Here is a 54687-nt window from a genome sequence, read left to right on the forward strand (position 1 = left end):
AGACTCCCCTGAATCTGCTCTTACTTCGAGGTCTTGATCATGTGATCCCTCTGCCCTTCCTTTGCCCTTCGTCATGGAACTAACTCTTGTTAACTTCAAAGCTTGTGTAGGATGTCACGTCCTCCAGGAAATCTTTGCTAGTTCCCTTTGGCCCCTCCATCTACCCAGGACTGGGTTAGGGGCTAATCCGAAGGCTTAACTTTTGTCGTTAGACTTACCACACGGTATTTCATCTGCTTCTCAGGCAGGGAATATGCTGTTTTTAGAGGATTTAGTTCCTAATCCCCAGCATGTAGCATAGTGCCTATCACAGCTTCATTCACTGGAGAAGAATTTAGGACATTATACTTGAATGAAGGAATTTGCTTCTTACCTGCACCCTCATCCTGCCAAAATCCTGATCCATCTGTCTGCACTGACGAGCCCAAAAAATGCAAGCTTGGGACATTCAAATGAAGATCATTTCCCAGTGTTTTATACAATGCTGGTGTGAATACTATTTTTTATAATTTTGTGGAGGGCAATGTGATAAATTATATCAAAAACTTTAGCATTAGGAATTGCCTTTAACTCTGTAATTCCATTTCTAGGCATTTGTACTAAGAAAATAATTAAGGGTGTGAACAAAGGTTTACCCACAATGATGTTAATTGTAGCATTGTTTATAACAGCAGAAAATTGAAAATAATCTATGCATCTAAAAAGGAGAATTAATTTGAATAATCGAATAAATTGTCAATGAACTACTATACAGTAATTGAAAATTAAATTCTACACGTAGGTTTATTTATATGTTAAGATGTTCATGATCTATTGTTGGATTTTAAAAGCAACTTATAATACAGTAAGCACAGTATTTTATTATTTTTATATAAAAATATGTGTAACGTATGCATAGAAGAAAGTATAGTGGAATATTCTTGTCTTTTTTATTGTCTGTTTCTTAAATTTTTCTAAAGTGCATATAAATTGCTTCTAAAATATTATTTTAGCAAGAAAAACATTTAAGTTACTTGTAGTGAGTTCTCCAATCCCTCTACCTAAGCTCTATTAATAGGCATAAATGCTTTGGGACCGAAAGAAAAATAAAAAAATTACCAAGCATGGGACTGGCTGGGCATACATCACATACATGATCTCATTTGGTCCTGTAAAATGTATGTGTTGCCTCCATTTATATTGATGAGAAAACTGAGTGCCAGAGAAAATAATTGTCTTATGCCTGAAATCACACAGCTAGTGACAAATTCCATCCAACAGGTTCACTCAACCATAGGCTCCAGGCTTTCCTTCACACCACACAGCAGAGGCCCCACTTGGGAACACCCACCCCTGAGGCCAGTGCCAGCACTGAGAAGGGTGAAAACAAATTCATTCCCAAGGTCAGTGTTCTCTAATGTAAACCCACCAGAGGTCAGGGACCCTTGCATTAGCAGAAGGTGGATCGAAGCTGTGGGGCTTATTGGTTTTGCCCTGTAGTTAATGATTATCTATCTGAGTATTGACCCAACAAGTTCCACGAAGAAGAACAGCAAACACCACGCACTCGCCTGGAAGAGCGCCAGGTTGGGGTGTCTTGCATTCAACCCCTGCTGGATGTGTGGTTTCAGGAGGGTCATCTAATTTCTCCGAACTTCGGTTATCCCATTTACAGAATGTGAGGGTTGGTGGCCCAAACTCCAAGGACGCTTCCATCTCTGATGCTCTACCATCCTGTGATAAAACACATATCACACATGCAGGAAGGGCAACTTCACAGGAAAGGGAGCAGGAACAAACATTTCCAGTGTCTCAAAGACCCCAGTTTTCACCAACCCTCAGAGAGAGGTTTTCCTATCCTTGTTTTCAAGGTGAGGAAACTGGTTCTTAGAAAAGTTACAGGGACGATTTCTCAAACTTCTGAGCAGCTTCCTATCTGGAACTTCACACTCTTTCTCCCTCTCCTAACCCCTTTCTTATTCTTTTTAAGAATCTGTGATTAGGATAACTTCCAAGTTTTCTAGAAAATTAGTGAAGGACAAGTTAATGCTTTTCTCTAACAGAGTGGCAGAAGGTTGGCACATCTTGTTTCCTCTGATAGAAACACAGATTATCTTTGCCCAGCTCAGCTGCAAGTCCTTTAGCCTGGCTCAGGGGATGCAAGACCAGTCTTTCTTAAAGGGACATTCCTCGAAGCTTACTTATTCTTCACTTATTTCCCAGAAATATGATACACTCTGATTGCTGTAGAACATACAGCCTCCGTGTTCTTTGTGTGCTTTGAGGACCTGGATCCTGAGCATTTGCATTCAGTACTGTCAAAGACACTGCTTAGAGTACCCCAGGACTCAACTGTGTTTTGAAAGTGAAGGAAATTTAATAAATTTTTTGAACACTGAAAAGCAAGGTAATGGCAAGGTAATGCTTGTAATTTAGAAACAAAGAAGACAACTTCAGAAATGTTGTTCTCTGTTCATTCCCTACTAGCTGGAAGATACTGCTGCAATGGGGAAGGGACAGGAAATGGAAAAAGTTCACCCACTCCCTCCAGATTCAGGGCAGGAGTTTTCAGTCTTCTCTCCTTCTCTGCTACCCACCCTTGTATCATTATCCCTCTTCTTCTCTTCTCCCCTCTCTCTCGCCATCCACCGTTCCCCTTAGAGCTTCAACAGGAGCTGCTCAGTTCAGCTGGCAATTAGGTGGTAATTATCAGCAAAGGGCATAATTGAGATGTTACCTCCTGGAGGACATAATCCTCATCCTTGCCTCCAGTGAAGTGCGGACAGGGTTAGTTCCCTCCCCTCCGTGCTCCTATAGCATCCAGATGTGTGCATGTGTGTGTGTGTTAGTTAATCTTCATTATTTGCAGATTCTGTATTTGCGAGTTCACCTACTTGCTGCAACTTACTTGTAACCCCAGAATCCCTGTCCACACTCCTATTACTTTGGCAGATATGCACAGAGTGGTGGGAAAGTTGAGTGCCCGGATGGAGCAGTTTGAGTTTTGAGCTGAAGTCAAATGCGTTTGTGCCCTGCTTTTTGTTTCCACTCTGATGCTATAAACAAGTGTAATTTTTGCCACATTTAGTGCCACATTTTTCACAATTTTGTGCTTTTTGTTGATGACTTCATTGTTTAAAATATCCCCCAAGCATAGAGCTGAAGTGAACGAGAAGGCTGAAAATGCACATGTGAGGTAAGCTTCATTCAGGTATGAGTTACAGTGCCTGGTAAATTCAATGTTAATGAACTAACAGTAAGTACTAAATAAGATGTCTTTGAACAGACACACATATAAAACAGGGTTATGTATTATTATTGATTTGATGAAAATGTTGTGACCAGAGGATCAGTGGACAGACACACACACACACACACACACACACACAATATTGTATTTTCTCCTTACAAATATCCCTTCTCCTCTAGGCTATATGTTCCTTATGAGTCGGAACCCTGTCTAATTCACATCTCTGTCTCCCCTTCTATTTAGTACCTGGTACACATAGGTGCCCACCAGGAGTCTGCTGAATGAAGAATGAATGACAATCTTCTAAAGTTGTTTGAACCACACTGCAAAACCCCCAGTCCATTGGACACCCCCTGCACAGGCCTGAATCCCCATATGGGTTGTTTCCTTGGTTTCCCCAAAGCGATCAGTGTGGAGGTGTCAAGATAAAGTCATTTGTATTAGTATGTGTTTGAATAAAGCAAATGCCAGCTTCATAGCTATAATTTTATTCCCTGTACGCTGCCATAATACATATTAATTATAACACGAGAAAGCCTTGGATCTCTTGGGCTCCCTGGCCCCAAGGGTAAACATTGAGTAAACTTATGTAAAAAAAGGTGAGATGGCGTTTTATAAAGGACGGGGTCCATCTTTTAAAAGAAAGAGTCTTTCTCTTTAGAAAATTTACAGAACTATAGTGGAACTCTGACAGTCAGTCTCTAAAATTCCAATAGAGTTACTATATAAATTCTGTCCTTGACTCTTTCCCTAAGCTCAGCCCTGGTGGCCTTATAGATCCTTGGGGCTTCTACTATCAAGGCCAAGAGGCTGTCTTCCAGACCTAGCCTCTCTCACTTGATTGGCAAACAATTATTGAGCAGGTACTGTCTGGTAAACATCACATGGATATCCTGCAGGTATGTTGAATCCAGTATTTATTCCAAAATTTAGCTCCTCATCTCTTTCCTATCTTTCCCTCAAACCTACTCCTCTTCCTGGCATATCTCTTTCATGATACTCCTCCCTAACATTCTCCCCAAATCACATCTCTGCAGCCATTTCTGGCCCTTCTTCACCCATGTCCCCCATCAGTGCTTGCCAAGGCCCTTGCATGTTGAGTGAATGAACAAACTAAGCAGATCAATCAGTGATTCTGTCCTGGCTTCAAACTGTTGAAGCATTTCCTCCTCAAAGGTATCAGGATCTAGAGAGTATGAGGTAGAAATTATCAAAAGTAACGGAAAGGAGGAAAGCTCAGGGATGAAGACTGGGCCAGAACAAGCACAGCATCAGGCCTCATTGACTCAGGGTTCCAGAAGTGGTACAGGGATCATCTGTGTGGTCAGTCATTTCATAGAAAAATGAACATATGCACTCAGTCTAGTGGGAGTGTGAAGTGGTACTTCTGAAATCCATGTATAATGCTGTTGTTGGGAATGTCTCAAGCTATAAGTTTTGGCCCCAAAACTTAAATCTTCTCACTGGGAGATCACTTTACATTTAGGGTTTCCTGTTACATGGAGCTTAGTCTGCTTGGACTGCTATAACAAATACCATAGACTGAGTGGCTTAAACAACAGAAATTTATTTCTCATAATTCTAGAAGCCAGAAGTCCTTGGCTAGAAGTTCAAGATCAGGGTGCCAGCCTGGTTGGGTTCTTGATGAGGACTCTTCTGGCTTGTAGACAGCTGCCTTCTTGCTGTATCCTTACATGATGGAGAGGAAGAGCTTTGGTCTTTTTCCTCTCATAAGGGCACCAATTCCATCACAAGGGGTCCACCCCATGATGTCATCTAAACCCAATTACCTCCCAAAGACCTTACCTCCAATACCATCACACTAGGGATGGGGTCTTCAACCTATGGATTTTGAGGGGACACATTCCGTGTGTCCACTGAATGAATTCTATAACATTTGGACATTTATGGTAAATAATGCTACTAATAATTTCCTGCTTCTTAATCATTATCTAGTATTTATATAACTAGCAACTTTATAGCATTTCTAACTTTTTATTTTGATTATCTTCAAAATTACAGAATTGTAGTCGTACAAAGACCTCTCAGATACTCTTTGCCCTTATGAACCAATTGTTGATATTTTGTCAAACTGTCTCTGTCTCTTTCTCTCTCTCTCTCTACACACACACACATACACACTCAGATTAATGTTATTTTTTTTGTAACCATTTGAGAATAAGTAACAGATATCATCACTTTTCTCTTTATTCCTAAATACTTCAGGTCTATTTTCTAAGAACAAGCACATTTTCTTACATGATCACAGTATCGTTATCAAATTCAGAAAATTTAACATGCATATACAATTATATAATTTACATTCCATTTGCAAAATTTATTAACTTTTCCAACGGTATTTTTTAAAGCAATCTTTCCTCCTTATCTCAAGATTCAATCCAGGATCGAACTGGAATCACATATTGCCTTTAGTTACAAAGTCTTTTTAATCTCCTTTAGTCTAGAATAGTTCTTAGGCTTTTCTTTGTCTTTCATGAGTTGCCATTTTGGTAGAGTACAAACTCGTTGTTCTGTAGAAAACCCTTCAATTTGGTGTGTCTAATCTTTCCTCGTGATTAGATTTAGGTTATGCTTTCCCCCTCCCCACAAGAATACCGTGGAAGAGCTGCTGTGTCCTCAGTGCATCACATCAGGAAACATGTGGTATGTTTGTCCCGTTACTGGTGATGTTAAGTTTGATTGTTTGGTTAAGGTGGTGTCTTCCATGTTTCTCTGCTAATGTAATTATAATTTCTTCTTTTACAACTAATAAGTAATTGATAATTAATAAGTAGTTTGTAGGGAGATGTTTTGAGACTATATAGATAACCTATTCCATATAAAATTTTCATTCAATCATTTTAATATACATTGATGATTCTTGCCTTAATTAATTATTACAATGATGGTTACAATATTGATTTTCTGTCATTTCGTCTATATTTAGTAATTGGCATTTTATTGTAATCAAAAGTTTTTCCTTCTTCCTTATTTAGCTAGTACCAGTAGAGACTCATGGATCACTATTTTATTAAATAAGTTTAATTCACGACTATCATTATTTGTTTTGATGCTCAGGCTGTCCTAGATTTGGGAGTTGATTTCCTTCAAGTGGTTCTTTTTACGTGAACTAATCATTCTTTCAGTACTTGCTTACTTTCTGGCACAAGGCCATCTTGTACTTTTTCTCTTCCTGGAATTAGTCACTTCTTCAAGGAGCTTTGCTTGCTTTTCATGGGGACCAGTGCGTAGAAACCAAGATCTGAGCACTCGATGGGCTCACTGCTACTGAGTGCCTTTGCTTCTAGGTCTGCACAGTGGACAAAACTGGAAAGAATAGTAATTTCATATGGTTCAACAGTCACTCGTGCTACCTATGTAAAATTATGAGTTTACATGGGATTTGGTGAGATCTCCCACTGAATACATCTTCTCCTTGCCCCACTCAACTTTGGCTGTCCCATATTCCTTTTTTCTTTCCAGCTTTACTGTGATGTAATTAATATCGAACATTGTATAAATTTTAAGGTGTACAACATGATGATTTGATATATGTATATAATGCAAAATAATTACCGTAATACGGTTAGTTAACACATCCATCACCTAATATACCTGCCATTTTTCTCTTTTTTGTGTGTGGTGAGAACATTTAAGATCTACTCTCTTAGCAACTTTCAGGTATACAACACAGCATTGTTAACTAATCTAGCTAATGTCACCATGCTGTATGTTAGATCCTCAGAACTTACTCATATTATACCTGGAAGTTTGTACACTTTGACCGCCATCACCCATTTCCCCCACCTTCTAACCTATATCCTTTTACTTCAGCGGAATCTCCTTAACCCCCAACATGCAGACCAAATCCAGAAAAGAAGCTACTGAATCATAGCAGAGCTTCCACTGAAAGAAAATATGTCAGAGCTGCAGCCCCTCCATGACAATGTGTCCTGAAACCAAGTTCTGGTTCTGTTAATTTGGCAGATCTTACACTTGGGGTATTAGAAAGGACATATGTTTTGGGGTGACACAGTCATCAATTGGGCATGAAGATAACTTCCAACAAGGCTTTATGAGGGTTGAGGGAGCAGCTCCTCAGAGACAGTCTGTCCCTAATTAAATCTTAGCCTTCTGTCTGGACCATGCCTCTAATTCAGGAACCAGGGTGTATGCCCAGCACTGCATGCCAGCTATTGAAGGCCAAGTGTATTGTTGCCTGGCATTCTGAAGTGACAAGGCAGCCTATTTGCAGGATATAAAAGGGTGATCTGGGCTTCCCTGGTGGCGCAGTGGTTGAGAGTCCGCCTGCCGATGCAGGGGACGCAGGTTTGTGCCCCGGTCCGGGATGATCCCACATGCCGCGGAGCGGCTGGGCCCGTGAGCCATGGCCACTGAGCCTGCGTGTCTGGAGCCTGTGCTCCGCAACGGGAGAGGCCACAACAGTGAGAGGTCCGCGTACCACCAAAAAAAAAAAAAAAAAAAGGGTGATCAGAGAGGAAGAACTTGGTGGTGTTTGTCCAGCCTGCTGGGGAGATGCCAGAGAGACATCCCTCTCCAGTGTAAATTAACCATCAGGCGTCTGGTTTATACATCAGTTGCTTGTGCATAGGGTTAGTGTGGGTTGGTCCCCAGGCCTGAGTGACCCTGGGTACCCTGCAAAGCTGAGACATCCTTGATATCTCTTCAGAAACCACCACTGCTGCCTCCAACCTCCTTCATTAAAGTGAGTGTGAGATGTGGTTTGGAGATCCTACCCGCCTTCCCTTAGTGTCCCTTGTTATCTTTTAGAATCTCTTTGGTGACATGCTGAGGGCCAGCTGTGTCCCAAGCACTTTATTTGTGTGCAGGACCCTGCCTGACCCTCACATCTTTCCTATGGGTTAAATGTGGCCTCAATCTATGTATTAATGCTCACAGGGCTGACGAGTGGTAGAGCTGGGATCACACCCAGGCTTGTTTGAGCCCAGAGTCTGTGCTCTTGGCCGCAACACCATAGGGATTCTTGTAGAAAATCCCACTTTCGATACTGCGAAGATTTGCCCCAAGAATATTTTGAGACTGAAAGATGAGCTCTAAACCTTCTGAATTTTTTCGTACATTGCCTACATATTATTGATAAAAGGGAGAGAGAGGTTCCAGTGTCCAGGAACTTTAGGAGACAGACTGTCAATGGGTGGCCTGAGGCTACAGGGTGGGTTGGCAGAAACAAATACCTTTCAGTTTATAGAGGAGGCAGTTGGAAGGGTTGGAAGGGCATAGAAGGTAAACTACATAATTCACATTTTTTGTTTTTACTGCTGCTCCATCTCCCGCTTCCTTGGATACCCTCCCTGCCTTGCCCATCAGGCATACTCCTATTCCTCCTTCAAGCCCCAGCCAGAATGTCACTTCCTCTGAGAAGCCTTTCCTGACTTCTCCAGCAGAGCTAGTTCCTCCCCCATTGCTTTCCTAGAAGCCACTCACTGAGGACAAGAACTCTGCCTTCTTCTCTGAAGCCATATGGGCTAGATGTATACCCTGCTGTAAGACCTTGGGCAAGCTGCTTAACCTCTCTGTTCCTCAGTTTTCCTCATTTGAACAATGGAAATGACAGTGGTACCTACAGTGCTGGGTTGGTTGAGGACCTTAAATGAGAGGAGGAACACAAAATCCTTAGCACAAGGCTGGCACACACTGAGAACTCAGCAGCGGTACTTATTATGTGTAACGCTGAGCCCTGGCAGCATACGGAATAAATGTTCATTCAATATTTATGGAAGGAAGAGAAGATAAAAGGAGGAAAGGAGAAGAGAGAGAGAAACACAGCAACCAGCTGCAGAGATGGTCTTTAACGAGGGCAGTGCCAGCCTGACATTCTGGAGCTGTGGCTGCTGAACATTCTTCCTGAGTACGCAACCCACCCTCTCAGGTCAAGACTTGATGCCACTCTTTTACCTCCCCAGGGACCTAATCCTATGGGCTGTGCCTCTCCCAGCTGCAGCAAACAATGCCTCACCTGGCCTACATCTCCCTGTTGTAAAATCAACAATCCGCTATCTCTGCCCTGAATCACTCCATTGTCAGGAGGCTGGAGGGAGGGGAGCCCAGGTACCGCCCCCTCCTGGCTCAAGGATAATCAGCCCGGTTTCTCCTAACCTGACCCCCTTCGCTGTGACTCCGTTCGGGTGGGCTGGGAAAAGTCGCCAGCAGAGTCGCCTGGGGTCTGTGCTATGTGAGACAAGGTGAGGACCACAAGGACAGTCACGGCTGTGACAGCAGATGTTGTCCCACGTGTCCTATGCACCAGGGCTGTACCAAGCACTTTGCACTTACCTCCCCTGTGACCAGTCTTCACTGAGGCCTCAGAACATGGCGGTTCCCGCTACGTTCCTTGGACCGGGAGAGCCTGTGCCATCTAGTCAGTGGCCACATCTGATTGTTAGCATCTTAAGTGAGGCGTGCCATAGTGTAAAACGAGTGGAAACGATCTCATTCATAAATCTTTCTATTAATGACAGATTGAAATGATGATATTTTGAATCTATTGGATTAAGTCAAATGTTAAAATTAATTTCACCTGCTCTTTTCTTTCTTTACTTTTTAAATGTGGCTACTAGGAAATTTAAAATAAAACATGTGACTTGCAGTGTGTTTTATGGAAAGCACTGGATTAGATGATCACCCTGAACCAGAGCCAAGGTTTAAACCTGGGTTGATGGCCCCACAGCCTTGCTCTCACGTTCCTATGCCGAACTAAACTGCTCTGCTGATTCTAAAGTCCTCCACATACGTGATGGGGACAAAACAGAAGTGTACCTGGGGTGGGGCTCCTGGGGAAAGACCAAATGTGTTCCCCTCTTTCTACAAGTAGGTGCAGGTATGTGTGTGTGTGAGCCTGTGCGTGCTGGTGTTTTATGGGCAAGGAAGCGAAATGTTACGGCACCCACAGTGTCTCAGGCCATCTACAAAGCAAATGGCAGAGGCAGAATTGAAACCCAGGTCTATCTGACTCCAAAGACCGGCCTCCTCTCCCTGCTGCCTCTCACAGGGCTCCATACTCCACAACCTAGCAGGAGGCTGGGCCCAGGTTGTTTGAAACTGGCTTGAAACGCGGATTCCTTGGGCCCTGGTGAACAAGTTCCATCTTACCAGATCCTGGGAGGGATCTCTCCTGGAAAATGGAACCGTGTCAGGTAAAGAGAAGGGCAGGCATGCCTTCAAGGCAGGGCTGAGGGCTCTCAGCAGTCACCTGATTCTACACCCGATTTCACAGTTGAGGAAACTGATGCCTCTCACCTGTGGTCTACACAGCTAAGGGTTGAACCAGGACCTTCGAGTCAAAGTCCAGTTTCCTCTCCGGTCAGAGTTTAATCGCCCTTTAATCTATTTGCCTTTCTTCTTAGTTACGGTGAAGGCCTTTACCCCTGCATGTCCAATGCATTTCCTCAGGCCCCAAACTCTCTCCTCCTCTTTTGGCTTCTCTTCAGTTCTGTCTCCCCCATCCTTCCCAACCTCTTTTTGTACATCATCTGAGCCCTGTGAATGTTTGTTCCCTCGCTGGCTGTAAATCTTTGTCGTACTCCAATAATTGAACGTCTGACGTCCATGCCCATTTCTGGTTTTCATACCCATTTTCCTACTGTTGCTTCTGGTTGAAAACAATGCCTCATGCCCATCTCTAAGGAGCTGGGATCATTAGATTTGAGTTTATAAATCAAGCCTTGAAAACTGATTGTTTGCTTGCAGAAATTAGTTAGGGGCTGTATCATATTAAGCTAATTAGTCTTATTGACCCTTGATTGCCGAGAGCCTAACACAGTCCCTGGCATAACCCTAACCCTCAATCAGTATATGTGGGGTTTCAAGTAACTGCCATGATTATACCTATAACACTAGCTATCCTAGGTAACAAGTGTGGGTCTAGCCCTCCTCATACAGAATCTCCTATGAGGCAGGCTCTGTGATTAGCCCATTTTACAGATCTGGCTTTTGAGGTTTATGGTGGTTACCTGACTTTCCATGTTCATTCAGTTGGTAATTAAAAGAGTTACAATTAGGCTATTGCTGTAATATTTGCTCTGATGAAAAAGATTCTAAACTAGAAGTTTTCTATAACTGGTTCTGTCACTAATTCATTTATGATTTTTGTTAGGCACTTCTTTCCTATACCTCAGTTTTCTCACCTCAGAAATCTGCTGGCTAGAGTCACTAAATTATCATTAAGGGTACAGTACTTTTCTGTGAGTCTGTATGCTACCACCAAGTGATCTACAGTGACCCCCAAGAACATGGTGATCGATGAAGAAAAAAATATTTTCCACTCAACTTTTTAATAAAAATTTAAATTTTATCACATTAGCTAATTACAGCAATCCTTATTAGCAACACAAATCATTATATTTAAGTTTAGTGTGAAATTAAAGTTTTAAATAAACAGATAATATTAAATGACTTGCTTAGGTTTAGTTCACGGTTATCAGCCGTGACTATCATACTGCACATTTCAGTTCAGGGAGGGACATTTCTTTCAAACCACTCGGAATATCTCCACTTTCAGTAAAAAATCTTCATACATCTGAGCAGTTTCCTATCAAAAAATCTCACAGATAGCTATCCTTATTTACCAGTGCAGCAATTCCAAAACTGGATTTTGCAGGTTAATAATAAGTATCACAAAAATCTCTCTTACAGTCAAGTTAGTATAGGAAATTGTGATATAAATAGATTTCTGCACCTCAAAGCTTCAGAGAGCCTTTAACATGCTCATGTGTGTTCAGACTCTATAAGACTGTGCATCTATGGACGCAGCGGTTCCTAAACTTCTTTGAGCACAGAACACTGAGGTCGGGGGGGGTGGGAAGGGTGGAGAGAGGGGTGAGTAATGCGCATATCTCACGGAACGGGGTTCTATAGAATACCTTCTATGGTAGCCTAGTCTAGAAGCTTCCCTTCTCTTGTGACAAGCTATTTCTGATGTGTGTATGTGTTTTCAAATAGAAAGTTTTAAAAGATGTTTGTGCTTTGTACAGTTCCAGTCAGTAGTAACTTCCAAGTGGAACCCCAAGCAGAAGCTAAAAGAGAAAAGCCAGGGTCCGAACCAGTGTATTCCTGTATTTCAGCCCACCCTCCAATCATTATCTATCTCTTAACAATAGTATTAGGTTTTAGCCTCTGAACAAGTTTGCTCCCACACAGATCCATAGAAAAAAGTGTAGAATTGGAGTGTGATGCTAGAACTATTGACATGCCATTCACTTTTCTTTTTAAATTAATTAATTAATTTATTTTTGGCTGCACTGGGTCTTTGTTGCTGCTCACTGGCTTTCTCTAGTTGCCTAGAGTGGAGGCTACTCTTCGTTGCAGTGCGTGGGCTTCTCATCGAGGTGGCTTCTCTTGTTGTGGCACATGGGCTCAGTAGCTGTGGCTCGCAGGTTCTAGAGCGCAGGCTCAGTAGTTGTGGCGCATGGGCTTAGTTGCTCCGCGGCATGTGGGATCTTCCCGGCCCAGGGATAGAACCTATGTCCCCTACATTGGTAGGTGGACTCTAACCACTGCTCCACCAGGGAAGTCCCTCACTTTTTTTAAATGTAAATGAAGTCCTTGTTTTAAAAAAACTAAATGAGGCTAAATAGAACACCTTTTTTTAAAAGTTTAAAAATTTTATTTTTTATTGAAATATAGTTGATTTAAAACTATATTAGTTGTGTTGGTTTCTGGATGTACAGTCAAGTGATTCAGTTATACATATGTATGCATATTCTTTTTCATATTCTTTTCCATTATGGTTTATTACAGGATACTGAATATAGTTCCCTGTGCTGTACAGTAGGACCTTGTTGTTTATCTATTTTATATATAGTAGTTTGTATCTGCTAATCCAAAACTCCTAATTTATCCCTCCCTCACCCCTTTCTCCTTTGTTAACCATAAGCTTGTTTTCTATGTCTGTGAGTCTGTTTCTGTTTTGTAAATAAGTTCATTTGTGTCATATTTTAGATTTCACATATAAGCAATATCACATATTTGTCTTTGTCCTACTTCACTTAGTATGATAATCTTTAGGTCCATCCATGTTGCCACAAATGGCATTATTTCATTCTTTTTTATGGCTGAGTAACATTCCATGATATATATATAATCTCACATCTTCTTTATCCATTCATCTGTCAATGGACACTTAGATTGCTTCCATGACTTGGCTATTGTAAATAGTGCTGTTAAGAACATTGGGGTGCATGTATCTTTTTGAATTAAGAGTTTCCTCTGGATATATGCCCAGGAGTGAAATTGCTGGATCATATGACAACTCTGTTTTTAGTATTTTAAGGAAGCTCCATACTGTTCTCCATAGTGGCTGCCCCAATTTACATTCCCACCAACAGTGCAACACACCCTCTCCAGCATTTATTATTTGTAGACTTTTTAATGATGGCCATTCTGACTGGTGTGACGTATACCTCATTGTAGTTTTGATTTGCATTTCTCTAATAATTAGCAATGTTGAGCATTTTTTCATGTGCCTATTGGCCATCTGTATGTATGCTAAACAAAACTGTTTCTAGCCAGATCCCAAAGTGCTTTAGGAATCTCATGGGGGCCTTTATGTAGATGATATGGGGTTAAAGCCCTTTTTCAGATATAACAAGAATGGTGATCCTGGGAGGTGGAGCATGAAGTCACTGAGCCCCGTTAGCACCGTGATTCTGGGCTCCAAGATGGAGATAAAGATCAGTGTGGCCAGGACATCAGCTAGAGGCAAGGTGCTAGGGGCATATTCTGACTCAGCTGGAGCGCTGGACACAAACCAGAACTCAATCATGACCTCTTGGGAGCCTTGACCCAAGGGTTTATTTTGATTTCTTGGGAAATGGTTAGGAAACTGACATCTGTTTACATGTATACATGAATGTGAGATTACTCAGGGGTCTAAGGTTACAGATAGTGGCAAATCCCTTCCAAAGTACTGACTCAGGGAAATCCACATTTAGAATTCAAAGAGATAAAATAGGACATTGTGCTTCAAAACCTGATCACTGGTTTAGCTTGTAATCACAAAGCTGCTCAAGTTGGCCTCAGAGCCCTATATACAGCCTGGTGCCTGCAGCTCTGCATACTGACCCCTCCTGGGCCTTGCCCCTGACAGGATGAGTCTGTTCCTACCTCTGGCGCTCTGCACCCTGGCCGCCTGCTGTGGGGCTCGATCTCCACCCCTTCCAGTCCTCGTCCCCCCGCCTCTCTTGTCCCTTGGCTGCAACAGCTCAGATGTGCTGGATATCGCGAACTTCATCCTGCAGGACATCAACAGGGACCAAAAGGACGGCTACGTGCTGAGCCTCAACCGAGTGAGCGATGCCCGTGAACACCCACAAAAGGTAAGTGGCAGTACCCTCTGGGGCAGGTGTTTGCACAATTTGAGGAGGCTGGCCAGGGCACGGGAACCCAGAGACACCTGTTGGCAGGTGTTTTCCAAATCAGAAACCCTGTTGAGTACATGTTGCTCTCCTCTGCCAGGGTGCTACAGGTTCTTACTGTTATTAGAAACAAGTGCTAACGGTATCTGCTCAGAAACGTGTGTCCCACCGTTTATAAGAAATCTTCACAAACGTCATAGCCTTTGGCTTTGCCATAAAACAGGGACCTTTTTTGCTGGTCTTTAGGGGTTTCTGCTTCATGTGGGTTGTGCATTTCTCCTCCCATTCCCACAGGCTGGTCTGGGGTCTCTGTTCTATTTCACGCTGGACGTGTTAGAGACTGGCTGCCATGTGCTCAGCAGGAAGTCGTGGAAGAATTGTGGGGTGAGGCTCTTACATAAATCGGTGAGTACTTGTGTCCAGGAGCTCGAGGGGGAAAACTAGGTGTTCTCTGTCTACAGCATGAAGATGGTTCAATGTGTACCATCTTTAAATGTCCCTCTTTAAAATCTCTTTGGCGGGGTGCCTATGTGGTTATTCCAATTCTACAGACAAAATAGAGTTTAATCAGAGGCGTGTCTGAGGCTCCCACTGGGGTCATAACACCAGAATTGAAAAGTTGCCCGCAAATTATTTCCTACCTCCAAGACCTTTCTGTAGGCTCTGAGCTAGTGTTTAAATTGAGAAAAAAAGATCTGAAGCGTAGTGCTCTAGAAGCGTGTCTAAGGAAAACTGTAGAAGTAATGGAGGGGGAACTTTTTAATTTGTTTTATTTTGCTTTAGTTTGTTTCACTGAACACTGATATGAGATTTGAGGCTGGACACAGGGAGGGCTATGGTATGGGAGCTCTCAGAGGTTCCATGGAAGGATTTCCTGGAATCATAGAACCTAAAGGGAGTCAGAATTGATCCTATTAAAGATGACCATAGAAGAGGCTTGAAAATAACGTAGTGAGTTTTCATTTGGTTCTCAATTATCCTGAGATTATTTTCATTAATTTATATGAAATTTTATGAGTACAGGAGTGTGATATAAGTGTTTAGAAGTGAACTATTTGACCAAGATATCTTTTTCTAATCATTTAACCAAATTCGTCAAACTGCACCTACCTGGTTTTGAAAAGCAAATAGTCTATTTACCGTATTGTGAATTACATTTGTTAAGGTGACACTAGCTGCTATAACACATACACTAAAAAGCGTATACTGATTGCAAAATGATAGAAGTTGATCCCCATTCACATAAAGTTCAAAATAGAAATTCTTGATCAGGAAGGGGCCTTCCTCCAGGAGTGATTTGGAGACCCAGGTACCTTCCATGTTGTGGCCCTAGACTCTGCTGCCTTCAGCGCGTGGCTTCTGTGGTCACCATGCTCATCTGCATCAAGCCATGGAAAGGGAAAGAGCACGGAGGACAGATAGCACGTGGGAGAGCTTTATGGGCTAGACCTGGAAGTGGTTACACATCACTTCTGCTCACCATGCTGTGGTTAGAACTCAGTTACACACAGTCTCACCTAAGCAGGAAGGAGGCTGGGAAGAAGTCAAGCTGTGTCTCAGGAGAAGGTTAAACTGTTTAATGATCAGCTGGCCGTTTCCCCACCCCAAACTACTAAAATTGACCTTAAGTTTCTTGTTCTTTAAAAATGAAATGTCCAGGGCTTCCCTGGTAGCGCAGTGGTTGAGAGTCCGCCTGCCGATGCAGGGGACACGGGTTCGTGCCCCGGTCCGGGAAGATCCCACATGCCGCGGAGCGGCTGGGGCCGTGGGCCGTGGCCGCTGAGCCTGCGCGTCCGGAGCCTGCGCGTCTGGAGCCTGTGCTCCGCAACGGGAGAGGCCACAGCAGTGAGAGGCCCGCGTACCGCAAAAAAATAAAAAATAAAAAAAAAAAAGAAATGTCCAATTTCATTCTGGGGGTATTTAAAAGTCTTAGTTCATTCCACTGCGTCATAAAATGTATTTGTTGGTTCCAGGTTTATGGTCAATGCAAAGCAATATTTTACATTAATAAGGCAAGAAGAATTTTCTATTTACCTGCTTATAATTGTACTCTTCGCCCAGGTAAGAGATCACTTTGATTTTGTGCATTTTAATAATAGATGGAAAAAGAGTATTTAACTATACTATGCTATAGTGTATAGGGTTTCTCCCATCCTTACTTCCTATTCATTCCAAAGCCAAGTTCTTCATATATCCAACACTTGCACTGCTCCTCTTCCCACAATTAATCTACATTGTGTCCTACATCAAATCCTAAATTTTCAGTCGGACATAAATGGCATAACCTCTTTGACTGGTCCCCAGGCTTCCTTTCTAGCTATTTCTGCCTTATTACCTTGACTATACCAACTCTGCCCTCCATTCAACTGGATCGCTCACTATTTTCTGAATACACATCACACCTTCCAATCTCTGCATCTTGTTTGTTCTTCTCCCTCTGCTGAGGATGCCCTCCACTGATAACCTCTGCCCTTGGAACTCAAAGGATTCTTTAAAGATCATTGTCAATGCTGCTTCCTCCCCCACCGTTCTCTATTCAAGAAACTCCCCCTCCCCTCAAAAAACAAACAAAAAGTGGTGCTTTCCTATTCTACAGCCCTACACAACTTTAACCTAACCATTCATGGAGTACAGACCATGCACTGCCTTGATTTGGGGTCTTCTGTCTTATATTGTGTAGAACGTTTTATCCCTTCTTCCTGTCTGCTACAACTCTCCCCCAGTTCCTATCAAGTGTAAGGAGTCTGTAATATCATTGAATAAATTAATAAATACATACATTCATTCTGGGTCTCTCTTTGAACAGCAAGCATCCATGGCATGGGAAAATAGGATATGGCTACTCATCAAACTATTATGTGTGTGTGTGACTCCCCTGGGAGATCTTGTTCAAGTGCAGATTCTGATTCCATAGGTATGGGGCAGGGCCTGAGGTTCTGCATTTCTAACAAGCTCTAGGTGATAATAATGCCGTTGGTTCCTTTGAGAGGGCAACAGATCTAAACCTTCCTGGTTGTGAAGATGAGACTCGCCTAAATTAGAGGACAACAGCCAATAAAATGGATCAGGTCTTAAATGGAAGTCCTAGGTACCTGAAGTATGGGAGGTCAGGAAATGACATGTGGGGATGGTGCCGGGAGTGACAGCTGTGGGTGTAACTTCCCCACAAAATGCCCGAATACATCCAAATAAACACACAGTTGATCAAAACAATGTGCTTGCTTTGTCAAAACAACTGCTAGACAAGTTTCCTAGCCTGACTTTTATACAAGTTTTGCCACCCCCCAGCTCCTCCAATCAGACATTCTAGCTGTACCATTAGTGTGATTATCCTATCCAGTCATACAGTGATTTGATCAACTTTTATTTTCCAGCTTACTTGCATTTTCTAACCAAAGAGGGTGTGCTTCCACCTTCTGTATGTCATTCACTCACTCATTCATTCAGCAGGTATTTACTAAGCACCAACCATGCATTAGACATTATGTTAGGTGTTGGCGACTAAAAGGGAAATAAAACATGACGGTAATGAAATCCCAACTCAGTCTGCTTTACAGAGGCAATAATGGTGGAAGATATTGAGCTAATTAGGAAAATGTTTTTATACCAATATACAGTTGACCCTTGAACAACATGGGTTTGAACTAACTATCATGGTCCACTCATGGATTTTTTTTCACTAAATACATACTGTAATATTACACTGTATGCAGTTGGTTGAATCCATGGTTGCAGAACTGTGGATACGGAGGGCTGAATGTAAAGTTAAACTGGGATTTTTGGCTGTCTGGAGGGTCAGCACCCCTAACCGCCGTGCTGTTCAAGGGTCAACTGTACTATATTATATGTTTTTTAACTAAATTCCTAGGGTAAAAAAATTTGCGTAAGGTGAAAAAATATTGCTTTGTTTCCTTTTAAATTATGAAAGTAATACACGCTCATTGCAGAAAACTCTGCAGTAAGCTAACTTTCTTTCTAAATAATGCTTTTCCACTCCATCCTTGGCAAAGCTGAGCATTATCTTTTTTTCTTTCAATCTCTGCTTCTGTTGTGATCATATGATTTATAGGATTATGTATCATTAAGGAGTTTTATTTTTAAACTTGCTCCCTTTGGCATCAACAGTTTCTCGAAGCAAGATTACCATGATATGCCCTGACTGCCCCAGCTCCAGCCCCCATGATTTGTCAAACCCCAAGTTCCTGGAAACTGCTACTGAGTCTCTTGCAAGATACAACGATAAGAGCCCCTCGAAGCAGTATTCTCTCGTCAAAATCACCAAGACTTCTCAGCAGGTGAGGCTGAAAGGCCAGTTACAACAATATGTCTCATAACTGTTGCTATCGCTATCGAGGCCCTCTTTTTGATTAGAACCCTAAGAGCCTTTGCTTCATTCCCTACTTTTGGTAACCCTGATGCACATTCAATCATGTTTTAGTTTCTGAGTCATTCCATGGGATTTCTGTTAGAGTTGTGTGGTATGATTTTACTTCATTGCCCTGAAGGCAAGAAGGGAAATGGACTCATAGTCTCCTTGGGTTATTCTACTTAGGTTCACTATTTACTACCACATTCCCATATCTGGTTGACCTTGGACCACTTAGCAAGTCAAGTTCTACTCTGTGTTTTAAGTACAGGAGTGGATGTTGAGTTTTATGGGTTAGGGGAAATGTTCATTTGTACCTGAATTATGTTGATATCTATCATATGGAGAACAGCTAATTTAAAAACAAATTTACATGAGGAAAAATAAGCTCCCCCAGGGGAAGGTTTTTAGAGCCCAGTTAAATCCTTAAGAAGGGAAGAAAGGTATGGTGAATATGTTTTCTAAACAACAAAATCATAATACATGGTTTGATCATGGTGGGGATTACAGGGACAAAAAGAGACCTGTGTTGACAATGACTCTGGGAATGTATGGTTTCTGTAAATATAATGTTGCCAAACCTGACTCATTTCTCCACTTGAGAAGGTTTGATTTTTATTTCTCACCTCTTGTCTCCTACCAGTGGGTGTTTGGCGCTGCCTACTTTGTAGAATATTTAATCCAAGAGTCATGTACCAAGTCCCAGGCTAGCAGCTGTGCACTTCAGCCCCCTAACTCTGTGGTGAGTATTGTTGAATGTCTTCATAATTTAAGCTTTGTGCTCACAGATCATCTATATATGTTTATTGAGCATAAATTATACATGAAGTGTTGTAATGCATGAGACACTTTTCTTCCCCTTAAGGAGCAACTGACTAGTTAGAGATGGCCCAGATGCAATAATATTTGATTGTAAATGCAGTTTTCATCAGCAATGTGATGGCTTTGCAAAAAATGATCATAGGAGGCTATAAAAATATAGACAACTCTCTTCAGTGGTTGGTGGTAGTCCTGCTTTTATCCAAACAGACCCAGTTACATTTGGAATACAGCATGTTGTTCCATTCCTTGGACCACTCTTTAAGAAGGACAAAGTGAAACAGGGCTTCTTTCAAAGAATGCAGCCAAGATGGGGAGGGTGCCCTGAAACTATCTCAAGTACACCTAGTAGGAACGTCAATTGGCAAAATGTATTGTAGCACAATTAGGAAAAATGCAAGCCTTTTTCCCCCCTTATTCACTTAGTTATAATAAAATTTTATTAAGATATAATTCACACACCATAAAATTCACCCTTTTCAGGTGTACGAGTCAGTGTTTTTTAGTCTATTCATAGAGTTGTGCTGTCATCACCACTATCTAATCTTAGAATATTTTCATCAGCCCAAAAAGAAACTCCATATCCATTAGCAGTCATTCCCCTTGCCCTCTCGCCTATGCCCCGGGAAGCCACTAGTCTACTTACTGACTCTATGACTACATTTTTTGAACATTTTATATAATGGAATCACACTGTATGTGGCCTTTTGTGTCTGGCTTCTTTCACTTAGCAAAATGTTTTCAAGGGTTATCCTTGTTCAGCATTGATATATCAGTGCTTCATTTCTTTTAATGGCCAAATAATATTTCATTGCATGGATATACCATGTATTGTTTATCCATTCCACAGTTGATTGATATTTGAGTTGTTTCCCCATTTGAGATGTTATGAATGGTACTACTATGAACATTTGTGTATAAGTTTTTTTTCTTTTGGCTTGCGGGATTTTAGTTCCCCAACCAAGGGTTGAACCTAGGCCCATGGCAGTGAAAGCACCGAGTCCTAACCACTGGACGGCCAGGGAATTCCCTGTGTATAAGTTTTTATGTATACATATGTTTTCATTTCTTTTGAGTACACACCTTGGAGTGGGACTGCTGGGTCATATGAGAATTCTGTGTTTAACCTTTTAACTAACTGCAAACTGTTTTCCAAAGTGATGGCAGCAGTTTCATAATCCCATCAGCAACATGTGAGGGTTTCAATTTCTTCATGTTTTTGCCAATGCTTGTTATTATTATCGGTCCTTTTTATTATAGTTATCTTACTGAGTATGAAGTAGTCTCTCATTTTGGTTATATTTGAATTTTCCTAATGGCTAATGATTGAGTATCTTTTAATGTGCTTTTGGCCATTTGTATGTATTCTTTGGAGGAAAGTCTATTCAAATCCTTTGTCATTTAAAACTTAGATTATTTATCTTTTTATTGTTGAATTGTAAGAATTCTTTACATATTCTGGATATAATCCCCTTATCAGATACATGATTTTCAAATATTTTCTCCCATTCTCTGATTTGTCTATTCATTTTCTTGATGATGTTCTTCGAAGTACAAAAATTTTTTAATTTTAATGAAATCTTCTTTATATTTTTTCTTTTGTTGAATGCGCTTTTTGTGTCATATCTAAGAATCCATTACCTAACCCAAGATCATTAAGATTTACTCCTCTGTATTCCTCTAAGAGTTTTATAGTTTTAGCTGTAGGTCTCTGACCCTTTCTTTCTTTTTTTTTTTTTTTGGCCACACTGCATGGCATGTGGGATCTTAGTTGCATGCGGGATCTTAGTTCCCCGACCAGGGATCAAACCCCTGTCCCTGCATTGGAAGCACAGAGTCTCATCCACTGGACAGCCAGGGAAGTCCCCTCTGACACATTTTTGAGTTAATTTTTGTATATGATATGAGGTAGGAGGTTCAACTTCATTCTTCTGCTTGTGGATCTCCAGTTGTCCCAGCACCATTGGTTGAAAAGGCTATGATTTCCCCCATTTAATTGTATTGACATATTTTTGAAGATCAACTGACTATAAATGTAAGAGGTTTTTTTTTTTTTGAATTTTTTTTTTTGCGGTACGCGGGCCTCTCACTGTTGTGGCCTCTCCTGTTGCGGAGCACAGGCTCCGGACGCGCAGGCTCAGCGGCCATGGCTCACGGGCCCAGCCGCTCCGCGGCATGTGGGATCTTCCCGGACCGGGGCACGAACCCGTGTCCCCTGCATCGGCAGGCGGACTCTCAACCACTGCGCCACCAGGGAAGCCCTTTTTTCTGAATTTTATTTTATTTATTTTTTTATACAGCAGGTTCTTATTAGTCATCAATTTTATACACATCAGTGTATACATGTTGATCCCAATCTCCCAATTCATCACACCACTACCACACTCCCTGCCACGTTCCCCCCTTGGTGTCCATACGTTTGTTCTCTACATCTGTGTCTCAATTTCTGCCCTGCAAACCAGTTCATCTGTACCATTTTTCTAACTCCATATATATGCATTAATATACGATATTTGTTTTTCTCTTTCTGTTTTTCTCTTACTTCACTCTGTATGACAGTCTCTAGATCCATCCACGTCTCAACAAAAAACCCAATTTCGTTCCGTTTTATGGCTGAGTAATATTCCATTGTATATATGTATCACATCTTCTTTATCCATTTGTCTGTCGATGGGCATTTAGGTTGCTTCCATGACCTGGCTATTGTAAGTAGTGCTGCAATGAACATTGGGATGCATGTGTGTTTTTGAATTATGGTTTTCTCTGGGCATATGCCCAGTAGTGGGATTGCTGGGTCATATGGTAATTCTATTTTTAGTTTTTTAAGGAACCTCCATACTGTTCTCCATAGTGGCTGTATCAGTTGACATTCCCACCAACAGTGCAAGAGGGTTCCCTTTTCTCCACACCCTCTCCAACATTTGTTGTTTGTACATTTTCTGATGATGCCCATGCTAACTGGTGTGAGGTGATACCTCACTGTAGTTTTGATTTGCATATCTCTAATAATTAGTGATGTTGAGCAGCTTTTCATTTGCTTCTTGGCCATCTGTATGTCTTCTTTGGAGAGATGTCTATTTAGGCCCTCTGCCCATTTTTGGATTGGGTTGTTTGTTTTTTTAATATTGAGCTGCATGAGCTGTTTATATATTTTGGAGATTAATCCTTTGTCTGTTGATTCATTTGCAAATATTTTCTCCCATTCTGAGGGTTATCTTTTCATTTTTTTTATGGTTTCCTTTGCTGTGCAAAAGCTTTTAAGTTTCATTAGGTCCCATTTGTTTATTTTTGTTTTTATTTCCATTACTCTAGGATGTGGATCAAAAAAGACCTTGCTGTGATTTACGTCAAAGAGTGTTCTTCCTATGTTTTCCTCTAAGAGTTTTATAGTGTCTGGTCTTACATTTAGGTCTCTAATCCATTTTGAGTTTATTTTTGTGTATGGTGTTAGGGAGTGTTCTTATTTCATTCTTTTACATATAGCCGTCCAGTTTTCCCAGCACCACTTATTGAAAAGACTGTCTTTTCTCCATTGTATATCCTTGTCTCCTTTGTCATAGATTAGCTGACCATAGGTGTATGGGTTTATCTCTGGGCTTTCTATCTTGTTCCATTGGTCTATATTTCTGTTTTTGTGCCAGTACCATATTGTCTTGATTACTGTAGCTTTGTAGTGTAGTCTGAAGTCAGGGGGTCTGATTCCTCCAGCTCCACTTTTTTCGCTCAAGACTGCTTTGGCTATTTGGGGTCTTTTTTGTCTCCATACAAATTTTAAGATTTTTTTGTTCTAATTCTTTAAAATATGCCATTGGTAATTTGATAGGGCTTGCATTGAATCTGTAGATTGCTTTGGGTAGTATAGTCAATTTCACAATATTGATTCTTCCAATCCAAGAACATGGTATATCTCTCCATCTGTTGGTATGATCTTTAATTTCTTTCATCAGTAGACATAGTTTTCTGCCTAGGTAGGAAACTTTTGCCTTTTGTCTCCGTAGGTAGGTTTATTCATAGGTATTTTATGCTTTTTGTTGCAATGGTAAATGGGAGTATTTCCTTAATTGCTCTTTCAGATTTTTCATCATTAGTGTATAGGAGTGCAAGAGATTTCTGTGCATTAATTTTGTTTCCTGCAACTTTACCAAATTCATTGATTAGCTCTAGTAGTTTTCTGGTGGCATCCTTAGGATCCTCTATGTACAGTATCATGTCATCTGCAAACAGTGACAGTTTTACTCCTTCTTTTCAATTTGTATTCCTTTTATTTCTTTTTCTTCTCGATTGCCATGGCTAGGACTTCCAAAACTATGTTGAATAATAGTGGTGAGAGTGGACATCCTTGTCTTGTTCCTGATTTTAGAGGAAATGCTTTCAGTTTTTCAGCATTGAGAATGATGTTTGCTGTGGGTTTGTCATATATGGACTTTATTATGTTGAGGTAGGTTCCCTCTATGCCCACTTTCTGGAGAGTTTTTATCATAAATCGGTGTTGAATTTTGTCAGAAGCTTTTTCTGCCTCTATTGAGATAATCATATGGTTTTTATTCTTCAGTTTGTTAATATGGTGCATCACATCGATTGATTTGCATATATTGAAGGATCCTTGCATCCCTGGGATGAATCCCACTTGATCCTGATATGATCCTTTTAATGTGTTGTTGGATTCTGTTTGCTAGTATTTTGTTGAGGATTTTTGCATCTATATTCATCAGTGATATTGGTCTGTAATTTTCTTTTTTTGTAGTATCCTTGTCTGGTTTTGGTGTCAGGGTGATGGTGGCCTCATAGAATGAGTTTGGGAGTGTTCCTTCTTCTGCAGTTTTTTGGAAGAGTTTGAGTAGGATGGGTGTTAGCTCTTCTCTAAATATTTCATAGAATTCACCTGTGAAGCCATCTGGTCCTGGACTTTTGTTTGTTGGAAGATTTTTAATCACAGTTTCAATTTCCTTACTTATGATTGGTCTGTTCATATTTTCTATTTCTTCTTGGTTCAGTCTTGGAAGGTTATACCTTTCTAAGAATTTCTTCCAGGTTGTCCATTTTATTGGCATAGAGTTGCTTGTAGTAGTCTCTTAGGATGCTTTGTATTTCTGCGGTGTCTGTTGTAACTTCTCTTTTTTCATTTTTAATTTTATTGATTTGAGTCCTCTCCCTCTTTTTCTTGATGAGTCTGGCTAATAGTTTATCAATTTTATCTTCTCAAAGAACCAACTTTTAGTGTTATTGATCTTTGCAATTGTTTTCTTTGTTTTTATTTCATTTATTTCTGCTCTTATCTTTATGATTTCTTTCCTTCTGCTAACTTTGGGTTTTGTTTGTTCTTCTTTCTCTAGTTCCTTTAGGTGTAAGGTTAGATTGTTTATTTGAGATTTTTCTTGTTTCTTGAGGTAGGCTTGTATAGCTATAAACTTCCCTCTTGGAACTGCTTTTGCTGCATCCCAGAGGTTTTGGATCATCGTGTTTTCATTGTCATTTGTCTCTAGGTATTTTTTGATTTCCTCTTTGAGTTCTTCAGTGATCTCTTGGTTATTTAGTAACATATTGTTTAGCCTCCATGTGTTTGTGCTTTTTACAGTTTTTTCCCTGTAATTGATTTCTAATCTTATAGCATTGTGGTCAGAAAAGATGCTTGATATGATTTCAATTGTCTTAAATTTACTGAGGCTTGATTTGTGACCCAAGATGTGATGTATCCTGGAGAATATTCCATGCACACTTGAGAAGAAAGTGTAATCTGAGGTTTTTGGATGGAATGTCCTATAAATATCAATTAAATATATCTGGTCTATTGTGTCATTTAAAGCTTGTGTTTCCTTATTAATTCTCTGTTTGGATGAACTGTCCATTGGTGTAACTGAGGCATTAAAGTTCCCCACTATTATTGTGTTACTGTTGATTTCCTCTTTTACAGCTGTTAGCAGTTGCCTTATGGATTGATGTGCTCCTATGTTGGGTGCATATATATTAATAATTGTTGTATCTTCCTCTTGGATTGATCCCTTGATCAGTATGTAGTGTCCTTCTTGTCTCTTGTAACGTTCTTTATCTTAAAGTCTATTTTATCTGATATGAGTATTGCTACTCCAGCTTTCTTTTGATTTCCATTTGCATGGAATATCTTTTTCCATCCCCTCACTTTCAGTCTGTATGTGTCCCTAGGTCTGAAGTGGGTCTCTTGTAGACAGCATATGTATAGGTCTTGTTTTTGTATCCATTCAGCAAGCCTGTGTCTTTTGGTTGGAGCATTTAATCTATTCACGTTTAAGGTAATTATCGATATGTATGTTCCTATGACCATTTTCTTAATTGTTTTGGGTTTGATTTTGTAGGTCCTTTTCTTCTCTCATGTTTCCCACTTAGAGAAGTTCCTTTAGCATTTGTTGTAGAGCTGGTTTGGTGGTGTTGAATTCTCTTAGCTTTTACTTGTCTGTAAAGCTTTTCATTTCTCCATCGAATCTGAATGAGATCCTTGCTGGGTAGAGTAATGTTGGTTGTAGCTTCTTCCGTTTTATCACTTTAAGTATATCATTCTACTCCCTTCTGGCTTGTAGAGTTTCTGCTGAGAAATCAGCTGTTATCCTTATGGGAGTTCCCTTGTATGTTATTTGTCATTTTTCCCTTGCTGCTTTCAAGAATTTTTCTTTGTCTTTAATTTTTGCCAATTTGATTATTATGTGTCTTGGTGTGTTTCTCCTTGGGTTTATCCTGTATGGGACTCTCTGCACTTCCTGGACTTGGGTGGCTATTTCCTTTCCCATGTTAGGGAAGTTTTCGACTACAACCTCTTCAAATATTTTCTCTGGTCCTTTCTCTCTCTCTTCTCCTTCTGGGACCCCTATAATGCGAATGTTGTTGCATTTAATGCTGTCCCAGAGGCCTCTTAGGCTGTCTTCATTTCTTTGCCTTTCTTTTTTCTTTATTCTATTCTGCAGCAGTGAATTCCATCATTCTGTCTTCCAGGTCACTTATCCGTTCTTCTGCCTCAGTTATTCTGCTATTGATTCCTTCTAGTGTAGTTTTCATTTCAGTTATTTTATTGTTCATCTCTATTTCTTTGTTCTTTAATTCTTCTAGGTCTTTGTTAAGCATTTCTTGCATATTCTCAATCTTTGCCTCCATTCTTTTTCTGAGGTCCTGGATCATCTTCACTATCATTATTCTGAATTCTTTTTCTGGAAGGTTGCCTATCTCCACTTCACTTAGTTGTTATTCTGGGGTTTTATCTTGTTCCTTCATCTGGTACATAGCCTTTTCATCTTATCTATCTTTCTGTGAATGTGGTTTTTGTTCCACAGGCTGCAAGATTGTAATTCTTCTTGCTTCTGCTATCTGCTCTCTCTGTAAGGGTTTATTTTTGTACCTTCAATTTTACTTCATTGATCTGCATATCTATTCTTATACCAGTACCACACTATCTCCAATATTATAGTTTTGTAGTAAATTTTGAATTGAGAAGTCTGAGCCCTCCTATTTTGTTTTTCCTATTTAAGATTATTTTGGGTATTTTGGATTCTTTGCATTTTCATAATAAATCAACTTTAGAATCAGCTTGTCAGTTTCTATCTTTAAAAAGCAGGAAATTTGATAGGGATTTCATTGACTCTGTAGATCAATGTATATAGTAAGTACTGTCATCTTAAAATTAGTAATTCTTCCAGCCCATGAATATGGGATGTCTTTCCATTTGTTTAGGACTTATTTAATTTCTTTCAACAATGTTTTGTAGTCGTCAGTGTCCAAAACTTTCACTTTTTTGTATAGCTAAGTATTTTTTCCTCTTTGATGCTAATATAATGTATTTGTCTTCTCAATTTTATTTTTGGATTGTTCATTGCAAATATGTAGAAGTATAATTGATTTTTCATATTTTGATCTTGTATCCTGTAACCTTGTTGAACTCATTTTTATAGTTCTAATAATTTTCTGGTAGAGTCCTTAGGATTTTCTGTATACACGATCATGTCTTCTACAAATAGTTTTAGTTCTTCCTTTCCAATCTAAATGACTTTTAATTCTTACCTCATTTTCTTGACTAGAACTTCCAGTACAATGCTGAATAGAGATGGGGAGAGCAGACATCCTTATCTTATTCCTGATTTTAGGAGGAAAGCATTCAGTATTTCATCGTTTAATGTGATGGTAACTGTAGGCTTTTTTTTTTTTTTTTTTTTGCGGTACGTGGGCCTCTCACTGTTGTGGCCTCTCCCGCCGCGGAGCACAGGCTCCAGACGCGCAGGCTCAGCGGCCATGGCTCACGGGCCCAGCCACTCCGCGGCACGTGGGATCCTCCCGGACCGGGGCACAAACCCGTGTCCCCTGCATCAGCAGGCGGACTCTCAACCACTGCGCCACCAGGGAAGCCCACTGTAGGCTTTTTATAGCTGCTTTTTTGTCAAGTTGAGAAAGTTCCCATCTAGTCCTACTAGTTTGTTGAATGCTTTTATCAAAAAACAGTGTTAGAGTTTGTCTCATGCCTTTTCTGTGTTAATGAGATAATCGTTTGGTTTTCTTTTTCTCCTTTAATCTATTAGTATTTTACATAACAATGATTTTTTTATATTAAAACAGACTTGTGCTTTGCGGATGAATCACAGTTGATCATGGTGTATAACCCCTTTTATATGTTTCTGAATTCAGAGTTTTTAAAAAGTTTATTTATTTATTTTTGGTTGTGTTGGGTCTTTGTTGCTGCGTGTGGGCTTTCTCTAGCTGCAGCAAGCAGGGAATACTCTTCATTGCAGTGCACGGGCTTCTCATTGTGGTGGCTTCTCTTGTTGTGAAGCATGGGCTCTAGGCACGTAGACTTCAGTAGTTGTGGCTCATGGGCTCTAGAGTGCAGGGTCAGTAGTTGTGGTGCACGGGATTAGTTGCTCCGTAGCATGTGGGATCTTCCCAGACCAGGGCTCGAGCCCATGTCCCCTGCACTGGCAGGCGGATTCTTAACCACTGCGCCACCAGGGAAGTCCTGCATTCAGTTCACCAGTGGTTGTTTTTTTCTTTTAAAGATATTTAATCTCATATTTATAAGAGACATTGGTCTGTAGTTTTTCTGTGTCATATCTGCCTGATTTTCATATGAGTTTAATATTGGCTTCATATAATGAATTGGGAAAATTTCCCTCCTCTTCTGTTTTATTTTGGAAGAATTTGTGAAAGGTTGATGTTCATTCTTCTTTAAATATTTGGTAGAATTCCCCAGTGAAGCCATCTGGGCCTGAGCTTTCCTTTGTGGGAAGATTATTTGATTAATAATTCAATCTCTTTACTTGTTGTAAGTCTATTCAGGTTTTATATTTCTTCTTGAGTAAGTTTTGGTAGTTCATATCTTCCTAGGAATTTGTCCATTTCATCTAAGTTATCCAATTTTCCAGCATACAATTGTTCATAGTATTCCATTTTTATTTCTGAAAGATTAGAAGTGATGTACCCTATTTAATTCCCATTTTAGTAGCTTGAGTCATTTTTTTCTTAGTCTATCTAAAGCTTTGCCAATTTTATTAAATTTTTCAAAAAAGAATCAACTTTCAGTTTCATTTTTTTCTCCGTTCTTTTTTTATTATCTAGTTCATTTATTTCCTGTCTACTCTTTATTGTAACCTTCTTTTTGCTTGCTTTGGGCTTAGTTTACTTTTCTTTTTCTAGCTTTTTAAGGTAGAAGTTTAGGTTATTGATTTACAATCTTTATTTGCTTTTAACATAAGCATTTACATCTACAGATTTCCTTCTAAGAAATGATTGAGCTGCATCTCACAAGTTATACATGTTGTTTTTGTTTCCATTTATCTCCAAATATTTTCTAATTTTCCTTGTGATCTCGTCTTTGGCCAATTGGTTATTTAAGAGTGTTATTTAATGTCCACATATTTGTGAAAATTCCAATTTCCTTCTGTTATTCATGTCTAATTTCATCCCATTGTGGTTGGGGAATGTACTCTGTGTGATCTCAATTCTTTTAAATGTATTGAAGCTTGTTTTATGGTTTAACATAAGGTATATCCTAGAGAAAGTTCCATGTACACTTGAGAAGAATGTGTATTCTGCTGTTGTTAGGTAAAGCATTCTGTAATTGTCTATTAGGTTTAATTTGTTTATAGTGTTGTTCAAGACTTCTGTTTCTTTGTTGATGTTCTGCAAACTTGTTTTATCCATTATTGAAAATGAGGTTTCCAACTATTATTGTTGAATTATCTATGTCTTCCTTGAATTCTGTCAGGTTTTGCCTATGTACCTTGGGGCTCTATTATTAGGGGCATTATATTTATAGTTGTTATGTCTTTCTAATAAATTGAGCCTTTTATCATTATAAAATGTTTTTCCTTGTCACTAGTAACAATTTTTGTCTTAAAGTAAATTTTGTCTGATATTTGTATAGCCATTCCTAGCTCTTTTTTATTACTGTTTGCATTGTAAATTTTTTCCATCTTTTAATTTTCAACCCATGTGTGTCTTTGAATCTGAACTATGTCTCTCAAAAGTCTTTCATAACCAGTCAATTGAATATTAAGGAATAATTGGGAAAATGTCTTCATCATCTTCTGTAGAATCTCCCTTTCTCACTTCTCAATGCCATCTTGGGCAGATCACATAGCTTTCTGGTTATATTCAGTAATAAGAACAATTTCACTTTGATTATTAAGATTCACTTTCAGGTATTAAAAATCCCTTTTAGTCAATTCTGAATCAAAACTTCTATCTCACATCCAATTCAAAGCTTTCTCCTCCCTGTAGCTCAAGCCTGACCTAGAGCTTAGAACCTGCTGTGAGGAAGGAGTCAAGGTCTGTCCTTTCACTCTTTCTCTCCCTCCTGCAATCATTTATTTAACTATGGTTCTTCCAAGCTCCAGGAAGAATGAGAGAGGAAATAGAGAAAAGAGTTTAAAGTCTTTTACATAACTGGACCTGCAGTTGTAATTTTCTCTTGGTCTACACTGGCCCTCTGTTTACACTTGAAAAAAATGCATACTCTATGACTCTAAAGTTTCTCTTCTAGGAATTTACCCAAAGGATATATGAAAATAGCTTCAATGTTTAAACATAAAAAATTAGATTCAGGGCTTCCCTGGTGGCGCAGTGGTTGAGAGTCCGCCTGCCGATGCAGGGAACACGGGTTCATGCCCCAGTCCGGGAAGATCCCACATGCCGCGGAGCGGCTAGGCCCATGAGCCATGGCCGCTGAGCCTGCGCGTCCGGAGCCTGTGCTCCGCAACGGGAGAGGCCACAACAGTGAGAGGCCCGTGTACCGCCAAAAAAAAAAAAAAAAAAATTAGGTTCAATCCAGCTTCTAACAAAAGAGAACTTGTTAAATAACACAGAGGAATATTAGGTAGCCATTATAAAGAAAATCATAGAAAACTATTCAGTGTCATAGATGGATTTTTACTATATATTGTTAAATGACAAAAGAGAGTTATAAAATATTATGAAGAGTATAATTCTATTTTTCTAGAAGAAAAATTATGTATGCATAGGAAGAAATGTTAGAAGAAAAGAAATCAAATCACTGCAGGAAACGGGTACCTTTCATGTAGTTACAGGTCTTTTTATTTTCTATTTGTTTATCCATATTCTAAATAACTGTTTATTACATTTCTAATAAGAAAACAAACTTATTTTATTTTTGAATAAAGAAAAGTTTAAGGAGATGAGAGTAGTCTTGTCTGAGAAGCAAAAACTCAGGTGGAACATACATAAAGAGCTGCTATATGAGAGATGAAAACAAGTTTTCTAGTTGACCCAAGGGTAGAAGTGTGGCCAAGAGATAGACCCAGATTTCTGTGTCTGTTCTATAGACACAGATTTCTGCTCAATACAAAGAATTTTCTAATAGAGTTTGTTCCTCAAGAAATCCTGAGTTTCTCTCATTGGAGGTAATTTAGCCTAGTTTGGGTGATTATTTGGTAGGGATGAGCTAAAGAATTGGCTCAGAGCCTACCTATTGCATGGTAGGAGCATCAAAGTGTTGATTGGCTGTGTGTCTATGTAATCAGAAAGCAAGTTGATTTCCATTTATGATCATTGATAATCGTAATACACATGTGACATTGTATTTTCCTTTTTTTAGCCTGTTGGTATTTGCCACGGTTCTCTTACTGAACGACACTCAGAAAAGACGGTCTCCGTGACTTGTGACTTCTTTGAATCAGAGGTATTTTTTAGTCTAATCGGTTGTCTTTCTGTGAATAAAAGAGCAGATTATTTTAGTTGCCCCTACCCTACCCTCTCCTTTTATTTTCCTAAAATCCATGATCACCACTTTATTCAGGGTGTCCTAAGGCCACATCCACAGGGTAGCTAAAAGAAAAACCTGTCACCCTTTCTTTTAGTTACAACATGGTCCCTATAGCATAAGTAAGACCCCTGTAGCTTGAGTGGCTCAGGCATCTGAGATATTAAATTCAGTGTCCCAAAGACTCTTACCCTGAACCATAGGTAGAAGTTGTTTCCATGGAAATACTGAATCCTTTTTCAGAAGTATTTATTGAGCACTTACCATAAGGCAGCCTTGTGTAGTTGAAAGGGTGGTTGAGACAGGCCACCTGGGTTCCAGTCCTGTTCTGCCACCTACAAGTTTTGTGAACATGGACAATTTCCTACCTCTCTGAGTCTTGGTTGCCTCATCTATAGAATTGGATTGCAATACCTACCTCCTTCAGATCCCCATGAGAAACAGGTCAGAGGATCTGGTTGAAGGGCACTGCCCTGGGCCTGGCACAGAATAAACAATCACCAGAGGTGGCTTCTTCTGCCACTACTAGGAGTGGGGAGACACCTTACTAGGGACTTTGAACAAGCCATCTTACCTCTCTGGATCATTGTTCAGCTCTGAAATTTGTGAAGCCTACAGTCAAGCTTCTAAAGGTTTGGTTCCCCCTGGCCCTTATCTGTTTTGCTTTTTAACCATTTACTTATTTAAAATTTTTTTTTGGCCATGCAGCTTGTGGGATCTTAGGTCCCCAACGAGGGGTTGAACCACAGCCCATGGCAGTGAAAGCCTGCAGTCTTAACTACTAGATGCCAGGGAATTTCCTTTAAGCCCTTTAATCAGAGGCCCATCTAGCTAGTCTCCCTTTGAAAATTCCATCAGAAAGGCACAGAACAGCATAATCTAGTACCAGGCATGGCAGGAATTTTCTTGGAGGACATTCCCTTATTTGAAAGCATTCTTATTTCAGGCTCCCACCCCTAGAGGTGAAAACCCTACTGTTAACCCGAGACCTGTGAACCTGTTCAAGGCGGAAGAGCCCCAGCAGACAACTCATCAGCCAAAAGCTGTGCCCAAAGGAACTGTCCAGTACCTTCCTGACTTGGATAACAAGGCTGAAGATTCCCAGGGAACGGACCCTGTTAAGGCCTTCCCTGTGCAGCTGGATCTAACCACAGATCCCCAAGGAGAACCACTGGATGTCTCTTTCCTCTTCCTGGACCCTATGGAGGGGAAGCCGGTTGTCCTGCCTTTCCCCTCAAAAGAACAACGCTCTGCTGAGTGCCCAGGACCAGCTCAAATGGACAACCCTCTTATTCTCCCACCTTGAGAACCACGTAGAGGATCCTGGGCGACATACTGCCCTACAGGAGATGAGCGGCGTTGGGAAAAGGGGGACAGAGAAACAGTTCAAACATAGAGAAGGCTAATAAAGTATGTCTTTTTGACTCCTCTTGGTCTCATCATGTTGCCCGGAAATGGAAATAAGACTTAACTGTTCACTTGCACACTGGACTGCATCCCTCCTAAACCACCCAAGGCCCCATGCCATGGATAGATGCCTCTCATATCATCTGCCTCTCTCTTTGTAATGACTTCTTACTTTTAGCTAATTGTTTCTGATATAGGGCCTTGCTTAAGAATGTCCTCATCTTTCTGAGGTTAACCTAAAACAAATAGACTGAAGATATTTCTCCAGCAAAGATGGGTTTATTCAGGATCAGCAGAGGGTTGATTTGGGGTCTGCAACTGCGGAGAGCCACATGCAATCCCCCAAACAGCAAGCGAAGGAGAAGGCCTTCATGGAGAGGAAAAGGAAGTTGGAAGGGCCATACTAAACAAAAAGTCCATGGCTTTTCATTAGCTGAGTCCTTGCCAGGAAAGAAATGTCTTTCTTCTTCCTATAGGACTGTACTATTGTCACAGGTGAGAGCTCTCCCCTCTGGTCTCCCAACTCTATGAACTGAGGTTTCTGTTTATTAATTTTTTACCTTTCTCCCCTTTTAATCAAGATCTTTCTCTGAAAGCATCACTGATCAAGAGTCAGGTATTCTAGTTTCAATGGCTTTTTGTCATCCAGTGTCAGGAAGGACCTTTCCTTGGTGTAGTGTCTCAAATCGAAGGGAAAGTACGAAGATTAGAAACCTATTAAGGTCACCTTTAAATGACAAGAAGGGGTAGGAGGGAGAACTCTCAGGCCCTTTTTATCTAAAGTTCATATTTTATCAAGATCCTAGACATTGGAGATCATCTGAAGCATTCTGTAATCAAAATTTTGGCAACAAGCTTCCAACAGGCCTGTTCTGGTTATCCTGGGAAAGCTGTCTCATCAGCTGTCATCTGCTTCAGTTCTGGGAAATCTTTACTTTCAGGTCACCAGATGATGGGCAGGTCCAATTAGGGTTTGGTTCTTTCTTTAGGTGTGTCACATGAATCCAAGAGTCTATTCCTTGGAGTTTGGTGGCACAAGAGCTGGCTAGCAGTACCTGATAGAGGCCTTTCCATGAGGTTGAAGGAGAGTTCTTCTGGAGACGTCTTTTCAAAATAGATAAAATCTCCAGGTTGCAAGGCGTGATGCTTAAGGTCTTTTTCTCCCGAGGGCACACCGTGAAAAGATTACCTTACCAAAACATGGTTATTTTTAATAGAAACAATTAGGGCCTTGGCGATATTGGAATAGTTCTCCTTTATCAGTTGTGGGGCAAAAGAAGCAGGAGCCAGGTTCATTGGGTGTCCTGTGACCATCACAAAGGGTGAGAATTTATGAGCTCCAAGATAAGCAGATCTGAGATTTAGCGGGACCAATAGCAATGCTTTTGGTCAGGGTAGTTGGAGGACCTCTACAGATTTTTCCCATTGAGTCTCCATGATGTTGTCAAACCAGAGGATTGAGGGTGGTGAGCCCAATGAAAGTGTTGTAAAAGCGACCAAACAGCACATGTTTGTCGAAATACCTGGCAAATAAAATGTGTTCCTCGATCATTATGAAGTTTGAGAGGAGTTCCCCAGACAGGGAGAATCTTTTCCAGGAGGACTTCAGCTACAGAAGAGGCAGTAGTCTGTCTGCAAAGGAAGGCTTCAGTTTGGTGTGAAAACATACAGACCATGACTGAAATATATTTATATCCATTAGATGGAGAAGTTGCGTCAAATCCATTTGCCAGGCCTTGAACTGTCCATCTGGCAGTTTAAAATGTCTGGGAACAATACAAACAGGCTTCCCTGGGTTGCACTTTGGACAAGTGGGACAAGTGAGGTAGGCACTTTTTTCGACCTTATTGTTTTCCCACAAATATTGGTTCATGAAGGCTCTCATTTTGTCAGGAGACCAATGGTTTAATGCACATACAGTGGTAAGGAGTAGGAATTTTAGAATCTCTGGTAGGACTGCGTTGTTATTCGGTCCAAACCAGAGCTCTTTTTTTTTTTTTTAACATCTTTATTGGAGTGTAATTTCTTTACAATGGTGTATTAGTTTCTGCTTTATAACAAAGTGAATCAGTTATACATATACATATGTTCCCATATCTCGAGATTTCTCTTTTTATAAAATCAACAATCGCTGAAAATCTTGTTTTTCTGAGCCCAGTTTTAGGGCCTCTCTAGCCAGTTTTTCTAAATTATCGTTTGGGGAAATATCCCTTTGGACCATGACAGAGGTTTGGCTACTCTTGGTCCCTTTAAGGGCAGCATTGCTTGCAGAAATCTCAGCAAGGTAAATTTCCCTTACTTTCCAGAGAGTCCAGTTTAGAATGCCCCGGGATCTTAATAACAGCTAAAGCAGCAGGTTAAAGTATTTCATTTAATAATTCCCAAATGTAGGGACCATTCTTAAATTTTATTTCCATGGAAGTAAGGAAGCCACATTTTCCCCACAACTCTCTAAAATCATGAGCTACTCTGAAAGCATATCTACTATCAGTATGGCAGTTTTGTCCTTGGCTAAAGGACAAGCCCCTGTAAGAGCATATAATTCAGCCTATTGGGCCAAAGTAGCCATAGGTAAAGATGCTGCCTCAATACCATCAAAAGGAGTTGTAATGGTATACCCAGCACAATATCCACCATTGTCGCCTTTAAATACAACCAACCCATTGTTGAACCATGAGAAATTAGCGTTACCCAACGGAATTTCCTACAGATCGTGAGAGGGGTCAGGTGGTTGGTCAGCGTTAAGCAGTTGCGAGGGACTTCATCAGTGACAGGAGAGAAGAGTAGCCAGGTTAAGGTTATTACAATGTAAAAGAGTTGTGTAAGCAACAGTTAACAAGAGGACCTCATAAGAGGTGAGGTGACTGGCTGAGAAATGTTGAGTGTGATGAGAGTTCAGGAGGCTTCTGCTGCATGAGGTACAAAAATGGTTCAAGGGGATCCCACAATGATTTTCTCAGTAGTGTTAACCAAAAAGGCAGTAGCCGTAATAGCTCTAAGGCAAGGGGGTATCCCTGTGCCACAGAATCAAGCTGCTGGCTATAATACCCTGCGAGTTTATCATGGCCCCTGTCTTTTCGGTGAGTACCCCAAGGCATTCCCTTCCTCTTCGTATATAGAAAGGAAAAAGGGAATCTGATAATTGGGACGGCCAAAGTCAGCTGAGAGTTCATCAAACTCTTCTTTAAGGCCTTGAAGGCTGTGTCATCCAGTTCTTCCCATAAAATTGAACTGGGTTATTGTTGAGCAAATCATAGAGGTTTGGCCTTAAGAGAGAAATTTGGAATCCAATTTCAGTAATAACCAACTAGCCCAAGAAAACCTTGCAGTTGGCACTTAGTTTTAGGTCTAAGGGGACTTAGGACACTAAGAAATCTTATCTGGATCTAGGTGTAGTCCTTGTTCTGCTATCAGATGCTCTAAATATCAAACCTGGGTTTGGACAAGCTGCAATTTTTCTTTGGCAACCTTATGTCCCTTTAAGGCTAAAAGCTTTAGCAAGTGGATGATGTCTTCCTGTGAGGAGGCTTGAGAAGGAGAGCAAAGAAGCAAATCATCCACCTGTTGCAACAAAGTAGAACCCCTGGGGAACTTTACATCATCCAGATAAGCCTTCAGGATTTGTAAGAAACAAGGACTCTCAGTATAACCCTGAGGCATTATTGTCCAGGTGAACTGTTTTTCTTCCCAAGTAAAGACAAAAAGGTATTGGCCAGCTTTGTCAACTGGAATTCTAAAGAATGAACTGCGTAAATCTATTACAGTAAAAAGTTTACTTCCGGTGGGAATGGATGTTAGTAAGGTATGAGGGATAACAATGCTGTTTATTGCTCGGAGGTCCTGGACAAATCTCCACGCTTGGTCCTTAGGTTTTTCCCACCGGTAAAATGGGAGTATGACAGGAGCTAGTACAAGGGACAATGAAACCATGAGCCTCGTAATCTTCTATTATGGGCTTTATGCCTTGAAGGGCTTCTTTACAAATAGGGTATTAATTCTGGGAAGAGGTCTTGAGGGATCTATTTGAATCTTGATGGGAAGTACACTGTGGATTGTGCCCATAAGGAAAATGGTAGCTGATTCAATAGGGAAAAATGATCAGTGTTTCCAGAATCTGCTCTACTATTATCAGAGATGGAACAAAAAAAAAGATGTCAAAGGATCATTTAATTCACCTGGTGGATAACTTTGATGACGACTGTCAATTTTCTAGAATTATTTTCCCTTTTTTGGACAAAGACATTCAGGCATGCTACTTCTCTAAGAAGTGTCAGCCTAATAAATGAATAACAGCAGAGGGACTAAGGAGAAAAGTGTGGGTATCTCTCAAAAGGCCTAAACAAAAGGCAATGAGTTCAGAGACAGGAACCTCTTGATGTTCATTGGAGATCCCCACTATGTGAACTGTTTTAGTACTCCAAGGCATCTATTCTTGCTTTCTTACCTATTAACCAGTCTTTGAACTTTTGTAACCTGTCTGGGATTCTATGTGCCCCGAATGGATATACCCTTACACCTGGGAAGATTAAGATTTTGGCTGTCTTCCCTGGAGGTGACTCATCTAGAGTACGAGAGAGCTGGTTTGCCAGATTCTCTAAATCTGGAGTGGACATAGTTTCCCTTCTATCCTGGTCCTTTTTACTAGAAGGGAAAGGTCCTGGTTCATTCAGCCCATTAATAAACATAGAGTTAAAGGCTACCCGGGTGGAATCTACATCTGAAGGAAGACCAGACTCTGAAGCCTACTGTAATATTCATGAACAGGTTCATCAGAGTTTTGTGTGCAAGCCTGAATTTTGTTCCCATCAACAGGCTTTGGAAAAGCCCTAGGAATTGCTTCATAAAGTTGCCTAGCAATTGCCTGAGCTTGATCGCATAGTAAGTTAGTAGGCTGGATTCCCAGCTGTAACTCTAGAGACCTTTCAGGACTTTCCTAATTAGCGGTTTTCATCCAGTGCTGGGCCTGGCCTTCACCAATGAGCATATGAACTAGCTGAGAAAAGTCACAGAAACCAGGTTGATAAGTCTGAATGACTATATTAAATTCCTCAGCGGATCACTGAGATCTTCAGTTTCTTCGGGAAGGTCTTTGACTATGGCTTGCCTTTCAGCTTTAGCCCAGGTAGTATAAGAAATTAAGGGCTTAGCCTCTGGATCCTCAGAAGTCTTAATTTTAAAAAGACAGGATCTGACAAGTGCAGAGGAAAAGGGAGTGGGGAGAGTTTCAGAGAAAAGGGAAAGTTTGGTGGAAGAATTATTGTGAGGGATTTGAAGGTATAGTGGAGGCATAGGCATCCTAGAAAAGAAAGAAGAAGATGGTGCCAAAGGCAGAGCCTGAGACAAAGAAGCCAAGGAAGAAGAGCCTCAGGCTTCAGGAGCCATTTTATCTTTCTTCAATCATTTGTCTGCCTCAGTTAATCTTTTGCAGAGGTAATTTCAGACTCCTGATAATAGTTGGGAAGCCTCAAAATACCAACTGAAATAAGCATTCCACTCAGTTCTGGAAATTTTTGACCTATTGTAGTCCAGTTTGGTTTTTTTTGGTTTTTGGTTTTGGCTGCGTTGCGTCTTTGTTGCTGTGCACGGGCTTTCTCTAGTTGAGGCAAGTGGGGGCTACTCTTTGTTGCGATATGAGGGCTTCTCATTGTTGTGGCTTCTCTTCATGCGGAGCACGGGCTCTAGGCTTGTGGGCTTCAGCAGCTGTGGCACGCGGGATCAGTAGTTGTGGTGCACGGGCTTAGTTGCTCCGCGGCATGTGGGATCTTCCCGGACCAGGGCTCGAACCCATGTTCCCAGCATTGGCAGGTGGATTCTTAACCACTGTGCCACCAGGGAAGACCAGTTCAGTTTTAAGGAAATTAAATTTTGTGAATTTCAAAAGTTCCCCACAATGGCCATTGGTACTCTAAATTGAGTTTGGTCAAGTCCGTTTATTTAGTTAGAAATGAACATGAGGAAGGACCCTGGTGTTTAGACATAAAATCATCTGGAATCCCTGTAGTGAGGGCACCCTCAAAATACTTAGATAACTGGGAGCCCATTTCTTAGAGGTTTTTCTCTAGGGTAAAGAACAATTTTCAAACAGCTCAAATAGCTTACAGAACAAATGGCTCAATTCAAATAGCTTGCAAGCCAATCCCAGCCAGTCTTAAGGAGATAGCTTTGTCCTGAAGGATCTAGACCAAAGGCTTTTTAAAGCCAGTCTCCAGAAGACAGCCATTCCAAAGGAAAAGGCAAAAGGCTGAAAAACTCGGCACTGATTCAGAAAAAAATTCCCCTGTTCCCGAAGGAATGAGTCAAAGGGTATCCAGCTTCAGGAGAAGCAGCCTTTGTTCCAAAAGGAATAGGCTGAAGGTTAGCCAGTTTCAGTGAAACAGTCTGATCTCAAATCAGACAGAAGTGCCAATTTCACATACAGAACAAGGCCTTAAGGAGAAAGAGGAAACCTTCAAATAGATACTGAATAAAGCCTGGAGCTTCAAAAGCAAAGAGGGTGCGAGCTCGGATCCAGGAGAAAGCTACACCTTCAAACTCCGGGGTTGGAAAAGCAATGAGGAGCAATGGGCTCAACTGTGGATACCACACCTGTTTGCTCACCAACCCTGGAGCTGTTGGGTGTCTTCTCTGGTCCCTGTACAGGCCACCAAAATGTTGACCCGAAACAAATAGATTGCCAGATATTTCTACCGCAGAGATGGGTTTATTTGGGATCAGCAGAGAATTGCAATTTGGGGCCTGCAACTGTGGTGAGCCACAGCGAAGTCCCCAAACAACAAGGGAAGGAAAACTCTTATAAAGAGGAAAAGGAAGTTGGGAGGGCTGTAGTAAACAGAGCCCATGGCTTTCCATTGGCTGAGCTGTTGCCACGAAAGAAGTCTCTCTTCTTCCTATTGAGCTCTGCTACTGTCACAGAGCGTGAGTGCTCCCCCTTCTGGTCTCCCAACTTCTATGTAATTGAGGTTTCTGTTAATTATTTACACTGGGCAAAAGCATACTGTGATTCTTTTGATCAAATAAGATGAAAATTGAGGGATATCAAGAGACTGGGATTCATCAGAGTTTCACTCTCCCCTTATTCCATAATTATTTCAACACCAAGTATCGGTCAGATATTGTCTGCACAACCTTCAGCCTGAAGGTGGAATTTTTTTTTTTTAACCTGTCTGAATACTCTCCAAGTCCCAAGTGAGTTGATAGACTCACTTAGCAATGGGGTAGGTGAAAGTGACATTTACCTGTGGCCTGTGGTTAATCCTGGAGAGAACCAAACATGGTCCAAGTTGGGGAACTTTCTGATTCCTTTAAAAGTTGTTTCCCAGAGGAGAAGTTAAGGGCCCAGATTATATTTATTCCCAATTTTTTCACTTAAAAAATTACGTAATATAAAAATATAATATTATATGTGTGTATATGTATAATATATAGACACATGCACATATATGTCTGCAGACATTTACATATACACATATCTTTTGAAGTTGGACAGGTGTTGTGGGCTGCATTGTGTCCCTCAAAATTCATATACTGAAGTCCTAACCCCCAGTACCTCAGAATGTGACTGTATTTGGAGATAGGGTCTTTGAAGAGCTAATTAGATTAAAATGAAGTCATTAGGGTGGGTCCTAATTCACTATGACAGGTGTCCTTATAAGAAGAGGAGATTAGGATACAGATGAGTATAGAGGGAAGACCGCGTGGGGACAGAGAGAGGTGATGGCCATCTACAAGCCAAGGAGAGATGCCTCAGTAGAAACCACTCCTCTGACACCTTGATCTTCGACTTCTAGCCTCTAGAATTGTGAGAGATTAACTTGTTGTTTAAGCCACACAGTTTGTGGTACTGTGTTCTGGAAGCCCTAGCAAACTCATACAACAGGGAATGTACAGATGTAACTCTTGTCCTCTCTCCTGGCAGCTGTTTCTCAGAAGAGGCACATAGGGCTTGGCATAATTTGTTTAAGAGCAATAGACAATATTCACACTCTATTACTCTTACCTGCCTCCTTTAAGAAGGAAAAATGACTAAGTAGGGGTATTATGTGGTGGCTATGGCCTTATTTCAATCAGGGTCTAGCAAGAAACACAACGCATCACTAGCACTGTATGTGTCTTTCAGGTTCAATAAAGTGAGCGGAAGGGAATTCATGGCTCTAGTGACTACCCCTAGGTCTCAGCACAAGAGTATGTAGGAAAGGCTGATTCTCACCCTCGGTGCCCTTTCCCATCCGCTCAGCGTTCCCATCTCTTTCCCTCCACCAGCATTTAGCTCACCCAGGGCGCTCCATATTGGGTGTGACCAGTGTAGCAATAATAGAAAAGCCTCATTAAGGAGCTCAACTTATTGAAACATAAAACGGTTTTGTTCTAATTAATGGCTTTCTCCACCTCCAACCCTGGGTTGGAGCCGCTTAGTAACATCTTGGCCAGATTCCATACTAATCCTGTCATTCTAAACTACACTGAAGCTGTCCTGTTTGGATATTTAAAAGCTAGTGTTACTAATATTAAAAGTTCAATCTCAAATATAATCCGAAATGGGTTTCTTCCCCTTTTAACACTTGCTAAACCAACCTGTGACTCTGGGAAGTGAGGTCTGCTTTCCATACCCCCGTCCCCATTGCTTCTCTCTTCAAACTCTTTCCCTCCATGCAGGTTCTGTCTAGAGCTTCACCAGTTCCCAGCCTTGGCTGCACATTGGAAGAACTCCCAACACCTGGACCCATCTCCAGAGATCCTGATTTAATTGCTCTGAGGGAGGCCTGGAAGTAAGGATTCTGAAAAGCATCTCGGGTGACTCACCGCAGAGAAGAGAGTGGGGAGGAAGGCAGATGCCGTTTAAGTCCCTGGTAGTGGGGAAGCAAGCTGGGCTGACTCCCTCTGGTCCTTTTTTTTTTTTTTTTTTTTTTGCGGTACGCGGGCCCCTTACTGCTGTGGCCTCTCCCGCTGCAGAGCACAGGCTCCGGATGCACAGGCTCAGCAGCCATGGCTCACGGGCCCAGCCGCTCCGCGGCATGTGGGATCTTCCCGGACCGGGGCACGAACCCGTGTCCCCTGCATCGACAGGCAGACTCTCAACCACTGCGCCACCAGGGAAGCCCTCTCTGGTCCTTTCTGATGCCGCTGATCTCTGCTGGCATGAGGGATCCCTGCAGGTATATTGACTTATTTTTTTTTAATAGATAATTATTTTATCCATTTATTTATTTTTATATTTATTTTTGGCTGTGTTGGGTCTTCGTTTCTGTGCAAGGGCTTTCTCTAGTTGCGGAAAGTGGGGGCCACTCTTCATCGCGGTGCACGGACCTTTTACTATCGCGGCCTCTCTTTTTGTGGAGCACAGGCTCCAGACGCGTAGGCTCAGTAGTTGTGGCTCACGAGCCTAGTTACTCCGCGGCATGTGGGATCCTCCCAGACCAGGGCTCGAACCCGTGTCCCCTGCTTTGGCAGGCAGATTCTCAACCACTGCGCCACCAGGGAAGCCAATATTGACTTTTTAGGAGGAGTGAGGGTGGGGGGAAGCAGCTTAATCCCAGCCCTGTCCTCCAGTGCTGAGCCCCTCCCCCAATGGTCTAGTCCCTCTAACCCCTTCTCTGGAATGGGCATAGAATGGCTTGACTTCTACCCTCACCACCATCCTCTTCCACATGAACTAATTCTCTTTAGCATACTTTAAGGGTCACAAAGAACTGGAATGACATGAGTGTGCCCCCAACTTCTTCCCAGTCACACTAATTATAGTAATAAAATAGCATTATGTATTCAGCACCTGGATCTGTGCTAAGAATTGTATTGGTGACTTTTTATGCATGGTTTCTTATTTAATCATCACACAAGCCTGCCGAGAGATTTTTAAACCCTATTTTATAAACGAGGAAACTAAGGATCAGAGAAGTTTTATAGCTTACCCAGCATCACACAGTAAGAGAGTAACAGGCCCAGGGTTGAAATTCAGATCTGACTTCAAAGCGACAGCCTCTTAATCCTTCTCCTCTACCTGAACTGTCTTCCTTTTATGGTGTTAACCATTTAACATGTCTCCTCCCTTCAATAATGCAGCTACATTCTACTGAGGACTTTCAGTGCCACAATCCAAAGAAGGGACTGATGGCGGAGATTTCTGGCTGGCGGATGGGGAAAATTATTTCTGACTCGACCTCGTATACCAATGCAGGCAGTGCTTACGGCCAAAAACACACTTTGGATCTGCTACCTACTAGTAATAACCAGATTTGTGCGGATCACAGTTTCACCCACTCACTGGTGGCATGTTTCAACTTTCTGTCCCCAGGACCCACTAATCATTTACAGCGTGTTGACTGATATGTGAACCAGGGGTCAAGGTGAACATACCCAGTTACATAACAAAAACGGATAAAGACTTTGTTGAATCAATCGTGTGTGTATGTGTGTGTGTTTTAGAAAATCTGTATAAACTTCTCTGCTGTGGTATCCCAGAGCAAAGAATGGTTTTCACATTTTAACAAAATGAAGTTACTCACTGCAGCACTGTTTTTCATCCTTTTGATCCCACTGCAGCATTCCTGTGCTGTGAGTCCCACAGGCTGTGATGCTGCGGAGCCCGTGGCTGGGAAAGCTCTAGACCTGATCAATAAAGGACGGTGGGATGGCTACCTTTTCCAGTTGCTGTGGGTCGCTGATGTCCACTTGGACAAAATGCTGTGGTGCTGCCCATGGCAGAACTGAGTGGGGAGATGATGTACCAGGGGTAACTGAGACTCTAGCCCCTAAGCCTGCTGCTTTGCACAGTGGATTGGCTTTGGGCAGGGTTTTCTGTTTCATCTGTGGGCTGCTGTGACTGTTCTTTTTTCCTTCAGATGAATGTTTGTTACTAGTATGTCCTTAACTATGAAACAGCCTGTAAGTACTTGTAAACACTTATGCAGAGCCCAGTCAAAGGCTCAGTACTGTAAGAGAAAGATTAGAATAAACTGTGGGACTTGCTCTCAAAGAAATAATAATCAGCTCACATGCACACATATGTGAACTGCATAAGATGGGGTATATTCAAGTGACCAAGTGAGTGGTATAGATGCAGGAGTGATCTCATAAAAGGACTATTTCGATGGGATGGGAGAAGGCTTCCTTTGCGTCCTGAAGGGTGAGCAGGATTTGAATAGGACGGTGGCTTGTGTAATGGCCTTCCAGGAGAATGCCAGCCATACCACCTCTATGTGGGTAGGGAATCAGGAAGGAAGGTGTTAGGGAGAAGCGGAGCAAAAGCAGAGGGGTTCCAGCAGTTCTCTGTGGGCTTTGGAGCAGTCATCACCTTGGAAGAGAGACCGTAGGCTTGAAGAAAGCAAGCCTACTGTTTTCATTTAGGTTATATGTTTATTCGGAGTGCATTTGAGGGCTTGATAGAGATTACGGAGGCAGTCCTGCTTCTCCAGCACCACCCCAGAAATAACCTACCCTTTGGTGGAACCACTGAAATCAGGGAGGCGAGACCATGGGGCACCAAAGAGGACAAGCAGAGATATTTATACTTGTTACAGTGTTAGAAACCAAGGCCCTAAAGGTTACAGAGAACGAGAGTGGAGGGATTTAGGATTCCACTAGCAATCTGATGACCAGTCGCCCCCTTCCAGGCTCTCTGCCACATGTGTAGGACACAGGATGAATCATAGGACACAGGATGAATCAGCACAGTGCGACCTCTGAGTGGCAGTGGGGAAGGGGTGGGGGTGGGGGGGCGGATCTCCCTGTACCTGGGAAGATAGGGGCCGGAGCAGGGACACAACTAGGAGCTGGTTCAGGAATGACGACATGAGGAGCAGCCCCAGGCAGTGGGAATTAGGGCAATGAGAGTAAAGAAAAGACATGAGATGTTTCAAAGAAAGACCATTCAAGCCTTGAGGACAGGACATTCTTTAAGACAAAGACTAAGGCAATTAATGATTAATGGTGCCACTGACCAGACAAAAGAAGTTGAGAGAGGGAGCTGGTTTGTAAGAGAAGAGACTGAATTTAGCTTTGGGCAAGTTGAAATCAAGACAAGAAATCTGAGACTTCCCTGGCGGTCCAGTGGTTAAGACTCTGTGCTTCCACTGCAGGGGGCACAGGTTTGATTCCCTGGTCAGGGAACTAGGATCCTGCAAGCCACGCAGTGCAGCCAAAAGGGAAAAAAGTCAATCTATATTTTCAAAAAAAGACAAGAAATCCAAGTTCAGGAATAGAGCTGGATGAGAGGACACGACTGCATATACAGATTGGAGGCCGTGATATGACTGTCAGCACTTATATTCTAGGCTTGTACCTTCAACACCTCCATCCAAACCAACACTGCTTTTTAGTGACTGCTTTTGAAAGTTCAAGGGCAGGGCTTCCCTGGTGGCGCAGTGGTTGGGAGTCTGCCTGCCAATGCAGGGAACACGGGTTCGTGCCACGGTCCGGGAGGATCCCGCGTGCCGCGGAGCGGCTGGGCCCGTGAGCCATGGCCGCTGAGCCTGCGCGTCCGGAGCCTGTGCTCCGCAGCGGGAGAGGCCGCAACGGTGAGAGGCCCGCGTACCACAAAAAAAAAAAAAAAAAGAAAGTTCAAGGGCAGAAGCAACATTGTGACCAGTTAAAAAGAGCATTCAGAAGTAACTCTCTGAAGCGTTTTATTAAATAAATAGATCAAATGACGCAAAGGTAGGACATCTGCAATGACTTGGAGAGGAGCAGGAATTCTATTTAGGAAATAAAAAGATTGGGGTTTTTTTGAAGAAAACTCTGGGCTCCCACATGCTACCCACCCACTGCTTTCTTGGTATTCCCCAGGGATCCACAGCTGTCTAGTATTTAGTCTTGGATGTGAAAGAATCTGACTGTTCAGTCCTATCCAGGAAACACTGGGCTGACGGTGAGCCAAGCTGTTTCTATTCGTCCATCTGAAATCGTAAGTAAACACGGTTCCATTCCTCTCCTCTTAGCGTTCTTGACTTCTGTCTATTGTGCTTGCCCAGGGTGGCTGCATACCTGGGCTAACACTGTAAAAGAGTAAGAGCAGCTTCTGCCTCTTGGCTCATGAAGACTGTGTTGACCTTGAGTAATATTTTCTTGAGAGCTACACCCTGGAACCCAGTTCAAGAAAAGTCAGTGGGGCTTGTGGTCCCATGTGATAGCATGACCAGCTGTAAGGCCTTGAGCAAATCACCTAACGTCTAAGAACCTATGAACTTGTAACCGTGTCCTATGAATACTGGTCCCACTAACAGAAATGGCCAAAGGGATTAGTTGCCGTCACCATGAGGAATAGGGTCTTGTTCTGCACGTTGCACGCAGGTACTCAGAGCCCAGGCTCCCTGCCACAGGAGGAGGACACAAAGATGAAAGAGCACAGATATAAGATTTCAACTCCAGAAAATAAGATGTTTACATGCCCAGGGGTTTTAGCATTTTTTTCCCTTGCAAATATTTGGGGTATGGCCATGATCTGTTTCAACAGTTTCTCCGTGGTTCTCATGAGGGTTTTGGATGCTTATAGCATCCAGATCACAGAAATATGCTAAGAAAATACAGGTTTTTGAGAGAGGGTTTGGTGAGAGAAAGCACAGACAAATTTCAAATGGTTAGTAGGAGTATGTTGCCTCACTTTTTTGTTCCCTCGTGTCAACCTGAGGAAAGCAGTAGGCAATAATATAAACCCCTCTTTTTTGCAGGTGATTGGACAATGTAAGGTAATAGCTATAACACTTTTGGATGGGTCTCAGAATCTTAGAGTGAATGACTTTAACTGCACCACAAGTTCTGGTATGATCATCTGTTAAAATGCTAATTAATTCTAATTAATACAAAATTCAATCTTACAGTGGTATCATCATATAAGACTATGAAGTACATATCAGAAATGGTTCCTGCCCTTGTGGACGTATTATTACTTGCTCTCCTGAGAAGAGAAGAGAGAGGGGTTTTCCTATTACTGGCACACCTTCTTTTAAATAAATTCAACATATAAAAATAGAAATTTACAAGAGGCTGTATGGAATCATCATAGAGAACATAAGCTCTGGGGTCAGATTTGTTTGAGTTTAAATCCCAGCCTTATCACTTACCAGTTGTGTGGTCTTGAGGGCAAGTTACTTAACCACTTCAAGCTTTCCTCCTTTGTAAAATGAGGATAACAATAATATTATCCCTTTGGTTCCTTCTCAGAATTAAATAAAATTGTCTGTGTAGTACACTTTGCAAAGTACTTAGCACTCGAGTATTGCCATCAACATCTGAAAGTTATGTATGTTCACAAAGCAGTCATACAAAGGATATATTATCTCCTTTAATCTCACAACAAGACTATGAAGTAAAGATTATGATCCTTTCTATTTTAGAGATAAAATAACTGAGCCTCAAAGAGATTCAATGACCTGCCCGGGGAACACAGCCAAAGTGTGGCAAAGTCAGGACCCTTTACCACCGGTGTTGACTCTAAATTCCATGCTCTTTTAATTCACTTTTTCAAAAAGAATTATCACAGAACTTCTTTTAAAATAATTAATCTTAACATGTTTCAACACATAAAAATTCAACAGTCAAGCAACTCCCTCAGGAGTTTGCCTTAAAGAAAGATTGAGCTGTACCTTCTCCTCTCTCTGTTAACGATGCCTCTCTCTCGTTGGCAGAGACAGGAAGAGGTCATTAAAATATTAGCGTTCTAGGGCTTCGCTGGTGGCGCAGTGGTTGAGAGTCCGCCTGCCTATGCAGGGAACACGGGTTCGTGCCCTGGTCCGGGAAGATCCCACATGCCGCGGAGCGGCTGGGCCCGTGAGCCATGGCCGCTGAGCCTGTGCGTCCGGAGCCTGTGCTCCGCAACGGGAGAGGCCACAACAGTGAGAGGCCCGCGTACCGCAAAATATATATATTAGCGTTTTATGAGTGATGGGGGTGGGGGCATCGTGAATAAGGGTCACAACAGAGACTTGAGCATCGGAAGGATCTGGGTTTAAGAGACGTGGCTGCTGATTGGCTGATTTGATCTTAGACAAGTTACTTAGCCTCCCCAACCCTCAATTTGTCCATCTATAAATTGGAAGCTATTGTTATTCTTGCTGCCATGCTTATATGTGTTAAGTCCTAGCATTGACATTGTAACCCAGTAACCACAAAGCTGCCAACTGCTTTCTCTAGTCTCTTCGGCACTGGTCAATACTAAAGACAGCCCAGTACTCTCAAATTTCTTTGCGGATACAGAGCTCTACAGAAAACAAGCTGACAAAGCCCTGGAGAAGTACAAAAAGGAGAATGGTGACTTTGCTTCTTTCAGAGTGGACAAAGTGAAGAGGGTTGCAAGAGTTGTGAATCACCACTAACGTTTAGCTAGAGTTTGAGGGCCCAGGCTCCACCCTGGCAGGTGCAAACTCAGCAGCACTGTTCCTCTCCGCTGGCCTCACTCGGCCAGCTGCCTTTTACCTTGAGACTTCTGTTGCAGCCTCAGCAGAGAGGCAGCAGATACCATAGAACTGCCCTCCTTCAGTTCTTTAGTCTTTGGAGTTGGGGTGTGTGTATCTGAATATCTAACAGAGAAAAGGGAAAACCCAAACAAGGAAGAGGGAAAGACAGAAGAAAGAGCATAATAAGATGATGCGAGTCATTAAAATCATCAGGTCCTAACCTCCTTCTATTACAATGGAAGACTGAGGCTCAGAGCGCCTATCTCACCACACCCAGTGGTGTGGCTCGAGTGGGGCAGTTCTGCCTCCCAGTCCAGGGACCTAAGTGCTTCCCACCCAGAGGGGTCTTGTCGAGCAGCTAGTTGATGTCTGTTGTGCATTTTGAAAATGCGAAGTTAAATAGAGTACGGTGCATCCAAGCAATGGAATGAATACAACGTAATTACTAAAAACAACGTTTTGGATGTATGTGCCCTGGAAAGTGTTTCAAGATACATTGCTAATGGAAAAAACAGGTTACAGAACAATACTTAGAATATGATCCTATTTATGTTAAATAATTAGATATATGTGTACATGTGCAACATATTTAGGAAAAGGCTTGAAGGAAAAACTCATCAAGTGGATCATAATGGTACCTCTGGGAAAGGGAGGCTGGGGTGCAGGAAGGGTGATTTTTCACACTGTGCTCGATTACGTCTGTGTTAGTTGAACGTTTCAATGAAATAGTATTCACCTTATCACTTATGTGATAAATATTTTACAGGCAGAGACCATCAGAAAAATGGCACATATTGGGGCTTTTGAATCCTCATAGTGCTATATTGAATATTGGATTGTAGGTATCCACTGCCTTTTTTACTTTTTACCTCCCGAAACTGCTTGGATTCAACTTGTTCTAGAGAGGAGGGGAAAGAACCAATTACTACCTGGACTTCTCTGTGAGGAACTGCTCCAGTCACCACTTTCCCAGGCACTCTCATGTGAGTATAATCAGCCTCTGTGAAATACTAGGTAACATTTAGAGACCACTTACTATGGGCCAGGCAACTTTCTAAGTGCTTTACATATGTGACCTTATTAACCCACCACCACCCTATGAAGTAGGTACTATTTTTATTCCCGATTTACAGATGGGGAAACTGAGGCACAGAGAAGTTAAGTGAATCATGAGAGTATCATGTATATTATAGAATTATATATGCTATATACCTCAACACCAGGTTCTTTACCCATTAGGATTAAAGACTTAGCTAAAACTAATAACTTGCTTGTATTAAGAACTGACACCCAAGGGTGCTTTCACTCACTTCACCTCGTTTACTCCACTCAGTGACCCCATTTGACAAACGAGGAGGTAACTGAGGCTCAACAGAGGGAGTTGTGTTAGTTTCTGCTTTATAACAAAGTGAATCCGTTATACATATACATATCTTCCCATATCTCTTCCCTCTTGCGTCTCCCTCCCTGCCTGATGTTCACAACTGAGCTGAGGTTAGAATCCAGTCCTCCAGTTGCTCAATCGATGGGATTGCTCCCCTAGTCACTTATACTTTGATACTCAGGTACCTGCAGGAAGATCTCCTTAATAACACTCAGCATCTGTATGGTGACTTACAGTTTACAAAGCACCCACATTATTGCCTCGTTGGAGCCCTGTGACAAGCCCTCTGAGGAGAAGCAAGTGTTTGCCTCCATTTCCCTGGAACAAGATGGTCTAGAAGTTTAAACACTTGCCTAAGCGCACTTAGCTAGAAAGTGTTAGGACACAGGATGTTAATGGTGGCCTTTTGATTTCAAGTCCAGGAATTTTCTGAGGTTTAATAACACATTCTCCAGGACGGAAAGAAAGGAGGCATTCATTCGTTCCTTCTCTCACTGTTCAACTTTTCAACCTCAAGCAGTTCTAGAATCCTGCTTAATAGCTACCAGGAAAGACACCCCACCTCCTCCATTTCCATCCCCAACAAACCCCTATCTTGGTGTAGGTAATGCAAACCCAGTAGAGAAACATGGCAGCTGGAGAAGAGGAGCTCAGTGCTAAGTGTTTTCCAGCATATTATCTCATTTAATTAAGCCTTCCCACAACGTGTGGTTAGTTAGCATTGTGCTCACTTTACAAAGACAAATCCAGAAATTTTATGTAACTTGCTTAAACTCACAACCAGTAAATGGCAAAGCCACGATTAACATAGGTCTGTTTGACTCCAAAACTGTACTCAGATCCTCAATGCTTAACAGTCTCTTCTAAAAAAAGTTTTCTTCTTGTCCTAGTCTAACATTGACAGCTTGGTATTGGGGCCTCTGGGGCATAGCGGTGCCAACCAGTTGTAGCCTCGGTACCTAGGGTAGGGCCAGCAGACAGTCACTTTGACAGGGTCTGTGCAAACCCACTTTTATACTGGCTCCCTTCTTCCCAACATTTCCTTCCAAGGGCCCGGTTTAGGTTGTGCAAATCCCTCTTCTGCACCACTCTTCACTCTCTCTAGACACAGACAACTCAGGTCTTCATGCAGAAGATTGGGCTAAAGGCAAGGTATCAATGATGCAGAGTTCCTCCTACAGCCCATGGGGAAGCCCAGCGCGGGGGACCACTCATGGAAGGGAACCACTGCAACTTGGAATGAAACCCTTCAGAACGTACACTTTCCCCAAAGTGTTGACTAGGAAAAATGGTTAAATAGCTGATGGAGATATTTGATAATATTACCCTGATTTTTCGAAAGCCTGTTTTCCTTTCTCAAATGTCTGGAAGTTCACAATAAGAGCTGGGCACCTTCCTACCACTTGCACACACACACTCAAATACACATAGGCAGACACTAACAGGTTTATCTCTTCTTTATAGATCTTTGGATTCTGCAGAGCAAATTTGTCCTGTGATGTAGAAGACTCTGACTTGGAAACCCCAAAAGACATTGTCATAAACTGTGAAGTTTTCAATCTTAAGGTGGGTTGCTTAAGTAGCCTTTGTCATGAGCAGTGCCAAACTAAGTGATATTTTCACACATATAGTGTATTTTGTTCTTATGGCTGTTGGTGTGTATTGTGTGTGTGAGAGAGAGAGAGAGAGACAGAGACAGAGACAGAGACAGAGAGAATAGGGAGAGGGAGAGAGAGAGATGATGGATGAGAGATGGGGGGGAGGAGAAGTACAGAGAAAATAGGCCCCTGGGAAAGTACAATTGTTGATATGACACAAAAAGTATGAATTTTTCCCCAAGAATTGAGGGTAAGATTTGCCAGAAAAGTAAAATCATGATCAATTCAATCAACCTCTAATGAATTTGAAAGTGGCCCTTGTAGTCAGGATTCCAGTGCTGACACTTAATAATTCCTAGCTTTTATTATTAGGCATAGAACCTAAGAAGAATGAATTAGCCTAAAATTTACTATATAAAGGTATATGAAATAAGATTCAAAACAATATTTTACATATGTCCCAGAAAGTTTTGTTCTATACCAAGATATTCTTCACAGTATTTTTTACATCAGCAAAAAAAACACACAAAAACCAAAAAAAAAACCCTGAGTATAATCCAAATGTCCATGTACCAACCCTCACCCCCAAAATGGAGGGGGCAGGCTTGTCACCATGAACATGGCTCCACAAGTGCAAAGAGGTAAGTGCTCGTCCTTTAGGAGTAGGAGATGTTTGTACCATAAAGCCTCAACTCTTGAGAATATAAATTACAAAGCACTAGTTTCCCAAAGGTTGATCTATAGATGAGTATCATTTTATAATATAATTTCACCAGATTATGTTGAAATGAGAAGAATAGTAATAAGGAAAGTTTTCATAATACAACATTTATTCCATCAAAAGGAGTATCCTTTACTCTGAGATTAACTTTCTGACTCGTGTTATCAAAGTATTATTCCTATTGTGAAATAATAATGGTGGTAGATGATAGTTTTGTTCATATTTTAAATGCCAAGTTGGCTAGATAAGAATTCGAGGAACCATTTTTTTGGGTCTCCTATTTTTAAAATTAGTTGTGAAATCCAAAAGTCTGGAAACCATTGGTGTAAATTAAATTAAACATCTAACTTCTTTTGTGTTACAGGATGATATTCACTCTTCTGTGTCCTTCACCAGGAACATACAAACATCAGTGGTGTGAAGCATCGTTTGGGCCATGCCCTCCACCCTGGTGAGCATTCTCCTGCTGGCAGGACTCCATTTAAGCCCAATGGATCTAGAGATCACCATAATCCCCACGAGTCACATAACTTTAGATGCCCACCTCCTCTAGAAGACAAAAATTACTCAGACAGTCCACCATTTTGAGTAGGAGTTCCTCTACCATTGCCCCGTCCAGGGTCAAGATGCCATCACCCTCATTTTGACACCAGTGGGACCCATGGGCCCCCTCATGATCATAGTTCAGGTGAGTGCTATCCACACACACATCGTCCTCACAGTCACCATCCCCATGGCCACCATCCCCATGGCCATGATTTCTACGACCATGGACCCTGTGACCCACCACCCCATAGCCAAGGTCCCCAAGACCACCATCGCCGAGGCCATGGCCCACCACCTAGGCATTCAGAAGAAAGAGGTCCAGGTAAAGGACCTTCCATTGGAGACAAATTGAATATGTTCACTGACTCCCTCCACTAAAGAAAGGTGAAGTTCTCCCTCTTCCCGAAGCCAATTTTCCCAGCTTCTCATTGCCAAACCACAATAATCCCCTACAGCCAGAGATTCAGGCCTTCCCCTAATCAGCCTCTGAATCATGTCCAGGAGAATTCAAGAATGAGTTTCTACAAATCTCAAAGTTTTTTTGCATATACAGTTCTAAAATAAAATCTGATTTCCAAACTTCCCTGGTGGCACAGTGGTTAAGAATCTACCTGCCAATGCAGGGGACACGGGTTCGATCCCTGGTCCGGGAAGATCCCACATGCCATGGAGCAACTAAGCCTGTGTACCACAACTACTTAGCGCGCAGGCCACAACTACTGAAGCCCATGTGCCTAGAGGCCATGCTCCACAACAAGAGAAGCCACCACAATGAGAAGCCCCTGCTTGCCTCAACTAGAGAAAGCACGCACGCAGCAACGAAGACCCGACGCAGCCAAAAATAAATTTTTAAAAAAGTAATAATAAAAAAATAAGTAAAATCTGATTTCCTTGATGGGAAAAATGAATCATGTCCTAGATTAGAAACACAAATAAAATGTGACCAGTAATAAATGCAAAATGACAAGTTATTTTAACCTTATATTCATACTCAGCATCGGGAAAAATGTGAGTGGGGGTAGAAATGGCATGAGAAGAGGGAGACAACTGGAAAGGAGAGGAAAGATCTCAGCACTACAGATTAGAAGTTAAGTCCATCACTGCCTATTACATCACTTGAGGCAAATCTCTGATCCTCAGAATTTCTTTCTGCCTGAACTTAACTCCTTTAATTCTAGCGTCTTTTCTCTACTAGTACTTATGCTGAGGTTGGGCCTGCCAAGAAGGAATGTATTCTCACTTAAAGGATTATTCTTATAAAAGGGACCCAAATTCTCTTCCACTTGTTTTTTCCAGCCCATTTGTTTTTTGGAACAAATTAATTTCGATTTCAGGTTGATGTCCTAACTGAGCTAACGGGAAATTTAACCTCAGTCCTTCTTGGAGTTCCTGCTACTTCCCACACGAAGTGGTGCCGAGTTTTACTCTCATAGTGCCAAGGTGTTTGGGTGGTGGGCATGAGAAGGAGGTCTGATTCTTTTTTTTTTTTTTTTTTTTTTTTTGCGGTACGCGGGCCTCTCACTGTTGTGGCCTCTCCCGTTGCGGAGCACAGGCTCCGGACGCGCAGGCTCAGCAGCCATGGCTCACGGGCCCAGCCGCTCCGCGGCATGTGGGA

General features: G+C 41.6%; 2 protein-coding genes across 2 annotated transcripts; both read left to right on the forward strand.

Annotated features, from left to right (window-relative positions):
- The first annotated feature begins 14228 nt into the window (after positions 1 to 14228).
- Positions 14229 to 33460, forward strand: FETUB (fetuin B). Its single transcript, XM_067738358.1, has 7 exons — positions 14229 to 14583; positions 14917 to 15027; positions 16596 to 16683; positions 18748 to 18917; positions 19632 to 19730; positions 31869 to 31952; positions 32980 to 33460. The coding sequence occupies exons 1-7, from the start codon at positions 14356 to 14358 to the stop codon at positions 33337 to 33339; spliced, it is 1140 nt and encodes a 379-aa protein (XP_067594459.1). The 5' UTR covers positions 14229 to 14355; the 3' UTR covers positions 33340 to 33460.
- Positions 33461 to 44528: 11068 nt separating this feature from the next.
- HRG (histidine rich glycoprotein) lies at positions 44529 to 54316 on the forward strand. The gene is given in 10 exon segments (XM_067737150.1): positions 44529 to 44636; positions 46236 to 46310; positions 46312 to 46335; positions 47099 to 47189; positions 48561 to 48727; positions 49726 to 49806; positions 51672 to 51773; positions 52923 to 52977; positions 53210 to 53394; positions 54251 to 54316. Coding segments are annotated over 10 exon segments (954 nt in total).
- The last annotated feature ends 371 nt before the right edge of the window (positions 54317 to 54687 follow it).

This window comes from Pseudorca crassidens, chromosome 5 (genome assembly GCF_039906515.1).
Source record: "Pseudorca crassidens isolate mPseCra1 chromosome 5, mPseCra1.hap1, whole genome shotgun sequence".
NCBI lineage: Eukaryota > Metazoa > Chordata > Mammalia > Artiodactyla > Delphinidae > Pseudorca > Pseudorca crassidens.

Coding starts and splice junctions, on each gene's coding strand:
- FETUB (XM_067738358.1), top strand. CDS start 14,356: ATGAGTCTGTTCCTACCTCTGGCGCTCTGCACCCTGGCCGCCTGCTGT. Junction 14,584..14,916: donor CCCGTGAACACCCACAAAAG/GTAAGTGGCAGT, acceptor CCATTCCCACAG/GCTGGTCTGGGGTCTCTGTT. Junction 18,918..19,631: donor TCACCAAGACTTCTCAGCAG/GTGAGGCTGAAA, acceptor GTCTCCTACCAG/TGGGTGTTTGGCGCTGCCTA.